This window comes from Nicotiana tomentosiformis, chromosome 9 (assembly GCF_000390325.3).
Source record: "Nicotiana tomentosiformis chromosome 9, ASM39032v3, whole genome shotgun sequence".
Taxonomy (NCBI): Eukaryota; Viridiplantae; Streptophyta; class Magnoliopsida; order Solanales; family Solanaceae; genus Nicotiana; species Nicotiana tomentosiformis.
In genome coordinates this window covers 4,269,346-4,341,434 of record NC_090820.1, presented here as the reverse complement: position 1 = coordinate 4,341,434, position 72,089 = coordinate 4,269,346, and the positions used below count along the sequence as shown (strand labels likewise).

The 72,089-nt window shown below is 36.9% G+C and overlaps 2 long non-coding RNA genes across 3 annotated transcripts; both read left to right on the top strand.

The window, feature by feature from the left end:
• Nucleotides 1–18,631: 18,631 nt before the first annotated feature.
• On the top strand, nucleotides 18,632–20,241 carry LOC138899482 (uncharacterized). Its single transcript, XR_011411152.1, has 2 exons — nucleotides 18,632–18,770; nucleotides 20,002–20,241. It is a non-coding gene; the product is annotated as an uncharacterized lncRNA (long non-coding RNA).
• A 22,696-nt stretch (nucleotides 20,242–42,937) lies between these two features.
• Nucleotides 42,938–68,371, top strand: LOC138899619 (uncharacterized). 2 transcript variants are annotated; one of them, XR_011411364.1, is made up of 2 exons: nucleotides 42,938–43,451; nucleotides 45,244–45,453. It is a non-coding gene; the product is annotated as an uncharacterized lncRNA (long non-coding RNA). The 2 variants fall into 2 exon arrangements; XR_011411365.1 differs by lacking the exon at nucleotides 45,244–45,453 and adding an exon at nucleotides 68,181–68,371 and having other exon boundaries at nucleotides 43,323–43,451.
• Nucleotides 68,372–72,089: the final 3,718 nt, after the last annotated feature.

Sequence of the window (72,089 nt, the reverse complement as noted above, 5' to 3'; positions counted from 1 at the left end):
CAATTTAAGTATTTATTTTTGGCTTACCTGACAACGGTGTCAGACGCCATCACGACCTTTAAAGGATTTTGTGTCATGACAACATGATATCAGAGCTCTATGTTCACGTAGGTCTCAAGAGTCATGAGCAAGTCTAGTAGAGTCTTGCGGATCAGTACGGAGATGTCTGTATTTATCTTCGAGAGGCTACAGGACTGTTAGGAGCACTTCCCTTTCTTGATTCCTCATCGTACGATTTGATTCCTTTGAGGCTTATGCCTTCATTTCCTTCCTATTCAATCTTATGCGACATGAAGCGCTTGTTACTAATTTGGAATCAAGGAATTTTAATGGCACTACTATTGTAGAGTAGGATGTTTCTCCCTGCGTATTCGATTGGGCTAATGTCGTCGCCTTGCAAAAGGATGTTCTGTCATCTCAGCATAGTAGCTGTATTTTCTAATTGTTTTGGGGCTATGCACCAATTGCTATGATGTTCATGAGTTATTATCGCGCAGTATTGAAGTAATGGTAGGATACATGTCTATGTGAAGGGACAGTGAATGATTTGAAAGGAGGTTTTTCTCCATGCATGATTTTGAGGTTCAGTGTTTTATTTCCAGTGGAGGAAAAGCAATCGGACTAAGAATGTTCAGGTTTGGGTTGATGGAGTAACGAGACTTAGTGTTTTCAAGTGTGTTGGAATCTTCATCCGTGATGTGGTGTCGTTGTCCTTGATGAATGTGTTAAGTTTGCCAGTGTTATAATTTCTTCAATTCGCCTTCGGGGCAAGGTATTGTGAAATGGTGACGGAGAAGCGGTTGTCAGAAATAACAGGGTGTAGAGATTTCAGGATCAAATCGGCATTTCTAGGGTTGATGGCTCGAGAAAGATGATCTTCGGAAAGGTTTAAAGTTGGTAGCGATCGATCGGTTCAAGTGCTACAGAGATAGATTTTGATTTAAGGCAATAACTGGGCAGCGAAGGATGAGGAAAGACATGTGGGACGTGTCTTGCGGTGATTAAAATTCTAGAAGGCTAAGTGTGAGAAACAGAAGTCGAGTAGTTGCTTAAAGGAGAGGGTTTGACCAAAGTGGAAGAGTGACAGAGTAGCATATGGGTTTTGTGGTAGGATAGCTACACGCCTTAGGGAAAGTTTGGAGTGATTTGGGATTCATGGTGGATACTGATTAGGTCTGCGGGCTTAATTTGGAATATTAGCTGCTATATTGAGGAAGATTGGGTGTGACAGGAGGGAGTCGCTTAATAGGAAGTAGGATACAACATGACTTTGGATTGGAATGTATTGTCTCACCTTTAGTTGATGTCCATGAGGAGTGAACGGACTTGTACAGCTGGTGAATGAGCACTGGCTCATGATGGTTTATTGGTTTCGTGGTAATTATACTCGGTGCGCCATTGTTGGAAGGTGTCGGCATGGAATTTCCACATGTAGCTTATCTCCGTTGAGTAGGTTAACAGTTGCGTGGAGTTGATGGAGCTTCTACGAAGAATTTTACTGGCTACCCGGTGAGAGGTCAAACATGTGAATATGGCTAGTGATTCAGAATATTCATGAAATGGTTAACAAGAAGATTTCGAGGAATTTGGCGGGTCAATTGCGCGAGGTCATGTCAATAGGGGATAAGGAACCTGGGTAGGTTCCAGGGTTATGTAATGGTAGCTTCAAGCTAAGTGGGAGAGCCCCACCGCCTACGATTGGATTGAATGGTTGTTTACTTGTGATGTTTCTAGTTCTCGGCATATTGGTGGGTTATTACGGCTAAAGAAAGAGAACGTCAGTGGTGAATTGTGAAAAGGATTTGAGGAATGTGTGCTATAATTGGCCTTATCAATACATGTTCAGGCTTTGGGAAGACTCGAGATTTATGCTTCGTGTAGATATGATGTACTAGAGAGGTTATTCAGCCGGGTGCTTATTTGAGACGGCGTTCATGTGCTAATGGAACCTTGGAGTTGATTATATTCGGGACCAGGTCATAGTGGGTGGCTCTCAACAACGGTCCTAGGGATTCAAATTTAAAGTGCAGTGTCTGAGGATTTCAAGTTCTTAGTATAGTTAAGTATCGAGCTTTTGTAGTGGATTATGAAAGAGGCTGGGAGCGTTCTACGTTACCTTCGGTCAGGGGTGCAGCATTAGAGGAAAGGGGGGAAGTAACTTTGGATTCATAGAGGAATTTTCAGAATGGGTGTACCAATTGGCAATGCTATTGTGTGCTCAAGGAGGTTATGAGATGGTTCGTGGGTTTTGAGACAATGTGGTCTCGTGAAATGGGGTCACTCAGGACGAGTGTGGATTTAGTTCGTTACGTTTGAATGGAGCTATTATTGTTATTTCTAAGGCAGGTAGAGAATAAATTGGAAGGAAGCGGGGTCGGTTAGTAATGGTTGAATCAGCATGACAGTGGCAATGATTAGTTTCTTTAGCGTGAAGTTTTACAGGTGGTTGCGGCGGTACATGCGAGGATTAACGACCGCCGTAATTTGATTTATTCGGAGGTATTCGGTTATTATGGCTTATTATGAGTAGATAGATCCCGAAAGGGACATGGTGGTTTAGACCACTACGTGGGGTTGTATTTTCTGCGGTTATGAGAATTCAGTCACGTGTTGCAATGGCTCTTCTGAAATGAGCTAAGTAAAGAGGTTTCTATATCACGAAGTGTTTGTTCCATTAGTCGATCAAGGGTTATTATGGAATTCTGGTACTCTCACGTATTGGCATTTTAGGTGCAGTGAGCGGCATGGGAAATTAAAACTGAGGATCAAGGTTGCGGTTCAGTGTTGACAAGAATGTCAAGGGCTCGGATTAGCAGGGAAGAATTCAGATGTTTAGTGTTATACCCCATATTTTTGTACGTGAAAGTACGCCATATGTAAATTGATGAAAGCTCGGAAATGAGATATTATATCCCGCATTTTTCGTACGTTAAAGTTTTATCGTAAGTTAATCAACATAAGTTCAGGAATGAGATTGTTTTAAGATTATAAGCATTTTATGCTATTTCAAATAAGTAATGAGTAAATTCGTGAAGGTGAGAGGGTAAGCAAATCGAAGAAAATGAATTTCGTCGAATTTCGACATTTTGGGATAAAATACGGCCGAGCTAAAATTCCCGGTATTTATGTACTAGTACCATACAAAGTACCACGTGACCATGATAGTAAGGTGTATAAGGTGTGTTAAAAGTAAGTAGTAATTTAAGTAAGTTGAGATTAGCTTATTAATTACAACATTTGGATAAGTCTAACCCCCCCTAACATGGCTGCCCAAAGGGGCCTTGATGATGAGTATTAACTCACACAAAAAAAGGTGGCAAATTTTGGAGGGGTTCTTTGCTAAGTCATCACCTAGTGGGGCCCACACCCACTAAGGTAAGACTTCTTAAATTCAACTAATTTCATACAAGAATATGATCATTTCACAAAGAAAGAGTACGGTGCAATACAAGAATGATCAATTCACAATATTCAAGTCTAATTCAAACGTGAATTAGAACTAAGGAAAGTGACGGATTTTGGGTAAATTTTCGTACAAAGTTACACTGCATAATAGCAACGGGATTTGCAATTCTAAGAGAGTACGGTACAATCTTTCTCAAGAACAACGTACGGATTTTCTCCTACTTCGATCTGCCATTACGTGTTGTCGCAATCAACGGGTGTTAAAGGGATTGTCAAAAGAATTGGTTCAGGCATGTTAAGGCTAAGCTCTTCCTTCATTTTGCATGATCTCGTAATTACACAAGTTTGCTAACGAGGTATAAAGAAAACATTCATGTCCCGAAATTTACGTATATTTTTCCTAGTCTTGTAAGTACAATGTTCAATTGAGTATTTCCTTCTTCCAGTCAAGAGAGCAGAGAGTCTATATATACAATATTAGAGTATTTTTATTACTATCGAGCTATAATCGATGGGCAGGCCCCTATTAGGCAACCTCTGATCAGATGGTAAGTTATATACCTAGCCTACTATGGCCGAGCACCTATGAGCGAGCCCATTTGGTCGAGATACAAAGCCTAGTATGGCCAAGCGCATATGAGCGACCCTAATACGGCAGATCGGTTTTATATATATACCAAGCCTTATAAGGCCGGACAACTCTTTTACTTACTATATTGAGAGAGTTGAGCCAGTATCAGCAGTTAAGCATATCTTCAGATTATCATTGACTTCCAGTTGCTTTCAGTTATTATATTATCAGTTTAGTTTCAGCTTGCAGTATATTGCCTTACATACTCGGTACATTATTTTGTACTAACTTCCCTTTTCTGGGGGGTGCTGTATTTCATGCGTACAGGTTGAGACAGACAGACGGATAGACCTCCTCATTAAGCGTTGCACGAGTTCAGCTTGATCGGTAAGCTCCATGCCTTTCGGAGTTGTCGGGTCTAGAGCTTTATGTACATCTTTTGTATATATGTATATATGTTATGAGTAGGTCGGGGAGCTGTTCCGATCACAGTATACCCACCAGTAGAGGCTTGTAGACATATCCTGTCAGTTAGTGTAGTATGTTGGGCTGGTAGGCCTTTTCTATATATTTTGTTGGTTTTTCAGTTGTAGTAGTTATGGCGGCCTTGTCGGCCCAACTTTATATTGATATTTAGTCAGCATTCGCAGTTGTCTTGCAATGCAGCCCATGGCCAAAGTATGACATCACATGTATAGAGTTCCTTAGTCGCAAGTTGGTACGCAAGGTTAGGTGAGGCACCGGGTGCCGGTCTCGCCCCTAGGTTCGGGGCGTGACAAAAGTGGTATCAGAGCAGTTCCGTCCTAGGGAGTCTACAAGCCGTGTCTACTAAAGTTTTGTTTATGGGTGTGTTGTGCACCACACTTATAAGCAGGTGGCTATAGGGCATTTAGGACTGTCACTCTTTCTTCTTACTCTAGATCGAGTGGTAGAGCTCACTTATAAGAATTCAAATTCCGAACTTCTATTTTATTCGTAATAAGACGATGCCTACATTCAGAAAGACGATCGATAAGAGATATAGCTATGGAAGTGTTGAGTTAGAGGAATTCGATTTTGCATCTTGCTTATGATGAGTAAATGAGAGGTCTTCAGCAGATCATGCGTGTACTAAAAGGTGTACGGTTCTTGATAAGGAGCTTTTAGGAAAGAATACTTATCCACTCTTACGGTAAAAAGGAATAACGGAATCGGAAGTTAGACACGAGTTGCAGCAAGTAAAAGAAGCAAGGTGAAGAAGGGTACGAGGTACCCAGTTAATAAAGATTATCATTGTTTACCATTCAGGAAGGGAGATATAAGCATTTTGAATTACCTTCAACAGTATTAGATGTACGTACAATCAGCCACACCTATCTCAGTCATGCCCTATGGGAGATAACGGATACGGTTTAAGAGAATGACAGGATAGCAGGATCCGGCTGGGGTTAGAGTAACCCAAAATGATGAATGGATGGTTTGCGTTAGTTGACATTTTTGAAGGATATTACAAAGGTGCTAATGGATCTCCTTGTGAGATACCTAGATGGTGCACTCTAAAATAGTACAGCTAGATATGAGTACTACAAAGACGTGCACTGGAATCTTGGAAGGGGTAAATATTACCTTAGTGTGGATCCCGTCCCTAGTAGAGAAAGAACGTTTGGAAATTCGAAGAGCCAATGGATGGAGCAGGGGGAGCTAAAAGCAAAAGAATGTTTTGTTCGAATTTTCAGAATAAAGTGATAAATAGAAATATTAGCAGGGAAGTACGAAGAGGGATAATGAAACATTATGAGTGAGATGTGATACATGGATGACAACGGTAGAGTGTTACATAATCTATAGTCAAATGAAGAAAGAGATGAGAGGTGATGGGCCTTAAGACAACAAAAGAGTATAGGCCATACAGTCATATCCTCATTTCGAGAAATAAGTTCGCGACTCTAGCGTGATTAACAAAAGGGAAAGTTAGACCCCGGAGTAATAGAAATCAGTATGGACTGGTGAACAAGATAAACTAAACATGAATTAGGAACTGAGTAATTTGATAATAGTCAGTATCATGAGAATTTCAGATTACATTCCGGCAATAATAGAATGGACAACAGAAGAAGGTCCATGATGAATTCAAAGAATGGTTAATAAGGGAGACGCTTCCCTAAAGCAAGCAATATGAGCAAAGTTAAGCTTAAGGGACTATATGTGCCAGTTACACTAAGTGTCACCATCACGAGTGAGGAAATTTGTTATCCTTGGAACAGAAGGATTACCGCAAGGCGAGTAAGGGTCATTGATAATGTGAAAGGACGCCAAAGATGAAGATGAAAAACATCTATAGGTAGGTCGTCATAGCTCCAAGTCTTAGTATTCCCCTAAAGGGGGGAATATGGAATGATAAAGGAAAAATGCAATAAAAATGAGAAAGGGATAAGATTACACTTGTCCAAATATTACAGATATGCTATGATTTCAGAACGTTATGTAAGCACGACGTCAAAAAAAGGAAGTAAGGGTTCCTGCCCGGGATGTTGTTGATAGATAAGGCGCCAGTACGTGAGGAAAGATAAAGAAAGGAAATAACCCAAGAAAGATTACGCGGAATATGGATATGAGAATGGCCCGGCGAGTAGTTAGTAGTTGATTCAGGAAGAGCCTAGTCATGACTAGACAAGAAGTTACAAACATATCAGCAGATCATGCAAGATAAATGTAGTAAACTCCAACATGGAGAATTCAGCCTCGCAGTAATGTCATTATAATACTTAAGATATATTCAAATAGGAGTCGGGATAGTCAAAGGTACCGTATGAGTATTACGGGGATAAAAGAAAGTGCCACCGGGAAGGCAGTCAAAATATCAGTTCAGAAGCAACCCTACAAGCACGATGGAACGAAGGTAAGCAACTACGGATGATTATAGGTAAGGAAGGACATCAAAAGGTCCGTAATAAGCTCACAGCTTTACGAGAGTCGAGGGTTCTCCCTAAGTACTACAATGAAAGACTAGCCGAGGAAATAAAGAAGAAGGCTTCAACCTAAGCATAGTGACCTCAAGAGGAAATGGTCGTGTAACAACAGTCTCACAACAACATTGTATGCACTCCATTAGAAAATGGCACCTACCGTGGCTAATGAACGGGAAGTAAAATCAGAAGTGATATCCAAGATCATATGAGTTGTATGGAATTCCAATATGTGTGGGCACTAAGATAAGCTAAGTATGCACACGCAAAAGGGAAGAAAGACCAGGAAAAGTACAAGCTTACATTTAAAGAAAGCTGAGAAGGAACAAGAGGAATTATTCGATCAATGATCCGGAGTTAGTTACGTTATGGTTGCACTTAAGAGTTTGGAGTTTTTTTACATGCAGCATATACAGCCGTGGAAGATTCCGGTATAAGTTAAAAGAAAGAATTGATCCCAACTCATAGATCGAATTGTTAAAGGATTATATCATGGATATTCCATAGCACCCATGAAAGGCTAAACATAATAACTAATACCATGAACCGTAGATCAAGAGATAGCTTAAGCCTACATAAAGGCTGATCAGAAAAAGGATGAAACTAAAGAGTTACATCAATGAAGTAAATCAGGAATCTGATTATTGGACCCAGAAAATTATAGAAATCGTGATTGAGCACATTACAGGGTCACTCTTAATATCAGAAGTACAAGAGGGATAGTACAACAAACATATTCTATAACAGCCCTACGATAAAGCCGGTTAGAAAAGTATCAACCTTATAAGAAGTCAGTATGAAGCTCCCACCGGATTGTGTATGCACCAGAGGTGCAAGTATTATAATACAGCTTCAAGTTATAGACATGAATTACACCTAGATGGAAGGGAGGTCATGAAAGAGATAGAATATACGATGTGAGATTTTAAGGTAAGTAAGGTAAAGGTGAACAACGTACAACATACTCAAAGGCAGAAGATCGTGAATAGTCCATACTTCGGATAAAAGGCTAGAAGCATGGGGATTCACTATCTAGGAATAATAGTAGCATCGTCAGTAGCATATCTTCCAGCCTATGGTCTAGGTATCGAAAAACCAGATTAAGAGAGTAAAGAAGAGTTAGAGACGATATGATGTTTCGCTTGATGTTCGCAAATGACATAAGGAAATCTATGATGCAAGCAAGTTGGAAGGTTGCAAGTAAGATAAATAGATATGTGTAGGTCGCAAGCTATTGTATGATGAAGGCACAAGGTTCTAGAAGATAGGAGTAAGGATAAGAACGGGCGAGTGAGAAGGTAACAAAAATGGATAAGTCCTCGGGATTAAGCCCATGAAAACAATAAGAGCAGATGGTTTCTCTAAGTTATACAAAGCTCACTATAGCCTGAATGAACTCAAAGGAGTCGAAGACTAATAGCATTTAGAAGAGATGGAATGCTGCTCTGGTAATAGAATGAGGGTGTAATTATGATAGATAAAGGATGACGTTTGGGCCTTCGATTGAGTAATTATCTGACGAAGAAAAGAAAGGGATCCCATGAATTGGACAGGATTAAAATACCCATATTAGGTGAATCATATTGGGATGTTGTGAGATACCGTTATGAAAGCATGGTATCGCCCTAGGTGGATCAGTCTAATCATTTCAGATGTTCCCCGATGAAACGTGAACCCTAGCGGCAGTGTTACATAAAAGTTTAAGTTATCAGTGGTAGATTATAAATCAATATTGAGGTGAATCAACAATGGATGGATAAAAGTTATAAAGTATGAGATGAGATTAGGCCGTCATTCTTAAGATGAACAGTAATATGGAAGCAGTAAAGGATATGGATTTATACATACTGGATAAGCAATGAAAGTAACCTGGAATTTGGTAGCAGACCTCAGTAACGAGAGATTGAGGTAAGAGTTATGGTATAGTATGACTTACTTCGATACAGTAAAGTCATACGGATGGATAACCAGGTCTATGAAATAAGATATAGCAATATTCGTAAGTTCGACAAAATACCAAGCGAAGAACTTCAGTAATGGCTAAAAATCGGAGGGAAAAGGAAAGAAGAGACGCGTAAGCGTAAGCTCACTTACAAGGTCAGAGTCGTACAGACTGCATGATAGAAGGTAGAAATAGTTACGAGATTGGAAGAATTAAAGGGCGGGGGAGGGAATGCCCTGGCCTTTGGAATTATTCACAGAACAGTTGCCTAGATGGCAAGGAGAGTACTAAAGTATTCGGAAGACATAAAAATGATAAGTGCACCGGTAAACATTCAAGGACAAATGTTCCAAATGGGGGAATAAGGTTACACCCCATGTTTTCGTACGTGAAAGTATGCCATAAGTAAATTGATGAAAGCTCGGAAATGAGATATTACATCCCGCATTTTTTGTATGTTAAAGTTTCATCGTAAGTTAATCGACGTAAGTTTAGGAATGAGATTATTTTAAGATTATAAGCATTTTATGCTATTTCAAATAAGTAATGAGTAAATTCGTGAAGTTCGACATTTTGGAATAAAATACGGCCGAGCTAAAATACCCGGTATTTATGGACTAGTACCATACAAGGTACCACATGGCCATTATAGTAAGGTGTATAAGGTGTGTTAAAAGTAAGTAGTAATTTAAGTAAGTTGAGATCATTCTTAATTATGTGGATGATTGGGTAATTAATAATTTTTGGTGAGAGATTAGCTTATTAATTACAACATTTGGATAAGTCTAACACCTCCCTCCCCCCCCCTCCCCCAACGTGGCTGCCCAAAGGGGCCTTGATGATGAGTATTAACTCACACAAAAAATGTGGCAAATTTTGGAGGGGTTCTTTTCTAAGTCATCACCTAGTGGGGCCCACACCCACTAAGGTAAGACTTCTTAAATTCAACTAATTTCATACAAGAATATGATCATTTCACAAAGAAAGAGTACGGTGCAATTTCATACAAGAATGATCAATTCACAATCTTCAAGTCTAATTCACAAGAAACGTGAATTAGAACTAAGGAAAGTGATGGATTTTGGGTAAATTTTCATACAAAGTTACACTGCATAATAGCAACGGGATTTGTAATTCTAAGAGAGCATGGTACAATCTTTCTCAAGAACAACGTACGGATTTTCTCCTACTTCGATCCGCCGTTACGTGTTGTCGCAATCAATGAGTGTTAAAGGGATTGTCAAGAGAATCAGTTCAGGTATGTTAAGGTTAAGCTCATCCTTCATTTTGCATGATCTCGTAATTACACAAGTTTGATAACGAGGTATAAATAAAACATTCATGTCCCGAAATTTACGTATATTTTTCCTAGTCTTGTAAGTACAATATTCAATTGAGTATTTCTTTCTTCCAGTCAAGAGAGCAGAGAGTCTATATATACAGTATTACAGTATTTTCATTACTATCGAGTTATAATCGATGGGCAGGCCCCTATTGGGCAACCTCTGATCAGATGGTAAGTTATATACCGAGCCTACTGTGGCCGAGCACCTATGAGCAAGCCCATTTGGTCGAGATACAGAGCCTAGTATGGCTGAGCACCTATGAGCAGTTATATATTTATAACGAGCCTTATAAGGCCGGACAACTATTTTACTTACTATATTGAGAGAGTTGAGCCAGTATCAGCAGGTAAGCATATCTTCAGATTATCATTGACTTCCAGTTGCTTTCAGTTATTATATTATCAGTTTAGTTTCAGCTTTCAGTATATTGCCTTTCATACAAGGTATATTATTTCGTACTGATGTCCCTTTTCTTGGGGCACTGCATTTCATGCGTGCAGGTTAAGACAGACAGACGGGTAGACCTCCTCATTAAGTGTTGCCCGAGTTCAGCTTGATCGGTAAGCTCCATGCCTTTCGGAGTTGTCGGGTCTAGAGCTTTATGTACATCTTTTGTATATATGTATATATGTTATGAGTAGGTCGGGGAGCTGTTCCGATCACAGTATACCCACCAGTAGAGGCTTGTAGACATATCCTGTCAGTTAGTGTAGTATGTTGGGCTGGTAGGCCTTTTATGTATATTTTGTTGGTTTGCCAGCTGTAGTAGTTATGACGGCCTTTTCGGCCCAGCTTTATATTGATATTTAGTCAGCATTCGCAGTTGCCTTGCAATGCAGCCCATAGCCAAAGTATGACATCACATGTTCAGAGTTCCTTAGTCACAAGTTGGTATGCAAGGTTAGGTGAGGCACCGGGTGCCGGTCTCGCCCCCCCAGGTTAGGCGCGTGACATTTAGAGTAAGCTGGTATTGTCTTTAGCGTCACCTGAGATCAGTGTCCTGTGTAAGAGGCTCTGTGTACTGAGTTGCAGATTCTCGATTTGCTTTACAGAGTATAGAGGTGCAGACCTGTTAGCTGGTGCGGAAGGTCGTGGGAGTGCGTCCCATGGAAAGATTGTGTAAGTATGCCATGTAGTTATCTGATTGATTATGAAGATTGTGGTACTATCGCTAATGTGAGAATTTATGCCTGAAGGGCGCTTGGTTCATTTGATTGTGAGTTTTGGAAGTTTGTTCCGGATTCGATGGTTGTTCTTGCGTGTCATGGGAAAATGGTCATTGTGGATCCTTGAAAGGGTATTAGCCCAGTGCGGTACGATTTGAATCGGCTTGAGGTTCGTGGATGGATCTAAATGTGAATAAGGGCTCTGTATCAGGCCGGATGTGTTTATTTCAGCATAACATTGTTTTCGGAAGGGTCTTCGGGCCTTGGATGTTATTTCTGTCGTCAACTATTCCGTGTAATCTATATTATACCAAGTGGGTTGTGAGGTGGTTTGATTATTCGCACTCGTATTGAGATCCCGTATGGTTTGTGGTATTATTTGAGCAGGATGGTTCTCGAGACACGGGTCATATATCGCACCTTAGTGGTGCTTGAGTTTTGTAGCGTGTGACGCTTCCCATCTCCTCAGGATTTGTATTATGCACTTAGTGTGGTTGTGGTTGATATACGGGTATTTCCCATGTATGAGCATTTTAGGTCGGTAAGTATTTCCTTATAGATAATTATGTGTGGATCGGGTGGCACGCCGCCATGGGTATGTTGTTTAGATCGGGTTGCACGTCGCAACGGTATCATGTGTGAATCGGGTTGCACGCCGCAACAGTGTGATGTTGAGTATGGTTTCCCATATCTATTATTGTGTGTTTTGCTTCTCATTTCTGGGGAAGGTTCATAGTACCTTTTTAGTTGTTTAATTAGTTACGTGGGTTGAAAATTTCTTTCCAGAGTTTGTTCTCCTTATGTATCACATTCGAGTTCGTGGATTATTGGCACATGGTGGCATCATATGAGACCTTTGGTGGTGTCTATGGTGGCTTATTACCGGAACGACTTGTACCGGGTAAGACGAGATTTTTGGACCTGGGATCAGTGTGATCAGATTTATATGAAGTATATTAAAGAGAAATTATCGTTACGTGGTTCAGAATGAGGTCATTGTTCTTGTCAGGAGAATAGACTCAATGATTTGTTGACTCATCAGTTGGTTATGAGTTTCTACATATCTCTTCCGTCGTGGCAGTATTCCAAGAGTTGGAACGAGACTTATATGTATCAAGAGGTGTGTTGTGAGCATAGGATTTGTGAAATTTCGGCTATTGTTATCAGAGGTTGTTATTATGGTCATGTGAATTATGCGGTGCATGGTTAGGATTCAGCAAAGGTATGCAGGCATGTATTGGTGTATCGTGTAGTGATTGATACAGTGTTCAGATGATGGGAGCAGACCTGGCAGAAAATTTCGGATGTTGGAATTTGGCTCTAAGGCAAATTAAACTAAACAAAAGGGGAATCTTCAGATTTCCTCGAGCAAATGTACTCAGCAGAGTGGTGGTAGCACGAGTAGGTGCATGAGCTTTTAAACAGTGATTTCAGACAACTCCAAAGCAGTTCTTAGCACGTTCGCGGACGAACGTATGTTTAAGTGGGAGAGAATGTAACGACTCGTCCAGTCATTTTGAGCTCTAGCATGTCATTCAGCGGTTTGAGACCCTGAGCAACTTCACTTCAGGTATTATGACTTGTACGCGTGGTGGGAATTTAATTTCGGGAAGTTCGGAGTTGATTTGGAAAGAAAATTCTAATTTCGAAAGCTTTAAGTTGGGGGAATTGACTAAAGGGTAATTTTGAGTAAACGACCTCGGAATCGGGATTTGAAGGTTCCAACAAGTTTGTATGATGATTTTGGACTATGTCCGGATCGGGTTTTGGATGACCCCGGGAATGTTTCAGCGCCTATTGTGGAAGTTGGCATTTTGGAAGGATTTCATAAATTTTGGTTGGAGTGCATTTCAATGCTATGGATGTCCATTTGGGATTTCTGAGCCTGGGAATAGCACTGTATGGTGATTTTGCTATTGGGAGCACGTACGGATGTGGATTTGGAGGTCCGTAGGTCATTTGGCGAAAGTTAAAAATTTGAAGGCTTTTGAGAAGTTTGACCGAAAGTGGACTTTTTGGTATCGGGGTCAGATTTCGATTCCGGAAGTTGGAGTAGGTCCATAATGTCGAATGTGACTTGTGTGCAAAATTTGAGGTCAATCGGACATGATTTGATAGGTCTCGGCATCGAATGTAGAAGTTGAAAGTTCGAAAGATCATTAATCTGGAATTGGGGTGCGATTCATGATTTTAGCATTGCTTGATGTGATTTGAAGGCTCGACTAAGTTCGTAATATGTTTTGGGACATGTTGGTATATTTGGTTAAGGTTCCGGGGGTCTCGGGTGGATTCCGGGTGGTTAACAGATCGAATTTGGAGTTGAAGAAAGAGTTGAAGCAGCTGGTGTCTGGTACAATCGCACCTGCGATAAAGGGCCGCAGGTGCGAGCCCGCAGGTGCGGCATTATGGTCGCAGAAGCGGTCTTGGATCACCTGGGAAAAAGGGCCGCAGATGCAGAGTTGGGGGCGCTGATGCGCATCCCCAAGAGCGGTCAAGGCTCCGCAGAAGCGTGACCGCAGGAGCGGGTGTTTGTCTGCAGAAGCAGACTTGGCTGGGTGTGATGGAAAGCTGCACCTGCGATGCGGAATGTCCGCAGGTGCGGAGCCGCAAAAGCGGCTAGTGGACCACAAATGCGAAAGTCTTCTCGGCAGAAGGGTTCTTTTAAAATCGGGTTTTGGCCCATTTTCTCTCATTTTTTATTTGGTTGGGGCGATTTTGGAGAGCTCCAAGGGAAGATTTTCATCAAGCATCGCAAGGTAAGTGATTTCCACTTATTATAAGTTAAATACATGGATTTTACGAGGATTTAAGCATGAAAATTAGTAAAAATTATGGGATTTAGGTAGAAAACCTAAAATTTAGTATTTTGGATTTTGACCACGAATTTGGACATGGAATGGAAAATTAATTATATATTTGAGTTCGTAGTGTCATGGATAATGTTTATCTTTGAAAATTTTTGGAATCCGGGCACGTGAGCCCGAGGGTGATTTTTATCGACTTTTCAAGTGGAGTTAGGAATTTGTTATAAATTGGATTGTAATTAGTATTAGAGTATATATTTATGGATTTGCAAGTTTATTGACTAGTTTTGGAGCGATGGGCATCGGTGTGAGTCATTGGAAGGGTTTTTGTGCAGGTTATGGAATCTCGGAGTGAGGTAAGTCTCGTTTCTAACCTTGTAAGAGGGAATTGAATTAATTTAATATGTGCTTCTATTTGTGGGGGCTACGTACGCACGAGGTGACGATAGTCTGTGCGTAGCTACTATTATGCTCATGTCCGGGCAGTGCACAATTTAAATATTTATGTTGGAGTGGACCGTACGACCTCGACATAATTTGCGCATGATTTAATTGATTGCTTTGGAATTTACAATAAATAATATTACCTCCTTGCCTGAGATAAATTGTTAAATAATGGAAAAGAAATTTGGAGAGTTCTTAATTATAAAAGAACTGCTTACTTACTTCAAAATATTGGGCTTGCAACCGTATTATTTAATCCAGGCCTAATTTAATTATATTATTTTATTTATTTATAGCCCATAGTAAGTGTCGAAGTCGACCCCTCGTCACTACTTCTTTGAGGTTAGGCGGGATACTTACTGGGTACGCATTTATTTACATACTCATACTACACTTGCTGCACATTTTTGTACAGGTGCATATATGTCTAGTGGCCTTGTGAGTGCCGAGCTGCGGTTATTGCGGGAACTTAGGTGAGATACATTTCACGTTACGAGTCCGCAGCCAGCAGAGTCTCCCTCAGAGTATTTATATTTTTCTGTCCAATTTGTATTCCGTACAGATGTTGATTTTATTTTATATTCTTAGTTGAGGTTCATGCACTTGTGACACCGGATTTTGGGGCGATTATGGGTTGCACTGTATTGAAATTGTTAAAAATATTATTATTTATTTTGTAAATTTCATATTTTATCATTTAATTGAAGGAAATATGATTTCAAAAATATTAAAATGAGAAACAAGTTAAGTATTTATTTTTGGCTTACCTGACAACGGTATCCGACGCCATCACGACCTTTAATGGATTTTGTGTCGTGACAAGCGGAACCCCCTTTGCCGAAAATTACACCGTATAAGATTTTTAAAAATTCAATATATATTATAAGGTATTGAATCTCCTTAACATTTTTAGGTATTTACTTTTTTTAAATTTTTTGAATCCCATTAATAAAAATCTTGCTTCCACCACTAACTTTGCATAAACGTTTGATGCAGCAATGAATTGAAGCAACAATACTGAGGCCAAGGGAGTCATGTTACACGGCCACCATTTACTGCAAAAGTTTGGTAGAATCATCGGACTTGGCAAAGATATATGGTAACTATTGTTCAACCTGTTATGGCCTTTGTGTCTAACGCTTGTTTTTTAGATTATACTCTTTCGTTTCAATTTATGTGAACCTATTTAATTGGGCATGATGTTTAAAAAAAAACTTTTGAATTTGTTATAAAATAAGGTACAAATATGTTATCTGACGATAAATCATTGTATAAATGTAAATTGTTTCTAAATACGAAAACGGATCATTCTTTTTTGGTACGGTTTAAAAAAAATATATATTTATGTATATTGAAACGGAGGAGTATATGACAGTCCTATTCCGAATTTAGTCAAATTTCAATAGAAATACTAAATATAGAGTGAAAACCCTTTTAAAAAAAAAAGAAACTAGCCTCTATTCATTTTTCACTAGTTACATTTTTAGTTTGTGTCTTGTTTTGTTTTGTCCTTGCTGTTGCAACTTGCAATAAAGTCTAGGTCGACGTCTTGTCTTGTTGTGGTACTGCATGTACTTTTAATTCGTGAAAAGAATAGTGTTTATTTACCAAGTTGACTATTCATGTTTTGCCAGCGTATTGTGTTTAATAAAAGAGTGACTTGACACCTCTCTTTGACCAAGGATCCTATTTTGTTTTTCTTTCTTTTTTTGTATTTTCTTTTCATTCTTTTCATTTAAATTGTTTTGTAATTGGAAATTGACTCTATCCTATTTATTACATCTCATTATATTTATTTAAGTTTCAAAAGAAAATATTAACGGCCAAATTTCTCATTTCTCTCACCTAGCCGTTACTATTTACACATATAACTTCCCTTCGTCCATAAAGACTTCCATTACTGGTTCATATAAGATCTCAAAGAATTCCTAAGAATTTACTTGATTTAACCATTCTGACCATTAGTAATAAACACATTTATTAATAATTACTAATACACTTAATACTTATTCTATTACAATTACTTAATATACGTTACACTTTCTTTTCCTATTACTCAATGTAAGTTACTACTTGTATTTTGGATACTATAAATACTAAAGCACATCTTCTCTTTTTCGACACTTTTGTGTCTTCTTCTTCATTGACCATTCTTCTCTGTTTCACTAGAAATCCTTTGTATAGAATTTTTTTTTTTTTTTTTTACTTTTTCTTCTCATTGTTGGTGTTTTTGCCACACACACACACACACAATATATATATATATTGTTACTCTTTTAGTATGTTGCAGGCTTGTAGTTATAGTGTGAATTACATGTAATAAGTAATAAGTTTTCCTTTTTATCCTGCATTAGAATGCTCTAATTTTTTTAAAAAAATAGGAATGATTGTGATAAATTTTACATTGAATTTTGATTATTGAGAAAGTATGAGTACATGCTCAAAACAAATGATAATTTGAGATAATAAGATTATTTTTCTCATCTGAAAATAATTGATATAATTTGTGTCCTGGCACCTTTTAGTGGCCTTTTAACAGTTTTAAAGAGACAATCTCGCCAATTTCTTTATATCTATTACGCTTCTCTGTGTGGTTTACAACTATATATATCTTAAGCAGTATTTTTCTTGACTCCTTTTTGGCTACTATTTTTCAAGTTAAAAAGTTTTTTTTCAACTTCCCAAAAGTTGATTTATGACAGTTTTTGGATGAAATTTTTTCTTTCACACACAAAACTTTAACATTTTTTTCAAATAACATACATGTCCAAACACAATTTCAACTTTCAAATATTATTTTTCAACATAATTTCAATTTATTTTTTTTCAAGTTTTAATTAAATATATGTTCAACTATGTATTCAGTTCTGCTTATGTTTTATCATGCATTTTCATAAGTGAATTTCATACTTTTCTTCATGCAAACATTTATACTATAAAAGATATATTATTCCTAAATACAACATGTGATACGAGATCATTACATTGTAAGTGTACCTTATTATGGACTTCACCAAAAATAATTAAGGAAGTAATGATATGCAATAAATAAATAAAGTTGAAAAAATTAAACTTGACTCAAGACACATTATGGGAAACGCGTTTCTTTCACGATCTATCTTATCCTTTCATCGATAGAAGTTAGCAATAGCATTATTCTCATATTGGCGGAATTATTATGGTTGTTTGTCTCCTTATATGGTTACAGACTCTCGAGATAATTCACATTTCAAGACTAGCTATTTTTTAGAGCTGAATTATGTTTAAAATTCATTTCTTCGTTCGAGCATGCGGGGTATTAAGCAGGGGCTGATCAGGAAGAGCATTAGTCGCGGGTTCGAACGAACTCAACTTAAACCTTGTATTTGTATTAGTAAATACATAAAATATCTATAAGTATTTAATTATGAACCTAATAACTAAGATAAACTATGAGTTCGTGATAAATTAAGAATTTATAAACTTTAAATCCTAGCTCTGTATCTGGTGTTAAAGTGTTCCACATTTGTTGAGGGATGAGTTGTTATATGGTCTGGGCAAGAGTTGGAGTCACTCGGCCACCAATTATCTACATTTGGCCCATTGTTTCCCGTTAAAACAATTCGCCCCAAGTTGATCTATTTGTCAAGTGGCTATGTGACGACCTTCTTTTTGTTTTTTCTTAAAAATGCCTTGGATATTCGTAGCCGCTATCGTTCGGGTGCGCACTGGATAACTAGTTCACTATGCAATTGCTTTCAAATCACACAGATATAAACCGCATTAAGCACGTTCGGTGCGACGAGCTCTGATTGAGAAGACTGCTGGTGAGGAGAATCGATCTCAGATCTCCCATGTGGGAAACCACTCACCCAACCAACTCAATCAACGTTGGCAGGCGTGACTTCACAATTGGTCTTTGTGAAGAGTTTCTTTTTGTCATTTTTCTCCCTTGTTTAGAACAAGTTGTTCTGACAAGTTCTATAAATAGAGGAGAAACATTGTTTTCCTTTTTACAGAAAAAAAAATTGAAACTCCAAATAGCTCATCAAAATGTTTTCCAAAACTAACCTTTTTCTTTGCCTTTCTTTGGCTATTTTGCTAATTGTAATATCCTCACAAGCTGATGCAAGGGAGATGTCTAAGGCGGCTGCTCCAATTACCCAAGGTTTATTTACTTCTTCAATCTATTAATACTCCAGTAGTTATTTTCATATTTGACATTTTGAGTCCGCAAAGGATGTTATAAATGTTTAAATATTCATGTAATATTTTTCTTTGAATTTTGTGATCTTAAATATGTCATAATATCTTATACAGAAGTCTCATTAATGAAAAAATCGAAATTTCGGAATTAAAAAATTATTAAATGTTGGTGGCATTCTTTGTTGAAGAGGATTTAAAAGAAAGGCAAAACACATGATTGAAACGAAGGGAGTATATGTTTACATAAGTATTATTTAATAATTTGCTGAAAGTTTAATGGACATTTTGAAATTTTGACATTCTACATCTAAAATATTTACTAATCTTAAGATATCGCAACACCGCAAAAGTTTCTTCTTTTTATCTTTATTGAATTTGGTGATTACCTCTTATAATAATTTAAATTCTATTGCTAGAGGAAGGACAATTCAATTTAATTATTTATATCTCTGCAACATGCATTCTTACATGCGGCCATGATTCTTTCTTCATAGAAAAACACGTGAAAATATTTTTACTTTTGGAGAGAGGTAAGACTAGAACACTCGAAACCTTGTTTCTGCCAATTGTGTGATCAATAACAATAACAACAAATTTAGAATAATTTCACAAGTGGGGTCTCAAAAGAATAATGTTTATGCAAATCTTACCCTTGTCTTGAAAAAGTAGAGAGACTGTTTCTGATAGACCCTCGACTCAAGGAAGGATGAAAAGGCAGTAGAAATAAGCAGTAATACCAACAAGATAATAAGATAATCGAATCGAAAGAACCAGTAGGTAGTGGAAAAAAACTGAAAATAAGAAAATACAAGACTTACTGGTAGTGGAAAAAAACTGAAAATAAGAAAATACAAGACTAACACTGATATTACTAGTAAGGACAAGAGAGATGCGCGACTGCCTACTAACCTTCTACCCTAATTCTCGACCTCCACGCCTTTCTATTAAGGGTTTATGTCTCCGGTAAGCTGAAGTAGTGCCATGTCCTGCCAATTGTGTGATCATTTTATTTAAAATTAGACGAGGAACACGTTCATCCTAGTTTATTTATGTCTGCAACGCTGAGACCTAATACTATCACATCTTAATTTCCTCCTTTATTGGTTAACCTATAACTAATACATTACACTACATAACCTAATTTGATGCAGCATTGAATTCAAACAACATTACTGATCAGAAGACGGGTGCAGGAATCATCCGTAAAATACCGGGTTGGATACGAAAAGGTGCAAAACCAGGAGGCAAAGTCGCCGGCAAAGTTTGTAAAATTTGCTCATGTAAATATCAGATTTGCAGCAAATGTCCTAAATGTCATGACTAAAGTTAGGCCTCGAGATTATGTACTCTTGCTGGTGTGAGTTTAGTTTTGAGAAAAAAGGGAAAGTTATGAATAGCCTAATATAATTCTATTCACTATGTTTTGTTAGTAATTCTTATTGTTGCAACTTGCAACAAGTCTTTGGGTCAAAATGTACCTCTTGTCTTGTAGTCTTTCAATTGTATGGTACTGTAATTGTATGGTACTGTACTGTATTTTTCTTTAGCCACTTGATATCTGAAACCAAATCCGATTAAATCTAATTCGCGTTGCATAGGTTCTACTTTGGTCAGACCTCTCTATAACAGTATCCGTATATAACAGTCTTTCACTATAAAAATCAAGTTTTTCTTGGAACTGATTTTTTATGTTATGTTATAATATATGTTTTTTTTAACAGCACTTCACTATATATAGCAGCCAAAAAATATCGGAACAAACGAGGTTGTTATCGAGTGGTTTGACTGTACAAGAAAACGGGTTCTTATAAAAAGGTTTATCATTTTTCGAGTTCGAACCTAAGATCTTTGATTAAGTTGAGTATAGAAATAACCTTTATCCTTAGTATATATACCGGAATCTTGAACATGGTAATCTTATGTATCAGCAATTATATAATAATTACTTGATCCCGAAGACATTATAGGAGCTTAATTTGGAAGAGCAATTTGCTCCGCAGATAAATTGATTTCTCTTTCTTTGCCCTCTCTTACAATAATGGGGCGGTAGTGGATTATGCCATATTCAATATTTACAGCAAAGATTACATATAGGATACCTCTAACATGAATCCAGCACTCCTTTACAAGCTAATTATTAATTTTGCCTTGAACAGTATAAAGTTTAATCCGAATACTATTCCGTAATCATATATTAGTCTCATAGATATACTATTCCGCAAATTTAACCCCTTTTTATAATGAATATTGTTAATCAGTAACTTATGCAATACCCTTTTACAGTCACAGATTTCTCTCCTAGTAGGGTTAAAAGAAACAAGGAGGAGAAATGACAATGAAAAGATGAGAGAAAGCACAGTCACCTGCTTTTTGCGGATGATACTATTCGCTGGTGCTGACCTACACAATGCCAACACTATCATTAATATATTCAACTCTCTCCACCTCCAATCAAGGCAAAAAATTAATTTCTCTAAATCAAAACTTTTTTTCTCCAAAAATGTGCCGCTCGCCACTCAAGAGTGCCTTACCAGTGCCCTAAACATCCGCAAGGCTACCAACTTTAGTAAATACATGTGATTCCACCTAACTAACAATTCCCCCAAAGGCAAAGACTATCAATTCATAATTGATAAAATGAATAACAAGCTCACAGGATGGAACGCAAACACTCTCAACATGGGAGGTAGAACCACACCTCATACACTCTGTACTAACCACCATTCTAAACTATTCCATGCAAAATAACCTACTGCCAACCTCTACTAGGAACCACATAGTTCGTATCCAACGAAACTTCCCATGGGGTTCAACTAAAGAAAAAAGAAAAGTCCACCTTGTTAATTGGGAGACTATATAACCACTCCAAAAGAGCTCGGAGGACTTGGGCTTTATAAAATTAGTGAAAAGAATTATGCAACGCTAGCAGGACTACTTTGGCGATTCCATTAGAACAATCAATCACTCTGGGTAAAACTTCTACAAGCAAAATATGTCCAACATAGACGAGTAGACACACTCGACGCAAAACCTGCTCTTTCATACATTTAGAATAGCATGTCAAAAGCAAATTCTCTATTCAACATAGGAGATTGGAAAAAAATAAACCTCTGGCATGACAACTGGATCCCTAATAATACCTGTTTAAGATATTCAATTCCGGAACCTCTACAATACATGGAGGAACAACAAAAAGTGTCTTCAATCATTACAAATCATTCATGGAATTATGATACATTATCTCTACCACTACACCATGATACCATACACAAAATCAACAAGATCTACATCCCTTTCTCACAAAAACCTGATCAATCCCTCTGGACCCAAACACCCCTTAGAAACTTTACCACAAAGTCAGCCTATCTACAACAACTACAAATCAATAACCTAATAAAACCACCAAACACCTTTATTAACACTTGGATCTGGCAACTCAAGTGTTTGAACAAGCTGAAATACTTCATGTGGTTACTTGTGCACCACAAGTAACCTACCAAAGAATTCCTATTCAAAAAAAATATACTCCAAAATAACCTTTGCCAATTCTGTCCAACAGAAGTAGAAGACATATATCACATCTTCTTCGCGTGCAAAAATTCATACCACTTATGAACTTTATTCAATCTCCAAAAATCACAAACGCACAAATTTGTCCACTGGTTAAAGGATACGTGTATCAAAGACACTACCATCAACACAACAAATGCCTCCATCAAAACCCCAAACTCCACCTTAATACCTTTCATACTGTGGAACACTTGGCTTAATAGGAACTCTAACCTATTTAACCACACAACCTCAATCGCTTTCCAAACCAAAATTAAGACCCAAGTTGCTGAATTCATCTCAATCGCACAAATCACTGCGAACCCAAAACCTAAGCTTCACATACCAATAAGATGGCACTCACCTACTAACCATTACAAGCTAAACATTGATAGAGCTTATGATCAAAATAATCAAAATAGTGGCACTGGTGGAATCATCAGAGACCATAATGGTAATTGGATAGTGGGATTCGCGCACAAGGCAGCTATAACAGACGCTCTCCATGCTGAACTGCTAGCACTAATGACTGGACTAGAACTATCCTTCACAAAAAATTGCTTTCCCACTGTAGTGGAAACAGATTCACAGGTATTATGTAACTTATTTAAAGACGAACAACTTCGCTACTCACATCTTCTTTATGACTGCAGTTTTCTTCTTGATGCTATTGGAGTGGCAGAAATGACACATGTATACCGGGAAGGCAACACTGTAGCAGATACCTTGGCCAAGTATGGAAGCACCACACAACATATATCAACGGAGGAAGATAACATTATGTACTTGGAAACACCTCTGACTTTTATTTTACCAGTTTTTATTAAAGGTAAATTAGGAAAAACTGCAATGCGGTCTATCCCTATGCTATGTAATAACTAAATTGTTCCTGTGCTTTTAAAATAATAGACTGTCCTTTATTCAGCAAAAAATAAAGATGAGAGATAGCAATGGCAAAGCGAGAAATTTCGTCAAGAATGTTAAGGAGTGTTCCACATTCAATATAATATATACAAAGTAATATTTGACCTATATACACAGTACAATTCTCAAGCGAAAGGTGTTTAACTGGCATCCCTTGACCTATATAGCTTCACCATTGGGAAAAAGTGCAACCAATTTACAAGGAGTTGTTAGTGTATTTTAAATTCCCTAATACATGAGCGGAACTAGGTGGCGGGAATGAGGTTCAGCGGAACCCCCTTCGCCGAAAATGACATCGTATAAGATTAAAAAAACTTCAATATATATTATAAGGTATTGAATCTCCTCAACATTTTTAGGTATTTATTTTTTTAAAAATTTTTGATTCCCCTTGGTAAAAATCTTGCTTCCACCACTGACTAACGCGATACTCTACATAAACTTTTGATGCAGCAATGAATTGAAGCAACAATATTGAGGCCAAGGGAGTCATGTTACATGGCCACCATTTACTGCGAAATTTTGGTAGAATCATCGGACTTGGCAAAGATATATGGTAACTATTGTTCAACCTGTTATGGCCTTTGTGTCTAACGCTTGGTCTTTAGATTATACTCCTTCCGTTTCAATTTATGCGAACCTTTTAATTGGGCATGATATTTTAAAAAAAACTTTTGAATTTGGTGTAAAATGAGACACATATATTTTGTCTAATTATAAATCATTGTATAAAAGTAAATTATTTCTAAATACGAAAACGGATCATTCTTTTTGGTACGGATTAAAAAGAAAATAGATTTACGTAAATTGAAACGGGGGAGCATATGACAGTCCTATTCCGAATTTAGTCAAATTTCAATACAAATACTAAATATCGAGTGAAAAACCTTTTTTTTATTTAAAAACTAGCCTCTGTTATAAGAAAAATCAAATTATGGTGGATGTCTACTATTCCTCCATGATATTCTCAAATACTTAATGACATATTCAATGACATATTTCTATGCTTAATGACATATTCAATAACATATTTTTCTTCACTTTTCATGCCTATATAAAGGCCTTGTAATAGATAAAAAAAATACACATAATTGAAGAAGAAAATCTCTTCCTTCTCTCTATCTCCATTTCTTGTTCATGTTTTACTAAATTGCTTTTATTTCATAACAACATATCTTGTTCATGTTTTACTAAGTTATTTTTATTTTATAACACGTTATCAGCACGATGCCTAATCAATTGAGTTACTTATATCTACAAAATTGTCCTACATCATAAAAGGCATGTTCCTGCCGTGCCTAATATTCATCTTGAAGAGATAAGCTTTTCTTTCTCATTTAGCAATTTCAAAGAATGGTATCAAACATAACTGGAGTAACAATAAGGTTGAGGAGACCAGTACACTGTGATAAGGCATATAATGCTAATGCTAAGATATGTTTTCTAATCCTTTTTAATTAATTCATTTTCTTATTCATTTTTCTCATAGGTTCTTTATTTGTTATGAAAGTTTCCAATGCTAAGTATTTTCTTCTTACAAATCCATTCATATTCTTAAGTGTTTTACTTTATAAAGGAAAATACTTAAATGTAAACTAATTACTACTCCATATTTTACTTATTTTATTTTGTTGCATTATCAATATCCATTTCAATGAACGAGTTTCTAATATTTATTGTAAGTTTGATCTGATCTCTTTCATCTCGTATCCTAGTTATATAGATCTTATTATAAGAATCATAAGTATATAATGATGCAGCCAAGAGTTACGTACTAAACCAAAGACCAAATGAAGTACAAGAAATTGGGGAGCTACTACAGCTTTTGCAAAGTCATTTGAGGAACTTTGGTTCCTTAGTTAAAAAAAGCAAGAACCTTATGTAAAATTTCCCTTAACTGAACATTTTCCTATAAAATATATGCTTGACCATCATGCGCCATTCTGACTTTTGAAAAGGTAACGTGAGGTAAGTTTCTCTCGGGTAATCTTAATAGCACAACTAGCATACATTATTGATAAATAAATATACGATCCAAATAGAAAAATATTTTGAATTAGCATTGGCCGATCAAAACTTTTAATTCTCGTATATTGAAAAATTGAGTGAGTTTGTATCTCTGCAACCCAATTTTTTATTATTTGTACACGATATTCTTAGTACACTCCATTAAATAAAAAAAAGAGTTTAGTTTCTTATGACTTAAAATACATAATTGCTCCTATTTTATAACTGATATGGGAGGCAACAAGATGGTAGAGTCATTCCAGTATTTTTTCAGTTAAAGTTTATGCTATATCTCTTCGTTTTTCTTGAGAGCATAATACTTAGTTTCCATAAAAGTGCATGGTAACTAGTAGTACTATATTATTCTATTTGATATATTATTTTTCTTTAATGTTCTAGTCATATCACTTTGATCTTGAAGTAAGCTTATTGTAGCAAAGACCACATGTGAATTTTCAATATTATTTTGTATTTTCATATATCTGTTTGACACTAATTACTTAGCTGATTTGAGTAAACGAAAGTCTATTGTTGAGAATTATATCCAAATGACATTATGAATAGTTTAACTCAAGAGGTAAACATTGCCTTCACAATAATAATAATAATAATAGTTCTTCAAAATGTGAAGGTAATGTTTACCATAATAATAATAATAATAATAATAATAATAATAATAATAATAATAATAATAATAGTTCTTCAAGATGTGAAGGCAATGTTTACCATCAAATTTGTATGCAAAATAATAAAGCACGCCGCCGATTATGATACATTCATTGAAGAGAATGTGACTTGTGATAAGCATTGAGAATGCAGACCCATTCCTAAAGGTGAATGTTGTAATATGTTATAAAAGTAATGAATAAAGACATGCAATACATGATTGGATGAATACCACACAACTCACCTCTGAGGGAGGTTTGAGTAAAATAAAGAGAATAAATATTATTGTGCATTTACATGAATATGTCATTGGTCGCGTACATGTGATACGCCAAAAAACATATTTTGTTGTGCCTTATAGAAGGTTATTAAAGGCAAAATTAAAGCAAAAAAAAATATTTTTCTTATGATGATTTTGACAATGACAATTTATTATGATATAATTTTCTCCATGAAGGAGACATTTACTATATGAATAGTGTGACAAAAGATCTTGTAGTACAAAAATTATTAAGAGCTCCGAAAAAAATTAATTTGTTACTACCCGGATGAATAAAAGTATTCACGACATTGATATTGTAAAGTCTCAAAAGAAACTTTTTGAGTTTCAAATGTATTAGTTAAAGTGGTTGGCATATTGAGACTATAAATGAAAGGAATATTGAATATTTTCATATTTCTATAATCATAACGGATAAATATGAAAGATTACCCGATTTTCTTTCTATTTGTACTACACAAATATAAGCATGATGATGGAATCATATGTCACAAGTAAACTAGAGGTTTACTAAAACAAATATTAGTTGGCATGACTGGTTGACCAGCTCGGTTCAATTATAATGCGAAAAATTAATTGAGAATTACATTGACATATATTGAAGAAATATAAGATTCTTCAAGAATTCTCTTGTGCTGCTTATTCTCATGATATATCAGTTAAAGTTGGGATTGAATCCTTTGATTTACTAATAAAAGGTGATAAATATATGGGCTCAGTCACCTGCCATGTCGACCGTTTACTATTATATGATTTTAATAGATGCATCTATTCTTTGGTCACATGTGCATTTGTTATCAACTTGCAGTTTGGCTTTTGCAAGATTGATTGCTTAAATTATTAGAGCACAGTTCCAAAATATAAATTATGATTATTTATCTTGATAATACTGGTTCAAATCAAGTTGGTTTAGCAGAAATTGTATGCCTCCAATTATAGCTAAACCATTAGTTATGAGAACAAAATTGCCAAAATAAAATTTGGTATGTGATGTATTATTTAATATACAACAGCACTTGTACGCATCTAGCCAAATTTAGATAAGTTCTCCCTATCATAATCGGTTCAGGGTCAGGAACCAAATAATTTCCATCTAGAAATATGAATGTGCTATATAATTTAATTGTTCCACCACAATATACAAAGATGGATCCCCAAATAAGGCTAGGGATATGTGTCGGTGATCCCAACAATAGGGGGAGAAAATAGGGCAGCTGAAAAAGTAATGCATGTAATGAATTATTATGAGTACATCTAGATCCTCGTATGAGAAAATGTGAACTTGAAGTTCAAGGGATAATTCATTTGCAAAATATTGCCAGACGTATTTGCTGACCCAAAGTTAAATATCATATTCAGCTGCTAATGCTCCAAATAAAATAAAGTTCATAATGAATAGAGTCTATGGCATGCATGAAGCATAATAGACTAATCTGTTCCAAAGATAAAACTCTTTGAAAAAGGAGAGGAGCAAATGTTCAAGATGGTCATAATAAGGAGGCAAGTGCTCTAGAAGAGCACCACGACATAATACTTCATAAGACCTCATGGGAAAGGCTCAGGTACCTGAAAATAATAAGATAAAGAGATCTCAATAAGTTATGTCTTTATTGGGTAATAGTAGAACCGATATAAAATGATCGTCGACGATATTGTTAATATAATGTAGCGCTCAATATTATTAATATTGACGAGGATCTTGAGCTCAAATCTATCATGAAATTTGGACAGATAAATGATTGGCCAAATGAAAAATACGCAATGAAAATTGATTTCACCTGAAAATTATGAAGTTGGACGGATAGTCCCAACACCTGAAAGTATAAAGCCAGTGGAGGTATAAATGCGTTCTTGTGCGGAAAAAAAAGGTCAAGTCGATAAACATAAAGACGACTTGTGTCACTAGAAAATTTGTAAATATCCTTGCATTGATTATATAGAGACATGTTCTCCTGTGGTGGATGTCGCCATTTCAGGGTTTAATCTGGCAATACAAGAAAAATGTGATATGCGTATAATGAAAATCATTGAAGGATTTAAATTGTTCTGAAGCATATTAAGGTTTCTAAGAAATTTATTAAATAAAGTTTCAAAAATCCTTATACGGATTGAAACAATCAGGGCGCATGTGGTATAGTCACCTGAGTGAGTACCTGCTGAAAGAAGGGTACAAGAAGGATTCAATTTGTTCTTGTATCTTTACAAAAAGATTCGGATCTAAATTTGTTATAATCACTGTGTATGTTGATGATTTAAATATCATTGGAACTCCTAGGGAGATTCCTAAAGCACTAGACTATTTAAAGAAAAAATTTGAAATGAAAGATCTTGGAAAGACAGAATTTTATCTTGGTCTACAAATTGAGTATATAAAATATGGAATTTTTGTCCATCAATCAGCATACACCAAAATGATTTTAAAGCGATTATATATGAATAAAGCACATCCATTCGGACCTCATGGAAATAATGAAGAGCTTATTGGTCCTGAAGTACCATATATTAGTGCAATTGGTGCACTAATATATCTTTCTAACATTACAAGGTCTGACATAACTTTTTCAGTTAATGTCTTAACAAGATATAGCTCTGCTCCTACAATGAGACATTGGAATGGAATCAAACACATATTGCGGTATCTAAAAGGGACTACTGATATGAGATTATTTTATGGCAATGATTGTAGTCCCGATCTTATTGGTTATGCCGATGCTGGGTATTTATATGACCCACACAAGGCTCGATCTCAATCAGGCTATGTGTTTACATATGGAGGCACTGCCATATCTTGGTGATCGACTAAGCAATCAATCGTGGCTACTTCATTTAATCATGCTGAGATAATTGCTATTCATGAAGCAAGTCGAGAATGTGTATGGTTGAGGTCTATAATACATCTTATTCGAGACAAATGTGATTTGAAGTGTGACAAACTACCCATAATTTTGTATGAAAATAATGCAGCATACATAGCCCAATTGAAGGGAGGATTCATAAAGGGGATAGGACAAACCAAATTTCACCAAAGTTATTTTTCACACATGATCTTCAAAAGAATGGTGATATCAATGTACAACAGATCCGTTCAAGTAATACTATGGCTGATTTGTTCACCAAATCTCTACCGACGTCAACCTTCAAGAAACTTGTGTTCAAGATTGGGATGCGAAGGCTCAAGGATGTGAATTGATACTCTCATCAGGGGGAGTTAATACGTGTTGTACTCTTTTTTCCTTACAAGGTTTTGTCCCACTGGGTTTTCCTTGCAAGATTTTTAACGAGGCAACCAAAAGGCGTATTTCTAAACATGTGTACTCTTTTTCCTTCACTGGGATTTTTTCCCGATAGGATTTTTCCTAATAAAGTTTTAACGAGGCACATTATCTATGGACATCCAAGGGGGAGTGTTATAACAAAAATCAAATTATGGTGGATGTCTACTATTCCTTCATGATCTTCTCAAATGCTTAATGATATATTCAATGACATATTTCTATACTTAATGACATATTCAATGATATATTTTTCTTCACTTTTCATGCCTATATAAAGGCCTTGTAATAGATAAAAAAATACACATAATTGAAGAAGAAAATCTCTTCCTTCTCTCTATCTCCATTTCTTGTTCATGTTTTACTAAATTGCTTTTATTTCATAACAACATGTCTTGTTCATGTTTTATTAAGTTGCTTTTATTTTATAACAGCCTCTATTCATTTTCCACTTGTTACATTTTCAGTTTGTGTTTTGTTTTGTTTTGTCCTTGCTGTTGCAATTTGCAATAAAGTATAGGTCGACATGTCTTGTCTTGTAGTCTATTAACATTGTGGTACCAAGTTGACGATCATGTTTTGCCAGCGTATTGTGTTTAATAAGCGCAAATTAAGTAATATTAAAGTGTCCAATAAGAGCAAGCCTATTAGTTGAAATGTCAAAAGTTGGTATCAAATTTAGTTAGCAAGTCTATTAGTTATTTATGCTCCCGTTTGGCTATACATTTTGGCTACTATTTTTTAAGTTAAATTTTTTTTTCTACTTCCCAAAAGTTGATTTACGACAGTTTTTGGGTGAAATTTTTTCTTTCACTCATAAAATTTTAATATTTTTTTTTCAAATAACATGCATGTCCAACCACAATTTCAACTTTCAAATATTATTTTTCAACATAACTTCAAAAACTCTTTTTTCAAGTTTTAATTAAATATATGTTCAACTATGTATTCATTTCTGCTTATATTTTATCATCCATTTTCATAAGTAAATTTCATACTTATCTTCATGCAAACACTTATACTATAAAAGATACTATATTATTCCTAAATACAACATGTGTTACGAGATCATTACATCGTAAGTGTACCTTAGTATGGACTTCACCAAAAATAATTAAGGAAGTAATGATATGCAATAAATAAATAAAGTTGAAAAAGTTAAACTTGACTCAAGACACATTATGGGAAACACGTTTCTTTCACGATACATCTTATCCTTTCATTGATAGAAGTTAGCAATAGCATTATTCTCATATTGGGGGAATTATTATGGTTGTTTGTCTCCTTTTATGGTCACAGACTCTCGAGATAATTCATATTTCAAGACTAACTATTTTTTAGAGCTGAATTATGTTTAAAATTCATTTCTTCGTTCGAGCGTGCGGGGTGTTAAGCAGGGGCAAAGGAAGAGCATTAGTCACGGGTTCAAACGAACTCAGCTTAAACCTTGTATTTGTATTAGTAAATACATAAAATATGTATAAGTATTTAATTATGAACCTAATAACTAAGATAAACTATGAGTTCGTAATAAATTGAAAATCTATAAACATCAAATCCTAGTTCTGTATCTGTGTTAAGGTGTCCCATATTTGTTGAGGGATGGGTTGTTATATGGTCTTGGGCAAGAGTTGGAGTCACTCGGCCACCAATTATCTATATTTGGCCCATTGTTTCCCGTTAAAACAATTCGCCCGCAGCCGCTATTCTTCGGGTGCGCACTGAATAACTAGCTCACTGTGCAATTGCTCGCACATCACACAGGAGATATAAACAGCATTAGGCACATCCGGTGCGACGAGCTCTGACTGAGAAGACTGCTAGTGAGGGAAATCGATCTCAGATCTCCCATGTGGAAAACCACTCACCCAACTAACTCAATCAACCTTGGCGGGCGTGACTTCACAGTAACTCAATCAACCTTGGCGGGCACATCATTTTTCTCCCTTATTTAGAACAAGTTGTTCTGACAGTTGCACGAGACATTATTAAGTTCTATAAATAGGGGAGAAACATTGTTTTCCTTTTTACAGTAAAAAATTGAAACTCCAAATAGCTCATCAAAATGTTTTCCAAAACTAACCTTTTTCTTTGCCTTTCTTTGGCTATTTTGCTAATTGTAATATCCTCACAAGCTGATGCAAGGCAGATGTCTAAGGCGGCTGCTCCAATTACCCAAGGTTTATTTACTTCTTCAATCTATTACTACTCCAGTAGTTATTTTCATTTTTGACATTTTGAGTCTGCAAACGAATGCTATAAATGTTTAAATATTCATGTAACATATTTCTTTGAATTTTATGATCTTAAATATGTCATAATATCTTATACAGAAGTCTTATTAATGAAAAAAATCGGAATTTCGGAATTAAAAAGTTATTAAATGTTGGTGGCATTCTTTGTTGAACCGGATTTAAAAGGAAAGTAAAACACATGATAGAAACGAAGGGAGTATATGTTTACATAAGTATTATTTAACATTTTACTGAAAGTTTAATGGACATTTTGAAACTTTCTGAGACATTCTACATCTAAAATATTTAGTAATCTTAGGATATCACAACACCGCAAAAGTTTCTTCTTTTTATCTTTATTGAATTTGGTGATTACCTCTTATAATAGTTTAAATTCTATTGCTAGATCAAGGACACTTCAAGTTAATTATTTATATGTCTGCAACATGCATTCTTACATGCGTCCATGATTCTTTATTCTTGGCCACGTGAAAATATCTTTGTAAGACTTGAACATTCGAAACCTTATTTCTTCCAATTGTGTGATCAATAACAATAACAACAAACTTAGAATAATTCCACAAGTGGGGTCTCGAAAGAATAATGTTTATGCAAATCTTACCCTTCTCTTGAGAAGGTAGAGAGACTATTTTCGATAGACCCTCGACTCAAGGAAGGATAAAAAAGCAGTAGAAATAAGCAATAATACCAGCAAGATAATAAGATAATCGAAGCGAAAGAACCAGTAGGTAGTGAAAAAAAACTGAAAATAAGAAAATACAAGACTAATTAACACTGATATTACTAGTAAGGACAAGAGAGATGCGCGACTGCCTACTAACCTTCTACCCTAATTCTCGACCTCCACGCCTTTCTATCAAGGGTTTATGTCTCCGGTAAGCTGAAGTAGTGCCATGTCCTGCCAATTGTGTGATCATTTTATTTAAAATTAAATGAGGAACACGTTCATCCTAGTTTATTTATGTCTGCAACGCTGAGACCTAATACTATCACTTCTTAATTTCCTCCTTTATTGGTTAACCTATAACTAATACATTACTCTACATAACCTAATTTGATGCAGCAATGAATTCAAACAACATTACTGATCAGAAGACGGGTGCAGGAATCATCCGTAAGATACCGGGTTGGATACGAAAAGGTGCAAAACCAGGAGGCAAAGTCGCCGGCAAAGTTTGTAAAATTTGCTCATGTAAATATCAGATTTGCAGCAAATGTCCTAAATGTCATGACTAAAGTTAGGCCTCGAGATTATGTACTCTTGCTGGTGTGAGTTTAGTTTTGAGAAAAAAGGGAAAGTTATGAATAGCCTAATATAATTCTATTCACTATGTTTTGTTAGTAATTCTTATTGTTGCAACTTGCAACAAGACTTTGGGTCAAAATGTACTTCTTGTCTTGTAGTCTTTCAACTGCATGGTATTTACTGTATTTTTCTTTAGCCACTTGATATCTGAAACCAAATCCGATTAAATATAATTCGTGTTGCAAAGGTTCTACTACAGTCACACATCTCTATAACAGCATCTGTATATAACAGCCTTTCATTATAAAAATCAAGTTTTTCATGGAACCGATTTTTTATGTTATGTTATAATATATATTTTTTTTAACACCACTTCACTATAACAGCCAAAAAATATCGGAACAAACGAGGTTGTTATCGAGAGGTTTGACTGTATAAGAAAATGGGTTCTTATAAAAAGGTTTATCATTTTTAGAGTTCGAACCTAAGATCTTTGATTAAGTTGAGTATAGAAATAACCTTTGTCCGTAGTATATATACCGGGATCTTGAACATGATAATCTTATGTATCAGCGATTATACATAATCCTATTAGTTATTCATGCTCCTCCCGTTTGGCCATTGATTTTGGCTACTATTTTTCAAGTTGAATTTTTTTTTTCAAATTCCCAAAAGTTGAATTATGATAGTTTTTGGGTGAAATTTTTTATTTCATTCACAAAACTTAAATATTTTTTTTCAAATAAAATGTATGTCCAAACACAATTTAAACTTTCAAATATTATTTTTTAACATAACTTCAAAAACTCTTATTCAAGTTTTAATTAAATATATGTTCAACTATTTATTCATTTCTGCTTATGTTTAACATGTATTTTTATAAGTGAATTTCATACTTATCTTCATGCAAACACATACTATAAAAGACATATTATTCCTAAATACAACATGTGATACGAGATCATTACATTGTAAGTGTACCTTAGTATGGACTTCACCAAAAATAATTAAGGAAGTAATGATATGCAATACATAAATAAAGTTGAGAAAATTAAACTTTATGGGAAACACGTTTCTTTCACGATCCATCTTATCCTTTCTTCGATAGAAGTTAACAATAGCATTATTCTCATATTGGCGGAATTATGGTTCTTTATCTCCTTATATGGTCATAGACTCTCGGAATAATTCATATTTCAAGACTAGTGTTACCCTTAAAATTGGATAACAATTAAACTTAAAATATGGTTCTAAGGACACGTGATTTCACCTAATACCAAATGATAAATGTGAAGATGAACAATAGAAATTAAAAATAAAGTAAAGCAAACCAGTGTTAGAATGAAACTCATCCCTCGAGTTTGGACATCCTCGAACTGATTGGTGCAAGAACTATGAAAGTATAGCAAGCTGAATAACAATTGTAAGAACAATAAAGAGAATTGTATTGCTTTTTATGTCTATCAAAAGGTGCTTAACCAAATGGTTAATACTCTCCTTTATATAGTAGATGAGTTCTACTTATGGTATAACTCTAATTATAGAAGGAAATCCCATGATTAGCTAATTAACCATTTTTTATTTGATCTGTTCCGATATTTACGCCATGATCCTAGACCAGTCACCGAGATTTACGCCGTGATCCTCGACCAGTCACGGATATCTCGCCAAACTGTTATTGTGCTATCTTCAATCTTGCTCGATGTCTGTCTTGTTTGGCTTCGATCCCTACTAGCTTCGATCTTATCAAGTACCTCGGTTCTGAACTCGGTACCCTATCCTCGTGATACGGCCTATTCCGTTACGAGGCCATCCTTCGATGCAAACTCCCCGTCTTGGTCAAATAGAAAAATCGGGTGGGCCCAATTTTAACCGTATACAGATAGTGCCTTCGTATTTTGAAATATAATGACAAGGAACGAACTGAGTCTTCGATTCTCTAGCTTGACCTATCATGATGTCATCATTGTCATGATGTCATCCTCGTAAATGACCGAAAACGACCCGTCAGTACGGTTCCCCAAGTCATTAATGAGTGTCAGTTGGTGGTCGGCCACTAGTACTTTTGAACCGTCGCTGTAAATCCCATAAATAGGCCCTCTCTTCATTGATTCAAATTTTACTTTCACTTTCTTCTCCAAAGCCTTTACCTCTCTCAAGTTTCTCCATTTTATGAAATCCTCAGGTTTTGTTGTTAACCCCTTCTGAAAACACCAAGTCCTACTACTTCCTTCTTTCTTCAAACTCATACAAAAAATGGCAAAAACTCAAATACGGTACCACAAAAAGAAGTTGCTTCATCTTCTCAACCGGCCGGCGGAAAAATGCGGTGGAACCCCGTATTGAAGAGTGTATTCCCGGGGTTGCGTGTTAAACTCCAATTTTAAAACCGATAAGGCTTCGTCAGTTCCAGGGAGATGCGAGCCTAAAGATAATTATGCTCAATAACAGAGAAATACCTCGAGCGGGTAAAGAAAGATTGTAACTGGGGGGGATAAAGAGGTGGTGATCCTTACCACTGAAGAGGACATAACTACCCATGTAGAAGGGTTTTTAAGTATTTATACTTACCCTTTCACGCTAGGCCCCATCGTCCCCATCATCGTTGATTTTTATCGTCAGTATCAAATAATCCCAGGCCAAATCCATCCTTCTTTTTGGCGAATTTTTATTCTGCTCCGATTCTTCGTGAGCAAAGTCGAGGGGATGACTTTCACCCTCGACCACCTCATTAGGTTATATAGCCCCCGTCTCTATCGAGGCAGGTTAATAAAACTCCAACGTCGGGCCACCAATATACTGTTCTCGAGCATAGACGAGCAAAAGGACCGAGGCTGGATTGGCTGGTGTGTTCGAGTGAGGACTTCCGACCTAATCCCGGCTGAGAAGATACCATATCATTAGAGATGGAATATGAAGCGTAAGTATAATCCCACTGTTAGTTCTTATTTATTGTTTTTCCCCTTTACTTCTTCTTATCGATATTCCTTTTCGTGATGTAGCGGTTGCTTGGATGACTCGTGCAATTCCTATCTCGAGAGCTGGGTTCGGGACCTGGCCCCGAGCTTTATGTATGTCGAGCGCTCATGGCGCGATTTATTAAAGGGCCGATGGGAGGCCAAAAATCATGGTAGGCCTCCTTTTCATATATCTGATGATTTGATCAAAATGTCTCTCTTATACTTAACCAATTTTCTTGCATGTAGGCTTGGGCAAAGATGCGGTCATGAGGCCCCCATCTGGCGAGGAAAAGACTTCGGCCCCGGTTTCAAAACTGGCGAAGGACAACAAGATAAAAAAGGCCTCTGCCTCTGAGGATCCAGAACTTAAGAAAAGGATGGCTCATAAGCCGAGGAAGAACATCATCCCTCTGACTGAAGAATCTGTTCGGCATATAAGGGATGAAGACGAAGAAGAAGAAAATGACGGATTCATACTGGTCGCCTGGGTGAAGAAAACCATCGATGCCCAAAAGGAGGCTGGATCGATGGCGGTTGATGAGGCTCCGCCTCGAACTGAGGGGATATCGGAGAATGACTCGGGAAAAGTCCCCGAGTTGTTGAAAATCGAGGATGCCTCCAACCAAAGTGAACATACGGTGGGTACATCTGAAGGGACCAGCCCTGAAGCCCTCCGAACTGAGGAGAACGCCCCAAGTGACTCACTTGGGGCAATAGTAATCAGAGACTCGCCCACTCTCCCTACATTTTCCGAAAGGGCGATTCGGGAAGCCCGAGCTTTGGGGACCCTCAAGGTAGACGGAGCTCATGAGGGAGAGGACCCCTTCCGTGATTTGTTTACAGGTATCGAGGATGCTGCCGGCCCGAGTGATGCATCGGATCTTTTCTTCAAGGCTCAATGAGCCTTGAATTAGGTAGGTCTCGATTCCCTTTATTGATGTCATATTCTTCTATTTTCTTCATAACTTTTTCACTTTTTCATATAGGCTTTAGCTCTTCATCAGTAGGCGTTAAGTTTTGGGCAGAGCTAAGCCGATGTGAGGCTGACTTCCGAGGGCTTTCGAAGGAGAGAAATGCCCTCAAACTTCTTAGTGGGCAAAAAGAGGAAGAGATCAAGGATCTTCGAGCCGAGTTGGCCAAGGCTCACCAAGACCAGACAGACCTGATCGGGTAGGTAATGAAAATTTTAAAAACCCATGGGCTTGATTCAGGAACGGTGGCTAATATTTTAGTCTCACAGCTACAACAGAAGATTGAGAGGATCGAGCAGTTCCACGAGGAGATCAGTACGATAAAGGCGGAGTATTTGGGGTGGAAAGAAGGTATGGACCGTCTTGCTGCAGAAAAAGAGACTGTTCAGGCCCAATTGTCATCGATCGAAAATCAGCTCTGAGGCCTGAAGGAAAATAGTTCAGCTCAGGCAAAGAAGATAGGGGAGCTCGAGGCTCAGTTGACTTCCGAACTTGCAAGGGCCAAAACTGAAGCCGAAAAAGCAAAGGCCGAGGTTGAGGCGATCGTGGCCGTCTACCGGGCTGATGCTGAAGCTGCTCAAGCCCAAGCGAGAGAGGCTACCAAGACCGCTCAAACTCGAGCATATTGGATTGCCGAACTCGCCAAATGCCAATCTCGGAGGGAAACCCTCGAGGAGATCCACGCTCGAGGTTTCAATCTTACCAAACAAGATAGTAAAGGCTAGAAAGCATGAAGCCAAAGCTGGAGCGCTGGCCACTTTCGATGATGATGATGATGATGGCAGCAAAAGCGGGTCCGAGAATGGGGAGGACCTCAATGGAGAAGAAGCTGCCCCGAAGGAGATTAGGAACCTTAGGATTTTTCACTTTTGATCTTTTGTATAGGATCTTGATCGGACCTTGTAAATATTCTCATATATATAAAGATCTCTTTCCTTTCCGACTTGTCTTTATTTCATTTATGCCTTGTGAAAGTTTTGTTTTAGTTATTCCTTATGAAAGTTTTGTTCATAAGTTCGAGGCTTAGGTAATTTGATCGAAACCGAACTAGTGTAGTTTTTATAATCGAGTGAGTACTTGCTCGAACTCGGACTAGGGTGACCCTTAGGTTTTAATTGAGTGAGGATAATTTCTTTGAACTCAAAAATAAATTGGCCCTTTCGGCTCTTGAATTAGGCTGATACGTCCATAGCAAAATAATGTCTCCCTCCCCCTTTTCGGCTTGAAAAGTTTATCGTTATATAAATTCTGTTGTGCTTTAACACAAAATAAAGGATTTGCTCGAGAGTTCGAATGGTTCCGTACCCATTAGGATTTTCAAGGGTCGATATTATCGAGACCCTTTATTTTGTAATGCCTTAGCATAAAAAAGAATTCGAGAGTTCAAATGCCTTTGTATCCATTAGGGTTTTCGAGGTTCGATATTATCGAGACCCTTAGAAATTTAGCCGAAGGTAGCCTTTTTTAACCGGTTGGTGAAAATATTCGAAGGCCTGTTTAATAACGAAAATCAAACATCTTTGAACCGTGTTGATTTGGTCGCCTTTATCTTATCAGGGTTGATTTCGATACCCCGATTTGATACATAAAGCCGAGGAACTTGCTCGAACCAACCCCGAATGCACATTTCTCCGGGTTGAGTTTCATGTTGTATTTTCTTAGTATATCAAAGGTCTCATGCAACTGTGTCAAATGGTCCTCTGCTCGCAGGGACTTAACTAGCATATTGTCAATATAAACTTCCATTGACTTACCTATTTGTTCTTCGAACATTCGACTTACTAAGCGTTGATATGTGGCACCGATAATTTTTAGTCCAAACGGCATTACATTATAACAATAGATGTCGTACTTAATGATGAACGAAGTTTTTTCCTGATCCTCCGGGTTCATTTGTATTTGATTGTACCGGGAGTAGGTATCGATGAAACTAAGGATCTCGTGGATGGCTGTGGCATCGATTATGCGATCGATATACGGCAGAGGAAAAGAGTCTTTAGGACATGTTTTGTTTAAATCTTTATAGTCTATGCACATCCTAAGTTTATATCCCTTTTTAGGGACTACGACTATATTTGCTAACCATTCGGGATATTTACCTCCCGAATGGACCCTATTTTGAGAAGTTTGGTTACCTCGACCTTGATGAATGCATGTTTTACCTCGGACTGGGGTCTTCTCTTTTGTTTTACTGGGCGGAACTTCGGGTCCAAGCTCAGTCGATGTGTAGCGATTTCCAGCGGGATCCCTGTCATATCTAAATAGGAGCAAGATAAACAATCCATATTATCGATAAGAAATTTAATGAGTTTTTCCCTGAACTCGGGGGTTAACTCCGTACCCAGGTATACCTTTCAATCGGGTAGATACTCGATCAGTACGACTTGCTCCAGCTCTCGACCGTCAATTTGGTGGCATCGGAATCCTCGGGGATTATGAAAGATTGAGGGATCCAATAACCATCGTCCTCGTTCGTTCCTTGCTTCTCTGATTGAGTCGAGGCTGGTAGCTGTGGTTGCTATTTAGCTCCCTATTTTTCTTTGGACTCCGATCCTTTTGTTGACGACAGTGTCGATATCGGTATCACTTCGTCGACCGCGAACATCCTTTTGGAAGCATGTTGTTCCCCATACACCATTTTTACTCCATCTGATGTTGGGAACTTCAGCATTTGGTAAAGGGTTGAGGGGACCGCCCTCATATTGTGAATCCAGGTTCTTCTGAGCAGTGCATTGTATCTCATATCTCCTTCGATCACATGGAACTTTGTTTCTTGAATATTTCCGGCTACATTTACTAGTAGGACGATTTCACCTTTAGTTGTTTCGCTTGCCATGTTAAAGCCATTGAGAATCCGAGATGCGGGTACGATCTGATCTTGTAGGCCGAGCTTCTCCATGACCTTCGATCGAATAATATTGGCCGAACTTCCTGAATCAATTAAAACACGTTTAACCTGAATTTTATTCATAAGGATAGATATTACCAAAGTGTCATTATGGGGTTGTGAAATCCATTCTGCTTCCTCAACATTGAATGATAAAGTGCCTTCTAGCACATAGTCCCGAGTTCATTTTTCTCTGGTGATTGATACTTTAGTGTGTTTGAACACGGGCCCTTGTGGAATATCGACCCCACCAACGATCATGTGAATCACGTGCTGTGGTTCTTCCTGCTCGGTCTTCTTGTTTGTGTCTCTGTCTCTGAAATGGTTTTTAGCTCGGTCGCTCAAGAATTCTCGAAGGTGACCCTCGTTGAATAAACGGGCCACCTCTTCCCTTAGTTGTCTACAGTCTTCGGTTTTATGACCATGTGTACCATGATATTTGCATGTTTGATTGGGGTTCCTTTGTGATGGATCGGTTTGTAGGGGTCTGGGCCATCTAGTATCTTTGATTCTCCTAATGGCTGACACAATACCTGATGCGTCGACGCTGAAGTTGTATTCTGACAGTCGTGGTGCTTCTGTGGGATTGGCATATTTATCGAAGCCACTTTTTCTCATGAGCCCTCGAGAGCTCTGTCTTCGATCGATCCTTCGATCATTTCGGATGGGATTGCATCTTGAGCCATTGTTTCTACGATCTGCTTTGTATGGTAGATACCGATCTCTGCTCGATCGGGGTTCTCTATCGATATCCCATTGAAATCTGCCGACGGGCCTGTTTGGATAAGCGGATTCGGAAGTGGTCCCCAATTGATCATCCTCCACCCTGATCTTCGACTTGCACTGATTATGTACATCGGCCCAGGTTACCGCAGGATATGCAATTAAATTCTTCTTTAGCTGTCGTGATGCCACCGAACTTCGTTCGTTCAAACCTTGAGTAAAGGCCTAAACAGCCCAATCGTCTGTGACCGGTGGTAGTTCCATGCATTCCATCTGAAACAGAGATACAAATTCCCTCAACATTTCATTGCCTTTTTGTTTCATCTTGAAGAGGTTCGATTTTCTAGTCATAACCTTTATTGCTCCGGCATGTGCATTTACGAAGGAGTCTGCAAGCATGGAGAAGGAATCGATGGAATTAGGCGGCAAATTGTGATACCATATCATTGCTCCTTTCGATAAGGTTTCTCCAAATTTCTTCAGTAGAACAGATTCAATCTCATCGTCTTCTAAGTCATTTCCCTTTATTGCGCATGTATAATAAGTGACATACTCCTTAGGGTCATTGGTCCCGTTGTACTTAGGAATTTCTGGCATTCGGAATGGGTTTCGGTGCCGCACTCGGAGGGAAAGGCTTCTGTACAAATTTCTTTGAATCCATACCTTTTAAAATAGGCGGCGCCCCTGGTATTTGGTCAACCTGGGAGTTATATGTCTCTACTTCTTTGTCGTTTGCCTTGATTTTTTTTTCTCCCGATTCAATATGTTTAGTGAGCTCCTCGAACATTTTCATAATGGCAGGGTCAGTCCTCGATTCGTTGGCATTCGACCTTTCTGGCACAGGCTCGGTCCTTTGAATAACTTCTGGTTAAATCCTACTCGGTGTTCGGTGTTGATTTTGTATTTGTGCTATAGCGGCCTGTTGAGCCTACAACATTTCGAATACAAATTGGAGGCTAACTCCACCATCTTCTACACCCTTTGTACCGCGACCACCTGATCGAACTTCCCTGTGTATACTACCTTCGGGCTCAATGCCAAAATTTGCATTTAGGACGACATGTGAACTGACATCGATGGGATTTGCAATTAGTACTCCCTCGAGGTCGGCCCGAGGCACCTCGATTCCTGGGGCGGCTATGTTGTCATTTTCCCCTTGAAATCCAAGGTTGTTGTCACCATGTGTAGGTGCTGCTTGTGAGTTTGATATGTTTGTCCTGAAAACAAAGATTCTTGCGAGAACAAGTATAAAGCAGTGTGTGTTATTAAAATTTGTATTAAGCAATCACTATTATACTTAGCTCCACGGTGGACGCCAAACTGTTTAGCCTTAAAATTGGATAACAATTAAACTTATAATATGGTTCTAAGGACACGTGATTTTACTTAATACCAATTGATAAATGTGAAGATGAGCAATAGAAATTAACAATAAAGTAAAGTAAACTACTGCTAGAATGAAACTCAGCCCTCGCGTTTGGACACCCTCGAACTGATTGGTGCAAGAACTATGAAAGTATAGCAAGCTGAATAACAATGGTGAGAACAATAAAGAGAATTGTATTGCTTTTTATGTCTGTCAAAACGTGCTTTACAAATGGTTAATACTCCTCTTTATATAGTAGAGGAGTTCTACTTATGGTATAACTCTAATTATAGAAGGAAATCCCATGATTATCTAATTAACCATTTCTGATTTGATCCGTTCCGAGATTTACGCCATGATCCTCGACCAGTCAACGAGATTTACGCCGTGATCCTCGACCAGTCACAGATATCTCGCGAGACTGTTATTGTGCTATCTTCGATCTTTCTCGATGTCTGTCTTGTTTTGCTTCGATCGCTACTAGCTTCGATCTTGATAGGTACCTCAGTTCTGAACTCGGTACCCTATCCTCGTGATATGGCCCATTCCGTTACGAGGCCATCCTTAGGTGCAAACTCCCGGCCTTGGTCAAATAGAAAAATCGGGTGGGCCCGATTTTAACCGTATACAACTAGCTATTTTTTAGAATTGAATTAAGTTTAAAATTTATTTTTTCGTTCGAGCGTGCGGGGGTGTTAAGCAGGGATTAAGGAAGAGCATTAGTCGCGGGTTCGAACGAACTCAGCTTAATTCTAACTAAGATAAACTATGAGTTCGTGATAAATTGAGAATTTATAAAATTCAAATCCTAGCTCTGTCTCTCTGTTAAGGTGTCCCCCATTTGTTGAGGGATGGGTTGTTATATGGTCTTGGGCAAGAGTTGGAGTCACTCGGCCGCCAATTATCTACATTTGGCCCCTTGTTTCCCATTAAAACAATTCGCCCCAAGTTGTACTAGTTACTGTTCTAATTAATAATCCAAGTTGACACTATTTGTCATGAGGTTGGCTATATGACCTTGTTTTTGTTTTTTCGGAAACTTTTTAGGAAATCCGCTGCAGCTATTCTTCGGGTGCGCACTGGATAACTAGCTCACTGTGCAATAACTCGCAAATCACACAAGAGATATAAACCGCATTAGGCATACCCGGTGCGACAAGCTCTGACTGGGGAAACTACTAGTGAGGAGAATCGATCTCAGGTTTCCCACGTGGGAAACCACTCGCCCAACTAACTCATTCAACCTTGCGGTGTGACTTCACAGTAAGTCTTTTTGAAGGCTTTCTTTTTGTTATTTTTCTCCCTTGTTTAGAACAAGTTGTTCTGACAGTTGCACGAGAAACTATTAAGTTCTATAAATAGGGGAGAAACATTGTTTTCCTTTTTACAGCAAAATATTGAAACTCCAAATAGCTCATCAAAATGTTTTCCAAAACTAACCTTTTTCTTTGCCTTTCTTTGGCTATTTTGCTAATTGTAATATCCTCACAAGCTGATGCAAGGGAGATGTCTAAGGCAGCTGCTCCAATTACCCAAGGTTTATTTACTTCTTCAATCTATTACTACTCCAGTAGTTATTTTCATTTTTAACATTTTGAGTCTGCAAACGGATGTTATAAATGTTTAAATATTCATGTAACATTTTTCTTTGAATTTTGTGATCTTAAATATCTCATAATATCTTATACAGAAGTCTCATTAATGAAAAAATCAGAATTTTGGAATTAAAAAATTATTAAATGTTGGTGGCATTCTTTGCTGAAGCGGATTTAAAAGGAAAGTAAAACACATGATTGAAACGAAGGGAGTAAATATTTACATAAGTATTATTTAACATTTTGCTGAATGTTTAATGGACATTTTGAAACTTTCTGAGACATTCTACATCTAAAATATTTAGTAATCTTAGGATATCGCAACACCACATAAATTTCTTTCTTTGTATCTTTATTGAATTTAGTGATTACCTCTTATAATAGTTTAAACTCTATTGCTAGAACAAGGACACTTCATTTTAATTATGTATATGTCTGCAACATGCATTTTTACATGCGGCCATGATTCTTTCTTCTCGGCCAAACACGTGAAAATATCTTTTCTTTTGGATGGCGGTAAGACCTGAACATTCGAAACCTTGTTTCTGCCAATTGTGTGATCAATAACAATAATAACAAACTCAGTGTCCAAAAGTGGGGTCTGGCAGTGGCGGAGCCACCTTGTTTGACACCCCTTCGCTGAAAAATACACGGTGTAAGTAGCTAATTTTTTTTATATGTATATATACTATGTATTGACTTACCTTAATTTCCTGATATGTTTACTTTTATATATTTTGACACCCCTTAATTAAAATTTTAGCTACGCCACTGGGGTCTGGGAAGAATAATATTTATGTAGATCTTACCCTTATATTGAGAAGGTAGAGAGACTGTTTCTGATAGACCCTCGAATCAAGGAAGGATGAAAAAGTAGTAATACCACCAAGGTAATAAGATAATCGAAGCGAAAGAACCTGTTGGTAGTGAGAAAAAAAACTGAAAATAAGAAAATACTAGACTAACATTAATATTACTAGTAAGGACAAGGGAGATGCATGACTACCTACTAACCTTCTACCCTAATTCTCGACATTCACACACTCTTATCAAGGGTCATGTCCTCGTTAAACTAAAGCAGTCCCATACTCTTCCAATTGTGTGATCATTTTATTTAAAACTTAAGTTATTAGATGAGGAACACGTTCATCCTAATTTATTTATGTCTGCAGTGCTGAGAATTAATACTATCACTGTTAGGACCAAAAATACTTTGATAAAATTTATCATCTTTTACCCAAGACATATCATGTCAAATCATCAAGAACGTAAAACTAGATGCGGAATCGTACATGAATTCATAACTTGTCGTGTTTGCGGTTTGTGGTCTTCCAAACCAAGATGTAAGAATTGCACAAACGACGGCTCACACTTTTCCAATGATGGGATATTAGAAAAGAACCATACGTCTTATTTGGGGACCATAACCCATTTATAGTTGTACATGTTTATGTAATTCTAATTTAGTCCATCATTAAATTAGAAGTTATATCCGGGTATCTACACATAAGACCCCATACTTTAGGAGGTGTCTTATAGATCCATTTAACTTTAAACCTTAACCGATCACTTTTAATTTGGGTTAACCTTTTAACGATAGCAACCGACATATAATTATACTTAATACAAAATATATGTGCAAGTCCATAAACTCTTACAATCACATCTTAGTTTCCTCCTTTATTGGTTAACCTATAACTAATACATTACTCTACATAACCTAATTTGATGCAGCAATGAATTCAAACAACATTACTGATCAAAAGACGGGTGCAGGAATCATCCGTAAGATACCGGGTCGCCGGCAAAGCTTGTAAAATTTGCTCATGTAAATACCAGATTTGCAGCAAATGTCCTAAATGTCATGACTAAAGTTAGGCCTCGAGACTATGTACTTGTGCTGGTGTGAGTTCAGTTTTGAGAATAAAGGGAAAGTTATGAATAGCCTAATATAATTCTATTCACTATGTTTTGTTAGTAATTCTTATTGTTGCAACTTGCAACAAGTCTTTGGGTCAAAATTTACCTCTTGTCTTGTAGTCTTTCAACTGTATGGTACTGTACTGTATTTTTCTTTAGCCACTTGATATCTGAAACCAAATTCGATTAAATCTAATTTGCGTTGCATAGGTTCTACTACAGTTAGACCTCTTTATAATAGCATCTTTATATAATAGTCATTCACTGTAAAAGCCAAGTTTTTCTTGGAACAGATTTTGATGTTATGTTATAATATATGTTTTCTATAACAATACTTCACAATAGCATCCAAAAAATATCTGAACAAATGAGGATGTTATAGGAGGTTTGACTGTACAAGAAAACGGTTTCTATAAAAAGGTTTATCATTTTTAGAGTTGGAGTATTATCACTTTTAGCCCGCGTTAGAAACTATTTATATCCGGTAGCCGAAAGTATAAAATTTATATAATATTTGTACATAACATATATAATATATATATATATATATATATATATATATATATATATATATATATACAAATTTTATACATTTTTCGGCTATTATGTTTACAGCGGCTATACAGTGTCATTTGTTCTTTAAATAGAGTTTGAACCTAAGATTTTTAATTAAATTGAGTATAGAAATAACCTTTATCCATAATATATATACCAGGATCTTGAACATGGTAATCTTATGTATAAGCGATTATATAATAATTACTTGATACCGAAGACATTATAGGAGTTTAATCTGGAAGAGCAATTAGCCCGGTAGAGTGAGAAACTGAAGGAAAGTATGAATTGTTAATCACTTTTGCTAATGGATTAATGCCATATTCAATATTTACAGCAGAGATTACATATATATACACTCTAACATGAGCTAATTATTAGTTTTGCCTAGAACAGTTTAAAGTTTAGTAAGAAGACTATTCCGTAATCATATATTAGCCTATATCATCTGAAGAGCTGATACTATTTCGTTTATCAAGAATTTAGTTATTTAACAAAGATTAGTCGTATATAACCTTTTAAAGAAAATCATATTGTTTTAGAAACCATATTTGACCGGCGATAGTTCCAGGAAGGAGAGAAGGAGAAAACAAGAAAAAGAATCCTAATATAAAAATGAGACTTTTTCATTACCGAGTAAGCTTAGATCCAAAGTATAAGGAATGGTAAAGTTGTTCAATCATGAATAGTACAGGAGCAAATTTAAACGTATTTTTATAATGAATATTGTTAATCAGTAACAATATTCAATATAATGTACAAAAAGTAATATTTGACCTATATAGCTCCACCATTGGGAAAAAGTACAACCAATTTACAAGGAGTTGTTAGTGTATTTAAAAAGGTTTTCAAATGGCTACAATTTTCCAAACCAGAATGAGGCTGCCAAAGATCTAAGAAAATTGTGTATCATTGAGGAATAGAACTATACATCTGCTTCTGATAAAAATGTGTATCATTGAGGAATAGACCCTGTCAAATTTGAGAAAACACAATTTAAACTTAAGTGAGCCGTGGGTATAACAGAAGTGAAGTAATAATACATTGAAACCTATGATATAAAAATAGCTGACAGTCATGTACATCCCATTGTGACTGAATGGCTGTTTCAAAGACGAGCAACAGATGTTATCAAATTGGCTCAGATCAGAAAATATGAGGCAGAAAGACAATAAAAATGGAAAGACAAATCTCATACTCACTTCTAAACAGGAAGCATTGGCAAACCGTAAGTGCCTTCCTCACTGCCTACAAAATGACTAATTTTAGCTATGACTATTACATCATAAGCTCTTCAATGACCGAAAGAATTGCTCTACAAAATCTTTTAAACAAATCTTCGGGCAAAAGTACAGCAAAGTGAACCGAGGGAGTACTTGTTTAGTCTTCTTCTAGTAAATTCATGTCAATTCCAAACAGAATTTTACATTTATATATTCCCGTAATAGAAATATTTTATAGCCACACAAATGTTATGACATATTTAATTAAGGCTATGAGTTTCAAAAACATTATACTCACATAAATATTATGGCATATTTAAGACTACATATTTCAGAAGTCTCCCGTTCTTTCTAAATTTTGTGTTGAGTCAAACTATGACAAACAGATTGAAACAAATGGCGTAAATAACTACAGACAAATAGCCAGTTATCCTAACTCCAATTGAGGATGAGATAGTCAGTTGGGATGAATCAAAAGAGAATGGAAGAAAACTACAACGATTGTGTTTTTACTTTGGGAATTTAAAAGAAATATAACAAATTCTTAGCATAAAATCCAATATTACAGTTGTGGCAGAAAAATATTTATTTTTATAGCACACAGTTCCATTAAATAGGAATATTAATTATTAATCCCTAAACATAAGCAATTTGAATGGAAAGTCAATAATTCTTTGTACAAAAATCATGCCTTTCTTTTCTCTTTATCTATTAGCTTTCCTTCTTTTTCTTCATCTTCTTAATTTTATTTTCTACCGAAACCAATATATTTTCTAAATTTGTTCTATTTATTTTCTTTTTAATTATCTTTCTTAAGTTTTTCTCTTACTTCTTTCTTCCTTTCTTAACATAAAGATCTTATTTCGATAATAAAATATGTTAATATATACAAAACGTATATATAAAAACTATACATTGAATTAACACATATAAAATATACAAAATATTATACATAAAAAATACATCTTCAATTAAGATGACACTTACGCATGTGAAATATACATAAAAACATATCATAAATTAATTAATATGGCATATAAGTATACAAATATTTTATATATATATATATATATATATATATATATATACACACACACACACACACACACACACATCCTGAATTAAAATGGCACTTGACATATAAAATATATTTGAAATATACATTAAAAATAAATCTTAAAATAAGATGTCACTTCACAAATAAATATACAAAAATTATATACATAAAAATACATTTTGAATTAAAGTGATACTTGATATACAAAGTATAAAAGACGTATAAATCAATATATCTTGAATTTAGGTGGCATTCATATATGCAGTATATTTTCAGAAATGGAGTGAAAAAGATGAATGTTGGAAAAGGATAATGGATCATATGGACAAAAAAAATATTTTTCGTGATTAGTGAGTCATCTAACTTATTAAATGTTGAGCTTAATTTTTATAATATGCTAATAATGAAAAACAATGCCCTTTATGGAATAAACAATAAATAATATTATTTTTTTAAATAATAGTTAAAAAGATTCAAGCGTGTAAAAAACTCTTTTTACTTGGCGTAAATCCCAGAAAAGAACAAATGTTTATTATTATTGCAACAAGAGGAAAATAAAAAACTAAAGGTGCTAGTTATGCATGATAAAAGCGGAAAATAAAAAAATTAGCCTCTTCTATACAATGTGTGATTTATTTAAATTATAAAGTTTAATTAAGCCGATGATGAGGTGAACCTAGTAAGCAAAAAGAAAAAACCAAAAATCTCAACTTTGCTTCATCCAACTCCTTCTGTACTCCTCTAACAGGAATCCAAATAGACTGCATAAATAACAATATGTTGGTCTAACAAAAGATCGAAGTCATGTTTTATTGCTAAATTAAAACATGTTCAAATTTATAGTTTATTGCTTCATTTATTGATTAATACACAGTGAGAAAGAGAGTAAAAGAACGAAAGGTGATGCCTTGTCATATTTATCGTTTCATGGTGAGGTTGAGAGTAAAAACACGAAAGGAGATGTCATGCCATTATTATTATTTCATGCTCAGGTTGAGAGTAAAAACATGATGGATGATGCCGTACCATCTTTATTCATAATGTTTATCCTTTTTCATTGGTTCATGATTTATTTACATGTCTTTTGTTGTCGTTCCTGTTGTAGTTATTGTATCTTGTCCCCCCTTTCGCATGTCCCCTCCGAATCATACATATTAAATCTTTATTTGTTACTATGTTGCACATATATCTACGTTTGTACATATTAAATTACGTGAGTTTCCTGTCACAGCCTCGTCACTACCTCGTCGGGGTTAAGCTCCGCACTTACGGAGTATATTGAGTCGATTGTACTCATACTATACTCTGTACTTGTTGTGCAGATTTGGGTACTGGTCCCAGCTGTACGTTAGGCGCATCAGCTCGAATTATCACATTTGGAGACTCGAGGTAATTTGCTTGCGTCCGCATACCTTAAAGCCCCTTCCTCTTTCCTCATTTACTGTTTATTTCATTCGAAACAGTTGTATTTATGTCAGACTCTGTTTGTAGAACCTTTAGTAGCCCTACACTTGTGACTCTACTTCTAGGATTGTACTTAGATATTTTTGGTTATTTTACCTTTTCACAGATCATTCTAGTTTTATTTGAGTTTAAATAAGTTTTAATTACTTGAATTATTTAAAATGGCATACAATTTACTCTAACGTTGGCTTGCCTAGTGAGTGAAATATTATGCGCCACCATAATCCCGAAGGTGGGAATCCCGAGTCGTGACAGAAAATCTATATATGTTTTGTATATATATACATTGTCACACCGCCTTTTTCCCGAAGGCGTATGGGATAGGGGAGTTTTTTCAATTAAAGTGACAATATTCGAAACGGGATTATTTATTTGATCAGAGTCGCCACTTGGAATATTTATGGTGTCCCAAGTCACCGGTTTATTTTAAATCCCAAATCGAGGAAATTTGACTCTATTTATGGTCCGCGAACACAGAAGACCGGGTAAGGAATTCTGTTAACCCGGGAGAAGGTGTGAGGCACTCCCGAGTTTTGTGGTTTTAGCACGGTCGCTTAACTAGTAATAATTGGCCTAATTATCTTATTTAAAACATATTTAAAGCCTATTGTGCATTTTTACCTCTTAACCGCTTTTAATTATTTATGGAATTATTTCTGGAACAAGACACTTGTCATTTTGGCACACGTCGCAAACCGCGCCACATGAAATGCACCCGCAATTTACGACAGGCTTATTTTTATTATTATTTGAAGTTGTGGCCGAGTCACGTGAAACGCACACTCGAATTGGGGTTACGTATCATAACTATGCCACGGGAACCGTACCCATAGTCACGATAATTTATTCATCGCGCCTAAAGCAAACTACGATGTTTGGATATTATTCAATTTTTGCTAAAGTGTGAGATTACAAGTGAGAGTCTAGAATTATGGAGTTATTGGTGGGAAAAAGCATATGCAGTGTTCTATTAAAATACTAGTTATTTTAACGAGCTCATACTATGTCTGCTGTTCTTCTTCAATAAATCTTCCAACGCATGATAAAACTAAAACTGGAGGCTACGTACATGAAGGCTAATTGAAACTATTTGCTAAACATGGAAATATCGACATAGAGGTACGAAGCCTGATTGTGTGTCCAGACATAAATGTAGAGAAGGAGGAACATGTTAGAAGCCTATAATTCCAGGTATTCTATCCACCTAGGTTCCCCAAAGATGAATCATGATCTTAAGGAGGTTTATTGGTGGAACGACATGAAAAAGAATATCGCAGACTTTGTGGCCAAGTGTCTGTATTGTCAGTAAGTGAAAGTCGAGCACCACAAATCCTAGTGTTTTACCATAGAATATACATATCCTTTAGTGGAGATGGTAAATATGGACCTTATAATAGGATTATCTCGCTTATTTGAAAAGCATGGTTTGTATGGGCGAAGGTGTAAATCGCCAATTGGTTGGTTCGAAGTTGGTGAAGTAGAGTTGTTGGGACCAGATTTGGTCAATCAGTCTATGAAGAAAGTCAAGTTGATTTAAGAGCATTTTAAGACAGCTCAGAGTTGCCAAAGGTCTTATTCGAACATGCAACATAGAGACCTATAGTTTCAAGTTGATGATTGGGTGTTCTGAAAGTTTCATCTATGAAAGGTGTTACTCCCTCTGTTTTAATTTATATGAACCTGTTTGGCTGGGCACGGAGTTTAAGAAAAAATAAAGACTTTGGGAATTTGTGGTCCTAAACAAGTCAAAAATGGGCCCAGAGTATTTGTGTGGTTATAAAAGCTTCTCATTAAGGGTACAATATTAAGTTTAAGCTAAATTATTACCAAATTTAGAAAGGGTCATTCTTTTTGGAACGGACCAAAAAGAAAAATAGGTTCACATAAACTGGAACATAGGTAGTATAAGATTTAGGAAGAAAAGAAAGATCAGTCCCTGATACATCAGGCCGTATAGGATCCTACGGAGGATCAAACAAGTAGATTATGAGTTAGAGTTGCCACCGAAAATTTCTAGTTGTACGCCTAGTATCTCCCATGTCATGTTATAACATTCAAACTAGATTCATTATGTGTACTGTCGATTGGTCTCAATTTATTTTTCTCTGTTAAGTTCTGGAAATATTATGTATTTTTTTAGTTCTGATCCTAGATTCAACATGCTTAAAGTCTGAATCTGTTTGAAGTCCTTTTCCTTGTTTGATCTTTGAAGTGATTGGAATGTTAAAATCAAGTATTTGTCTGTTGAATGCAAATGAGCAGCCTAGCATCTGATGAATGTTGTTCTGTTTCTCTAAACAATGTTCAAGTTCTATTGCGTACACTTAATTGATGCAAAAATCTGGTTTCATGTTTTCTTTCAAATAGTGGCCGAACTTAGCAAGTGAGGATAGCTTTGTAGCAAGTTTGCTTATTCTGAACAATGATTTACTTGCTTAAATGAACATCAAGTTGGAATGTGTTGTTTAATTAATATGTTATTACTGTTGTTTGTTGATACAACCAAGTTAATTTACAAGGGTAGACCAAATGACTATCTCCTTGTAAATCAAACATGGCCTTGAAAAAGAAGCACTACACCGTTAGAGATTCGAAAAAGAGAAGAAGTATAGAGTTTATATGTGTGCTAATGAAATGATGTAATTTATGTTATGACTAGCCAATTTGATTATGTAAATGGCTTTTATATCAATATCGACTGTTAATTAATCTTTTGTCCGTAATTATTCAGTGGTTAAGGCTACTGGTCCATTTCAGAGGCCCAGATGTCTGGCCTAGAATTTCGAACTCTGATGTATTTTTGATTGAGTTAATTAATTAGGAAGAGGATTTTCAAATATTTTAATAACTCCCTGCCAGTTTATTTGGCGTGGAATTTCCCAACAATTCAAGGTGTTAATTGAATTCCATTCAATGACTTTATGATCACATCATCTACATAAACCTCAATTTCCTTGTGTATCATGTCATGAAATATAGTAGTCATTGCCCTCATGTAAGTTGCCCCAGCATTCTTTAAACCGAATGGCATTACCCGGTAGCAATACGTCCCCCATGGCGTGATGAATGCTGTCTTTTCTGCGTCTTCCTCGTCCATCAGGATCTGATGATATCCCGCATAACAATCCACGAAAGACCCGATCTCGTGCTTGGCACAATTATCAATCAGAATGTGGATATTCGGCAATGGAAAGTTATCCTTTGGACTTGCCTTGTTGAGATCACGATAATCAACACACACCCTCGTCTTACCATCCTTCTTTGGTACTGGTACCACATTAGCTAACCAAGTGGGATACTGAGTGACCCGAATGACCTTTGCCTCCAGTTGCTTTGTGATTTCTTCTTTAATCTTCACACTCATATCAGTCTTGAACTTTCTTAACTTTTGCTTGACAGGAGGAAATGTCGGGTCGGTTGGCAATTTATGAGCTACCAAATCAGTACTCAAGCCCGGCATGTCGTCATATGACCATGCAAAGACATCTTTGTATGCAAATAGTGTTTTGATTATTTCTTCCTTGATTTGCGGTTCCAGATGCACACTTATCTTGGTTTCTCTAACATTATTTTGATCCCCTAAATTGATTGCTTCGGTTTCATTCAAATTAGGCTTGGGTTTTTCTTCAAAGTGTTTTAGTTCTCTACTGACTTCCTCAAACGCCGCCTCTTCATCGTATTCTGTTTCATCATCACCCTCTACTTCTTGGATCGTTATTTCAGAATTAGATTGGCTTTTAAGATTTGGCTGAAAATTCCTCATGCATGTCATGTCATTGAAACCAGCATAAAAGGAACTGTACATAAAGAAAAGCAAAAACAAAAATGAAACGCTATCAGGATTAATGGAAAAACTGGAAATTGTATTTCATTGAAAATAAAAGGATAGAAGGGTTTGTACATTGAAACAAGCAAAAACTAAGAAAACTCTGGGTTACAACCCTGGAATAACCCAGATGACATAAAGGAAAACAAAGCAAACTACCAAAACTCATTCCGGATGGGGAGAGGAGTAGCTTTCCAATTGCTAAGCTTCACGTTTGGCCCGACAAACTGCACATCGGCATTACTGGAACCTTCCCCAATTTCGACCATATTGACCTCATCAAACAGACTCTGGAACCTCTTGATCAAATCTTCATCAAAGTCGACCACATGTTTTGGGACCACTGACATTGGGCATTTGGCGAACCCTGACTTGACGAAAGACTTGGAGATATGCGGAACAGGTTTAGGGAGTGACCATGCCTTTCCTTTCAAACTTTTAGCCTTTTTCACGTCTTTCCCTGTGAGTGTGAATCCCAAACCAAATGTACCAAAACTTTAACGTGGGCACAACGGGTGCACGATACCTTGCAGAGATGAACCCAGACCTTTGCCCGGCAGAAAACCATTCTTCAACATTTCATTTGCTACCATGACGGACGCGGATGGTATCTTCGGACCTGGAGTGCATTCCCCTTCGGGAATTTTCTCGACAGACACTGTTTCGAACATTTGGTAAACCCAAGGCCCTTTGTTGTCTTCAACTTCAATAAATGGAACGATTGTGTCGTTGTAAGCAGATAAATTCTCATCACCGTGGACAACTATTTCCTGCCTATCCCATTCGAACTTTACCATTTAATGCAGAGAAGATGGGATTGCCTTGGCTGCATGTATCCAGGACCTGCCCAATAGCAGGTTGTAGGAGACAGTCACATCTAGCACTTGGAACTCCATAGTGAACTCAACTGGCCCTATTGACAATTTGAGCATTATATCACTGACAAAATCTTTCCCTCCTCCATCGAAACCTCGAACGCATACATTATTAGTGTGGATCATTTCAGTGCCAATTTTCAACTTTTGCAAAGTGGACAGAGGACAGATATTTGCACCGGAACCGTTATCCACCAGTACCCTTGAGACAACAAAATCCTCGCACTTTACTGTGAGATAAAGAGCTCGATTGTGTTCTGTACCCTCTATAGGAAGTTCATCATCTGAGAAAGTGATCCAGTTTGCCTCAAAAATCTTGTTAGCAATCTTTTCCAAGTGGTTCACCGTGATCTTGTCAGGAACATGGGCCTCATTCAAAATCTTCATCAAGGCTTTGCGGTGTTCATCTGAATGTATCAGCAAAGACAAAAGAGAGATCTGAGCTGGTGTCTTCCTCAACTGTTCTACAATGGAATAGTCTTGCATTTTCATCTTTTTCAGGAATTCCTCGGCCTCTTCCTCGGTGACCGGCTTTTTTACTGGGATGTGACCGTCCTTGAATGGCTTGGATTTCCTTAGTTCTTCTGGGGCAAAACATCTCCCAGAACGAGTTAGTCCTCTGGTTTCATTGATTTCTTCTTCTACTTCTTTCCCTTTGTATGTTATTACCACTTGTTTGTAATTCCATGGGACGACCTTTGTGTCAACCATCACTAACTGGGTTACTGGCTTAATGATAACGGGGGTAACACGAACCCCTTCCACGATTATGACCGGTTTGCCCGGGACCCCTGGCACGATCACGTTTTGCCTTTCCTGGTTCGCTTCAACATCAACCGGAGGCCCTTTCACAACCAATACATAAGACTTCACATTGAGCGTGCTTGGCTTCTCTGACACCCCTTTAATCGTCAAGGATATTGCTTTTGCATAATCTAGAGCTTTGATTGGATTACTCTCGCTAGCCCGGATCATCATGACAGACTTGGAAGAGTTTTTGGGCTCCCCATCCTTATGAACTATCTCGATCATGTGTGTCTCTGTATGGGCCGGTAAAGGATTTTGGTTGATGTTTGGCGCCTCCGGGCTCTGGACCACAATTTGATTTGTATCAATGAGCTCTTGGATCGCCCTCTTCAAATGCCAGCACTTCTCTGTGTCGTGCCCCGGGACATCAGAACAATATGCGCATCTGCGGGAATAGTCAAGGTTCCTTGGAGGCGGGTTTGGTGTTTTGGGCTCAATCGGCCTCAAAACGTCCAACTGCCTCAACCTCTGAAACAAACTGGTATAGGACTCTCCAAGAGGGGTGAAGGTTTCTTTTCGTTGTTGCCTCTCTTTTCTGTAATCTGGCTTCGGTCTAAAACTTGGACCAGTAGGGTTTTGGTATGGTTGTGGGGGTGTATAAAGATTTTGTGGAGTTGGAGCATATGACTGTGCGTGGTGGACATGGTATTGGGGTAGCTCGACAGAATATCGAGGGTCTTGTGGCGGGAGATAGTGCTGAGATGGATTACATGGAGCTTGGGTGTAGGCTTGAGGTTGGGGTCGAGTTTGGTTGTACTGGTGAGGCGGACCCCTTGGGCCACGCCATGATCCAGAGACAAACATAGCGACATCTTCTTTCTTCTTTTTGCCTAACAGGCTTCCGGTGCCACTTTGAATTGCCTGTGTGGTCACTTTTATGGCAGAGTAGCTCATGATCTTGCTTGACTTGAGTCCCTCTTCCACCATTCCTCCCATCTTTACCACATCGTTGAAGGACTTACCTATGGCTGAGATCAAATGGCCAAAGTAAGTGGGCTCTAGGGCTTGAAGAAAGTACTCAACCATCTCATCTTCCTCCATTGGAGGGTAGACTCCTGCAGCTTGTTCTCTCCATCTGAAACCATATTCCCTAAAGCTTTCATTGGGCCTCTTCTCTACCTTGGTCAAAGATAGGCGATCCGGGACAATGTCGATATTGTACTGAAAGTGCCGAGCAAAGGGCTGAGCCAAGTCATCCCATGTGTACCACCTGCTAGTGTCTTGGCGGGTGTACCATTCTAAAGCTGCCCCACTCAGACTCTGACTGAAATATGCCATTAATAATTCATCTTTCCCACCGGCGCCTCTCATATTGCTGCAGAAGCCTCTCAAATGGGCCACGGGATCTCCATGTCCATCGTACGGGTCAAACTTGGGCATCTTGAACCCAGCGGGCAGTTGAACATCCAGAAATAAGCATAAATCCTTGTAAGCCACACTTACTTGGATTCCTATCCCTTGCATGTTCTTCAAAGATTGCTCTAGGCTCTTCACTTTCCTGAATATCTCGTCCTGCTCAACATTCCTGGATGGTTTCTCAGTTTCGACAAGAGGTTCAAAGCGAGGGGCATGGGAATAAGGATCCGCGACTTTGAAAGTTGGTTCGGGAACATAATATTGGGTATCTGGAGCTTGGAATGCGGGTTCACTAGAAGATCTGTGAAGGGTAGCTCACGGAGGGGCTACAAAAATAGGAGCGGATGTTGGAGCAGGGTATGCAGTTGTTTTGGCTGGTAGAGAATGAAAGGTTTGGGACGAGGTGCCAGGGTAGTGGCGATAAGGGGTAAAGCCTGGTGCGTGCTGAGGGGAAAGATCAATGGTAATGGGATCTTGGGCTTGTGACAATAGTGGGATGAAAGCGGGATTTTCTGGGTAGTTAGCGGGGAATGAAGGTGGAGGATGCCCCATGACCCAGGCTTGATACATTTCTGCCATTTGGTGCTTCAACCTGTAGACCTCCTCTTTCAATTCAGACTCCGATTCTACAATCTCCCATGGCGGGTCGACAACACCCGTGTCCAATTCTTTGCTAGTCATGACTGCCTTGCACTTTGATCTTGTGTTATAAGGGTGACTTGCCAGGATGCCAACAAACTAACCACCTAAAACAAAACCTATCTATGCGCACACAAAAACTTGGTCAGTTTTAAAAGCAATTTACAGATAGTTAATCGCACATTGGGTATGTAATGCACCTGAGCAGTTAACGTTCCTAGATGCTTTGCGATGGCTCGTATGTTTCATCCCGACTTTTCCAAATTCTCCAAATCCTGACTTTTCCCTTTCACCTCCTGCTATGTTTCGCTCTTTTAATTCTTATTCTTTCCTCTTTTCTTTTTTAGTTTGGCCCCTCTTTTCTTTCTTCCTCTCCCTTCTTTTTCTCTCTTTCTTTTAAGAATATGATCGAATCCTATGAGGATTGCCTACGTATCATGATGCCACATGAATCAGATCATTACGTAGTTCAGAGCAATAGACGCGAAATAATTTATTTCATTAATAAAAGACAATCTTTTTGGATTTTCTATTACAAGGACTAAAGTAGAGATGACTGCAAAAGGAAAATCTACAGACTCAAAATAAAGTAATAGACAACCTTGACAAAGACGAACAAGACTCAGAGAAAGTAAAACACAGACTACTAAAGGAAATCAAAAATACATAAGAGCCTCCACTGGTACTCCGGAGGCTTGCGGGACTTCAGCCGGTCTCCGCACAGGCCTGCGGGCAATATCTTCTTGAAGGCGGTCTAGGTCAACCATCTCTTGTCGGACGAATGTCATTACAGAAGCAAAAAACATAGACTTGGTCATGTCTTCACATTCATGGCATTTCATTACAACATAATCAGCTATCTCTTTAATCCTCATTCTGATGACACCCTTTTCTTGAAGCAAACGTCCAATCTGCTGGGCCCGAGCCTCCAACACTTGTGCATCTGCGTTGTTTTGGTCTTGTAACTGCTGCATGCTTTCTTGTAATTGATAAATCAATGCGTAGCAATGCTCTCTTTATGCCTTGAAATCCTTTGTTTGCTTGACCATTTCATTCTCAAGGGTAACCATCCTTTTCTGTAAAATTACTGCTTCTTTGTCATATTTCTGCTTCAACTGGTGGACTAATCTAGCTTGTTCCTCCGCACCTTTGGCCAACTTTGCTTGAGCATTTAACAAGTCTCTTTCGGCCTTTGTCAAGTCAAAACCGTAATCATGCACTTTTCGCCTGAGGTTGGTTATAATTTTCTCATCTCTCTCACTTCTTACTGGTGTCTCGGCGGCTATTTTCATTCTCTGAATTTGGACTTGAAGGGCTTCATTTTCCTTGGTCAACCTCTTCTTTTCCCCTTCATCTTCAGCTGCCTGCAAACTACTATCAAATTTGATTTTTTCGATTTGCTCTTCTAGCTTGCTTATGGTGGTCCGGTACTCCCTTTCTTTAGCTAACCAAGCCCACTGCTCCTGCAATGCGTCAACAAATTCTTGGATATGAGGTCTTTTAGTTGGTCGTTCAGATTCACCATTCATCGCGAATCTCTTTCCATACCAGGCAACATAACTAGGTAATACTTCACCCCTAGACAAATCATGTACTCGGGTGTTTGCCCCCAAATACTGGCACTCGCTCCAAATTTGGCGAACCGCTTCTTCGGGAAATTGGGCATCCGAGCAGATTTAGACCACATAAGTGCTAAGATCTTCATCTCTAGGAACTGTCTGGCATCTGCCAAGCTGTCTTAAAACCCGGTACAGAGCATAGGGTTGGATGCTTCGGAGACCCATTAGCAAGAAGTAGGGACCAGTGGCGGGCATATAAACAATCTCATCAACGGGAAGCCAACCCAATGTCCACTCTATCTGATCTGCGGTCGTAGATCGAAGGCAGGTAATCCAATCTTTGATCCCTTTCGGCATTTCTAATCCTGTTACTCGCGTACCAAACTCTTCAATGCAGTTTTTCCCCGTAGACCCATAGTTCATGTATCGGGGACGACGACAAAGGTGTTCGATCATCCACATTTGCAACAGTAGGTTGCATCCCTCGAAAAAACTGACTCCAGCCTTACAGAATGTGAGGGCTCGAAATATATCTGATACGATCATGGGTGCGAGAGTACTCTTGGCCTGAGTAGTTAGAACGTGGACAACCCCGGCTACCCGTAAATCAATATGCCCATCTTCCCTTGGAAACACTAAAAGGCCTATAAACGCCACCATGAAGGCAAAACATCTATGGGTCTCCCATTTTGATCGGTTTCCTTTATTGCAGAGTCCATTTTTCGGGTCTTCGAATCCCCTTAAATGCCCGTATCGCTGATATAGAAAATGAAAAGTGGAAGTTCCTCCTGCTAGACTTCCAGTCTTGATTTGTCTGCTTATCTTTAGTAAGTCCAGAAACTTGTGGGGAGTAACAGTCCTTGGAGATACCGGGTACTTGTGTCTCAATCCCTCTGTGCTCCCAGTATAACCCGCCATTTCTTCCAAAGTAGGCGTAAGCTCAAAATCTGAGAAGTGCAAAACATTATGAGCGGGGTCCCAGAATGCCACTAATGCCTCTATCAGGTCCCTTCTAGGTTGAATTTTCAATAGTCCAGTGAGCGCCCCTAGGTATTGGTTGACCATATCTCGTCCTTGTTTTCCCAAATCCTCCCACCACATGTGGAGTGCCAGTGGAATCTGATCCATAACCTTCACAGGTAAGTTCTGAACGGTGCTCATTCTGCACATTTTAAATTAGGGTGACTAGATTAAAATTTTGTACAAAACTGACCATGAAAAGATTACTATCATTATAATTTTTTGAAAAATATAACCGAAAACAAATCACGGCCACTTTTGCAAATACGACCTTTCAACACTTTAGAGGAGAAGATTTTAGGGCTGTGTTTGCGAAGTGGTCAAATTGTTTTTTAAAAAAAATAAAAAAATAAAAAAAATAAAGACTTGTAAAAAGAAAGAAAATATTTTTGGTATATGATTATTCTGTTTTTTTTTTTAATTTTTGAAAAAGCAAGACTTCTAAAGAAAAATAAATATTTTTTTTGAATTTTGATTTTATATTTTTTTTTTTCCGGAATTTCGAAAGAAAAACTTCTAAAAAAAGGAAAAGGGAAATATTTTTGGATTTATGGACTTTTATTTTGAATTTATGAAAGAAACACTTCTAAAGAATCTTGAATTTTCTTTTCAATTTTCGAAAGAAGAATGAAAATATTTTTGGATTTTAATTTCATTTGTTTTCTTTTTCTAATGAAAGACTCCTACAAATAAAATATATATTTGTTTTGGTTTAAAATTATTTTTTAATCTTTTATTTGTTTGGGATTTTCTAAAAAACAAAACTCCAAAAAGAAGGAATTAAAGGAAATACTTTTGAATTTTTTTAAAAATGGTGTCTCAAAGAAAGACTTTCTAAACAAGAAAATAAAGGAAAATATTTTAGATTTTTGAAAATTGGGGGCCGGAACCGATGAGGTTTGCCTACGTATCTCACACCCGGTGAGAATCAGACCCGCGTAGTTCAGTCATTTTGATGCACAGAAAAATATGATTTGTTTTGGAATGATTCTCTCTTTGTTTTTGAAATTTCGATAGAGTAACGGGATTTTTGAATATCGGAATTATCAAAACCAGGTGTTTTTCTATCTTACCTCACTCTTGGTTTTTCTCTTCTTCTCTTTTTTTTTTGGATTTTTTTTCCTTAGTCAGGAAGCCGGTCAACATACAAGCCGAGCAAATTAATGCACAAGTAGCACGTAAAGAATACATCAGGATGGTCCTTTAATTTTGAGTACACCTGTCCTAGACGGACCCAACCCCTGTGTTGAGTCCCCTAAGTCAAATGCACGTGATGCAAGCAAACGTACCTACTAGGGATCCGGCATGAGGCTATATTATTCTAAGTTTAAATCCTGGGTGTATTGTTCTAGACCTGGCTTACCCGAGCGGACAACTCGAGCCGAGGGGGGCAACGTACCGGTAACCAAAAGGCCATCCGGCTTTGTAACTGATCCGATCCTCGTTCTAAATTAGGATATGACACTAACAGAAAAGAAGTCACGCCAGCGTGCACTTCCCAGAAGATTTAGAAGACTCAGAGAGGAGAATGGTTTCGTGACAGTTTATATACAGTCCAAACAATATCAAAGCAGTAAAAATAGGCATTTAGCACATTAGGCTCAAACACGTAAAAAATCAGGATAATAAGTAAAAGCCAAGTATAGCAGTCATCTAAGCTCGAATTCTGAACCCTGAACCAGAGATTCTGGGTTTCCTCCCTAGCAGAGTCGCCAGAGCTGTCACACCGCCTTTTTCCCGAAGGCGTATGGGATAGGGGAGTTTTTCCAATTAAAGTGACAATATTCGAAACGGGATTATTTATTTGATCAGAGTCGCCACTTGGAATATTTATGGTGTCCCAAGTCACCGGTTTATTTTAAATCCCAAATCGAGGAAATTTGACTCTATTTATGGTCCGCGAACACAGAAGACCGGGTAAGGAATTCTGTTAACCCGGGAGAAGGTGTGAGGCACTCCCGAGTTTTGTGGTTTTAGCACGGTCGCTTAACTAGTAATAATTGGCCTAATTATCTGATTTAAAATATATTTAAAGCCTATTGTGCATTTTTACCTTTTAACCGCTTTTAATTATTTATGTAATTATTTCTGGAACAAGTCACGATGTCGTACACTTGTCGTTTTGGCACACGTCGCAAACCGCGCCACATGAAATGCACCCGCAATTTATGACAGGCTTATTTTTATTATTATTTGAAGTTGTGGCCGAGTCACGTGAAACGCACACTCGAATTGGGGTTACGTATCATAACTATGCCACGGGAACCGTACCCATAGTCACGATAATTTATTAATCGCGCCTAAAGCAAACTACGATGTTTGGATATTATTCAATTTTTGCTAAAGTGTGAGATTACAAGTGAGAGTCTAGAATTATGGAGTTATTGGTGGGAAAAAGCATATGCAGTGTTCTATTAAAATACTAGTTATTTTAACGAGCTTATACTATGTCTGTTGTTCTTCTTCAATAAATCTTCCAACGCATGATAAAACTAAAACTGGAGGCTACGTACATGAAGGCTAATTGAAACTATTTGCTAAACATGGAAATATCGACATAGTTGAATGGAATTCAATTAACACCTTGAATTGTTGGGAAATTCCACGCCAAATAAACTGGCAGGGAGTTATTAAAATATTTGAAAATCCTCTTCCTAATTAATTAACTCAATCAAAAATACATCAGAGTTCGAAATTCTAGGCCAGACATCTGGGCCTCTGAAATGGACCAGTAGCCTTAACCACTGAATAATTACGGACAAATGATTAATTAACAGTCCATATTGATATAAAAGCCATTTACATAATCAAATTGGCTAGTCATAATATAAATTACATCATTTCATTAGCACAAATATAAACTCTATACTTCTTCTCTTTTTTCGAATCTCTAACGGTGTAGTGCTTCTTTCTCAAGGCCATGTTTGATTTACAAGGAGATAGTCATTTGGGCTACCCTTGTAAATTAACTTGGTTGTATCAACAAACAACAGTAACAACATATAAATTAAACAACACATTCCAACTTGAAGTTCATTTAAGCAAGTAAATCATTGTTCAGAATAAGCAAACTTGCTACAAAGCTATCCTCACTTGCTAAGTTCGGCCACTATTTGAAAGAAAACATGAAACCAGATTTTTGCATCAATTAAGTGTACGCAATAGAACTTGAACATTTTTTTAGAGAAACAGAACAACATTCATCAGATGCTAGGCTGCTCATTTGCATTCAACAGACCAATACTTGATTTTAACATTCCAATCACTTCAAAGATCAAACAAGGAAAAGGACTTCAAACAGATTCAGACTTTAAGCATGTTGAATTTAGGATCAGAACTAAAAAATACATAATATTTCCAGAACTTAACAGAGAAAAATAAATTGAGACCAATCGACAGTACACATAATGAATCTATGAAATGGGAAAGAATCAGCTCATAAACAAATTAAAATTTTCATTCGAGATTCAAACAAGCTGAAAACTACTAAAAGTATTGCAAGAGGATAATTTAACAAATCCAGCTTTATTTATGGTTTAAATAAAGCTAAACAAAGTGGCTAAACGTACCTATGAACAGCAGAACAACGACTAAGAGAAATTCACACTTCAAAAAAGGCAGCCTCTCGAGCAGCAGCCAACTCAACAACTTCTCAGTCAAAGTCCAATTTTCAACTCAAAATCCAGATTGAAAAGAAGAGACGGAATATGTGTTTGTTTTTTATATATTTAGACAGTAATCAAAATAAAATCAACAGACGAACACTGAACGTTTTTTTTTTTTGTATTTTTTGTTCTGAAACTAAACCAGAAAATCGAAAAAAAAATGAAGATGAGCCACTGAAAAGAAAAAGAATGTTTTTTAGAACCCTAGCTTTCCTTTACGATTTTTTTTTCTCTGAAATTTTTGTTCCAAAAAAAAAAAATCGACCTCTAAGAAATCCCTTAACCTCCCTATATATACCCAAACCAGAAATTTTCATACCTATTTTCTTCAACTTGTGCCCTAAAATTCCTCTTTCCTTCCGAAAAATCTACGAGAATCCGATTCTCTTTCTTGTGAACCAAATCGGACAAATGGAGGTCTAGGATCTTGAATCTCTCAGATCCTACGACCACCATTCATCCGAGATTGTTCTCAATACAAAATGCGCGTGAAGCCTAAGGGAGAGAAGAATCTTGTCTGTCAGAGGTCGTTACGGGACGGGTGACGTGGAGGAGGGAGGGTGAAGTAACCACGTGCGTGAGTTGGAGGGAGGGTGAACTCGCTTGAGTTCAAGCGAGTTCGGTCGACGGAGGGAGAGAAAAGGGGTGGGCGCCGCTTGGTTAGGAATTAGGTTTAGGGTTCTGGGAGGGGAGACGCATAATAGGCTTTTTGTATGGGGGGTGAGAGTGGACTGTGTCCGTTGGATGGCGATGGATTGAATGGTCGAGATCGATTCGTCCAAAACGACGTCGTTCGCACTTAGTTGTGAGACTGGACCGGGTGAGGGGTTGGGCTTGGCGGAATTCAGGTGAGTGTTTGGGCCAAATTGTTTTGGCCCAGATTTAAACCCAAACCGAATTTCCTTCTCTTTTTCTTTTTCCTTGATTTTAAATAAAATTAATTAATCAAAAACCTAAATTAAGTGTTAAATCAATCTAATTTGTAGGAATAAACCTAGTTATCTATTTTACCATTAATTAATTTAGACTAATGAAGGAAGAATTACTTAATTTGCGATTAAAAGTTAAAAATACAAAAATGACCCATATTTTGTGATTTTCTGTTTAATAATGCAATTAACTTATGTAATTAAATCCTAAATGCAACTAAACCTAAAGTGTTATGCATGAAATACTTTTAGACATTTTGGTATTTTTCTTATGATTTTTAGAATGTTAAATATGCAAATAAATGCAAGAAACAATTAATCGAAAATCCCTACAAATTCTGTAAAACCTAAAACAATTAAGAAAAAAAAATCTATTTGTGAATTTTGTAGGAATATTTTAGTCGGGCAAAAATCCCGTGCTCACATACATTATATATATTACATACAAAAATTATACAAATTTAATATATTTTTCGGCTACCAAATGTAAATAGTTAAAAGTGATAATATCCCAATATTGTGCTAACTACTGTACCTGTAATTTTCGCCTTTATGGGTATTGTTGTGTCTAACGCTGGGCCTTTAGATTATACTCCTTCAATTTCAATTTATGTGAACTTATTTGACTGCACATGATGTTTAAGAAAAATAAAATTGAATTTGTGGTGTAAAATGAGGCACATATATTTTATCTCACTATAAATTATTATATTTAAAGGTAAATTATTTTTCCAATATGAAAACATATCATTCTTTTTTATACCGATTAAAAAGAAAACACATTTAAGTAAATTAAAGTCGAGGAGTATATGACAGTCCATTTTCGAATTTAGTCAAATTTCAACAGGGACACTAAATATCGAGCGAAAAACCTTTTTAAATAAAAAATACTAGCCTCTATTCATTTTCCACTTGTTACATTTTTAGTTTGTGTTTTGTTTTGTTTTGTCCTTGCTGTTGCAACTTGCAATAAAGTCTAGGTCGACATATCTTGTCTTGTAGTCTATTAATCTTGTAGTACTGTATTGACTTTTATTTGTTTAATAAGCACAAATTAAGTAATATTAAAGTGTCCAATAAGTGCAAGCCTATTCGTTGAAATGTCAAAAGCCGTTCATGTAAATTTGTTTTACTGTGCACGGAGTTTAAGAAAAAATAAAAACTTTTTGAAATTGTGATCCTAAACAATTCAAAAAGGGCCCAGAGTATTTGTGTGGTTATAAAAGGTTCTCATTAATGGTAGAATTATAAGTTTAAGTAAAATTGTTTACAAATTTAGAAAAATATCATTCTTTTTGGAATAGACCAAAAAGAAAATAGGTTCACGTAAACTGGAACTGAGGAAGTAATGATATGCAATAAATAAATAAATAAATAAATAAAGTTTAAAATATTATACTTGAGTCGAGACACATAAATAAATAAATAAATAAATAAATAAAGTTTCTTTCACTATCCATCTTATCCTTTCATCGATAGAAGTTAGCAATAGCATTATTCTCATATTAGCCGAATTATGGTTGTTTGTCTCCATATATGGTCATAGACTCTCGAGATAATTCATATTTCAAGACTAGCTACTTTCTAGAGCTGAATTAAGTTTAACATTTATTTCTTCGTTTGAGCGTGCGGGGTTGTTAAGCAGGGGCTGAGAAAGAGCATTAGTCGCGGGTTCGAACGAACTAGGATTAAACCTTGCGTTTGTATTAGTAAATACATAAAATTTGTATAAATATTAAATTATAAATCTAATAACTAAGATAAACTATGAGTTCGTGATAAATTGAGAATCTATAAACTTCAAATCATAACTCCGTCTCCAACGTTAAGGTGTCCCACATTTGTTGAGGGATGAGTTGTTATATGGTCTTGGGCAAGGGTTGGTGTCACTCGGCCACCAATTATCTACATTTGGCCCATTGTTTCCCGTTAAAACAATTCTCCCCAAGTTGATCTATTTGTCAAGTGGCCATGTGACGACCTTGTTTTTGTTTTTTTCTAGAAAATTCCTAGGAAACCCGCAGCAGTAGTAAACTCGCAGCCGCTACCTTTCGGGTGCGCACGGGATAACTAGCTCATTATGCAATTGCTCGCAAATTATACATGAGATATAAACCGCATTACATACGTCCGGACTCTGACTGAAAAGACTGCTGATGAGGAAAATCGATCGCAGATCTCTTACATGGAAATCACTCACCCAACAAATCAATCAACCTTGGCTGGCGTGACTTCACAGTAGGTCTTTGTGAAGTGTTTCTTTTTGTCATTATTCTTCCTTGTTTAGAACAAGTTGTTCTGACAGTTGCACGAGACATTATTAAGTTCTATAAATAGGGGAGAAACATTGTTTTCCTTTTTACAGTAAAAAACTGAAACTCCAAATAGCTCATCAAAATGTTTTCCAAAACTAACCTTTTTCTTTGCCTTTCTTTGGCTATTTTGCTAATTGTAATATCCTCACAAGCTGATGCAAGGCAGATATCTAAGGCGGCTGCTCCAATTACCCAAGGTTTATTTACTTCTTCAATCTATTACTACTCCAGTAGTTATTTTCATTTTTGACATTTTGAGTCTGCAAACGAATGCTATAAATGTTTAAATATTCATGTAACATATTTCTTTGAATTTTATGATCTTAAATATGTCATAATATCTTATACAGAAGTCTTATTAATGAAAAAAATCGGAATTTCGGAATTAAAAAGTTATTAAATGTTGGTGGCATTCTTTGTTGAAGCGGATTTAAAAGGAAAGTAAAACACATGATAGAAACGAAGGGAGTATATGTTTACATAAGTATTATTTAACATTTTACTGAAAGTTTAATGGACATTTTGAAACTTTCTGAGACATTCTACATCTAAAATATTTAGTAATCTTAGGATATCACAACACCGCAGAAGTTTCTTCTTTTTATCTTTATTGAATTTGGTGATTACCTCGTTTAAATTCTATTGCTAGAGTAAGGACATTCAATTTAATTATTTTTATGTCTGCAACATGCATTCTTACATGCGGCCATGATTCTTTCTTCTTGGCCAAACACGTGAAAATATCTTTACTTTTGGATGGCGTTAAGATTTGAATATTCGAAACCTTGTTTTGGCCAATTGTGTGATCAATAACAATAACAACAAACTTAGAATAATTTCACAAGTGGGGTATCGAAAGAATAATGTTTATGCAAATCTTACCCTTGTCTTGAGAAGCTAGATAGACTGTTTCCGATAAACCCTCGACTCAAGAAAGGATGAAAAGGCAGTAGAAATTAAATAAGCAGTAATACCAGCAAGATAATAAAATAATCGAAGCAAAAGAATCAGTATGTAGTGAGAAAAATCTGAAAATAAGAAAATACAAAACTAACGCTTATATTACTAGTAAGGACAAGGGAGATGCACGGCTACCTACTAACCTTCTATCCTAATTCTCGACCTTCACGCCCTCCTATCAAGGGTCATGTCCTTACTATTTAGGATAGAAGTTAGTGGGACAAGACAGATGCACGACTACCTACTAATTTTCTATCCTAATTCTCGAACTCCACGCCCTTCTATCAAGGGTCATGTCCTCGGTAAGCTGAAGCAACGCAATATCCTGTCAATTGTGTGATCATTTTATTTAAAACTTAAGCTATTAGAGGAGGAACCTAAATTCATCCTAATTTATTTATGTATGCAGCACTGAGAATTAATATGGTTACAAATTAATTTACTCCTTTATTGGTTAACCTATAACTAATACATTACTCTACATAACCTAATTTGAGGCAGCAATGAATTCAAACAACATTACTAATCAGAAGACGGGTGCCGGAATCATCCGTAAGATACCGGGTTGGATACGAAAAGGTGCAAAACCAGGAGGCAAAGTCGCCGGCAAAGCTTGTAAAATTTGCTCATGTAAATACCAGATTTGCAGCAAATGTCCTAAATGTCATGACTAAAGTTAGGCCTTGAGACTATGTACTTGTGCTGGTGTGAGTTTAGTTTTGAGAGTAAAGGGAAAGTTATGAATAGCCTAATATAATTCTATTAGTACCTCTTGTCTTGTAGTCTTTCAACTGTATGGTATTGTACTGTATTTTTCTTTAGCCACTTGATATCAAATCCGATTAAATCTAATTTGCGTTGCATATGCTCTACCACAGTCAGACCTTTCTATAACAACATTCGTATATAACAGTATTTCATTATAAAAATTAATTTTTTCTTGGAATCGATTTTTTATGTTATGCTATAATATATGTTTTCTTTAATAGTACTTCACTATAGCAGCCAAAAAATATCGAAACAAACGAGATTGTTATCGATGGGTTTGACTGTACAAGGAAACGGGTTCTTATAAAAAGGTTTATCATTTTTAGAGTTCGAACCTAAGATCTTTGATTAAGTTGGGTATAGAAATAACCTTTATCCGTAGTATATATACCGGGATCTTGTATCAGCGATTATATAATAATTACTTGATCCCAAAGACATTATAGGAGCTTAATTTGGAAGAGCAATTTGCTCGGCAGATAAATTGATTTCTCTTTCTTTGCCCTCTCTTACAATAATGGGGCGGTAGTGGATTAAGCCATATTCAATATTTACAGCAAAGATTACATATAGGATACCTCTAACATGAATCCAGCACTCCTTTACAAGCTATTCCGTAATCATATATTAGTCTCATAGATATACTATTCCGCAAATTTATCCCCTTTTTATAATGAACATTGTTAATCAGTAACTTGTGCAATATAATGCCCTTTTACAGTCACAGATCTCTCTCCTAATAGGGTTAAAAAAAACAAAGAAGAGAAATGGCAATGCAAAGACGAAAGAAAGCACAGTCACCTGCTTTTTACGGATGACCTTATACTATTCGCTCGTGCTGACCTAGACAATGCCAACACTATCATTAATATATTCAACTCTCTCCACATCCAATCATGGCAAAAAATTTATTTCTCTAAATCAAAACTTTTGGTTTTCAAAAACGTACCGCTCGACACTCAAGAGTGCCTTACCAGTGCCCTAAACATCCGCAAGGCTACCAACTTTGATAAATATCTAGGATTCCACCTAACTAACAATTCCCCCAAAGGCAAAGACTATCAATTCATAATTAATAAAATGAATAACAAGCTCACAGGATGGAAAGCAAAACTCTCAACATGGCATGTAGAACTACCCTCATACACTCTATACTAGCCACAATTCCAAACTGTTCCATGCAAAATAACCTACTGCCAATCTCTACTAGGAACCACATAGATCGAATCCAACAAAACTTCCCATGGGGTTCAACTACAGAAAAAAGAAAAGTTCACCTTGTTAATTGGGAGACTATAACCACTCAGAAAGAGCTCGGAGGACTAGGGCTTTATAAAACCAGTGAAAAGAATTATGCAATGCTAGCAGGACTACTTTGGCGATTCCATAAGACCAGTCAATCACTAGGGGTAAAACTTCTGCAAGCAAAATACGTCCAACATAGATGAGTAGACACACTCGGCAAAACCTGCTCTTTCATATATTTGGAAAAGTATGTCCAAAGCCAATTCTCTATTCCGTGCAGGGCTTTCCTAGAACATAGGAGATAGGGAAAAAATAAACCTCTGGCATGACAACTGGATCCCTAATAATACCTGTTTAAGATATTCAATTCCAGGGCCTCTACAATACATGAAGGAACAACAAACAGTGTCTTCAATCCTTACAAATCATTCATGGAATTGTGATACATTATCTCTACCTACTACACCCTAATACCGTACACAAAATCAACAAGATCTACATCCCTTTCTCACAAAAACCTGATCAATCCCTCGGTTCACCCCTTGAAAACTTTACCACAAAGTCAGCCTACCTACTACAACTACAAATCAATAACCTAATAATGCCACCAAACACCACCATTAACACTTGGATCTAGCAACTAAAGTGTTTGAGCAAGCTGAAATACTTCATGGGGTTACTTGTGCACCACAAGTTACCTACCAAAACATTCCTATTCAAAAAACATATACTCCAAAGTGACCTTTGCCAATTCTGTCCAACAGAAGTAGAAGCCATATACCACATCATCTTCTCGTGAAATAATTCATACCACATATAAACTTTGTTCAATCTCCAAAAACCACAAACGCACAACTCCACCTTAATACCTTTCATACTGTAAAATACTTGGCTTAATAGAAACTCTAACCTATTTAACCACACAACCTCAATCACTTTCCAAACCAAAATTAAGACCCAAGTTGCTGAGTTCATCTCAATCGCACAAATCACTGCGAACCAAAAACCTAAGCTTAACATACCAATAAGATGGCACCCACCTACTAACCATTACAAGCTAAACATTGATAGAGCTTATGATCAAAATAATCAAAATAGTGGCACTGGTGTAATCATCAAAGACCATAATATATGACAATTGGATAGTGGGATTCGCGCACAAGGAAGCTACAACAGACGCTCTCCACGCTGAACTGCTAGCACTAATGATTGGACTAGATCTATCCTTCACAAAAAATCTCTTTCCCACTGTAGTGGAAACAAATTCACAGGTATTATGGAACTTATTTAAAGGCGAACAACTTCGCTACCCACATCTTCTTCATGACTGCAGTTTTCTTCTTGATGCTATTGGAGTGGCAGAAATGACGCATGTTTACCGAGAAGGCAACACTGTAGCAAACACCTTGGCCAAGAATGGAAGCATCAGAGAACATATGTCAACGGAAGAAGATAACATTATGTACTTGGAAACACCTCCTGCTTTTATTTTACTAGTTTTTATTAAAGACAAATTAGGGTAAACCGCAATGCGGTCTATCCCTATGCTATGTAATAACTAAATTGTTCCTATGCTTTTAAAATAATAGACTCTCCATTCTTCGGCAAAAAGAAAAGATGAGAGAAAGCAATGGCAAAGCGAGAAATTTCATCAAGAATGTTAAGAAGTGTTCCACATTCAATATAATGTATACAAAGTAATATTTGACCTATATACACAGTACAATTCTCAAGCAAAAGGTGTTTAACTGGCCTCCCTTGACCTATGTAGCTCCAGCATTGGAAAAAAGTGCAACCAATTTACAAGGAATTGTTAGTGTATTTTAAATTCCCTAATACATGGGCGGAACTAGGTAGCGGGAATGAGGTTCAACGGAACCCTCTTCACCGAAAATTACACCGTATAAGATTAAAAAAATTCAATATATATTATAAGGTATTGAATCTCCTTAACATTTTTAGGTATTTACTCTTTTTAAATTTTCTGAATCCCCTTGGTAAAAATCTTGCTTCCACCACTAACTAACGTGATGCTCTACATAAACGTTCGATGCAGCAATGAATTGAAGCAACAATACTGAGGCCAAGAGAGTCATGTTACATGGCCACCATTTACTGCGAAATTTTGCTAGAATCATCGGGATTGGCAAAGATATATGGTAACTATTGTTCAACCTGTTATGGTTGTCACGATCCGAAATTCCACTTTCGGACCGTAATGGCGCCTAAAATTTCACTTGCTAGGCAAGCCAACGTTTGAATAATATTATCCATTTTTAAAATAATTTTTAATTTATTAATAACAAGGAAACAAATGCTGAAGCAAAATTTGAAATATAGTGAAATAATCCATCAAACAACGGTGTCTAAATACCATCCCAGAATTGGTGTCACAAG